The following is a 72,089-nucleotide window of genomic DNA, read 5'->3' as shown; positions in this document are numbered from 1 at the left end:
ACGACCTTACCTTAATAATTTGCATACTTGGGTACGAGACAGATATCATAAATCCCCTGAGTACAATATTGGATGGGGATAACGACACATTATCTCGTCTAGACCCTTCTCCGAATTTAATATGATGTATGGCGAATTCATTACTGTGCTTATAAATCATTACCATCAGAATTAAACAAATCTATCTAAAATGAGAGCTTTTTGTTGATATGAATTCAATTTCGAATAGAAGTTTACATTATTGTATGGTGTGATGTAATGCAATGACGTCATAAAAACCTAATTCTGATAGTGATTTCAAACTGAGTGTAATTACAATGGGATATATAATGTAAGGCAATGACGTCAGATTTTCTATGACCAGCTCCGTTCTGAATACATGCACGTATTTATTTAGCAGAGCCGATAATGCGGCCGTCATTACAGTATGAATAATAATTGCCGGGTGTTGTTCCTGATGACTTGTGTATATCAAGGATTAGTTCACATTGTGAATAGTATGTGTCAAAGGATGATACTCATTTACACAGAAATGTTAACCATTGTTAATATAACACAGTAGTGTATTTTGAATAAAAATTATAGTGATCGTAAACAGTAATATATATCAAAGTTACACAACGTGTTCCTAATTACGAGCGATGTGATTGATCACCAATCTGTTGTTACCAAAAACTAACTGAACAAAAACAATTTTTGGGTCGTTTGTGTCAAGGTTTTTGCTCGAGTTAATATTTAATAAACATATTATCGATTAGTGACAGCTTTGACAATGTGATACGAGAAAATATAGTGCTTATGTGTATGTGTATGTGCGATACCATTTGCGTCGCACGTTTTTGTTACGCAAATACAATGACTAGAAACCGATATATCAATATTTCGCGTTTTGCAAAAAACATTGCGATCATATTTAATAAAATTTAAACATTTTTTTTATTTTCTAATCTGATATATCAATATTGGATAGAAATGACATCAGTCACAGTGTCACCTTGTAATCATAGCAAAAAAAAATTAACATTTTAAAAGAAAGCGCGATCTTGTGTTTAATCAAAATACTACATTGATTCACGACAAAGTTAGGTATAGGCGATACATCATTCAAGATAAATGTCTGCCACAGAATATTGCCATCTTTGAACCACGCCTTGAAGTTGGCCTTTTTTACTTTACGAAAGATAATCCGCATCTCGGGTTTAATCAAACTACCACAGTCTTTTCAAGATATATCAATCGAGAAACAAATAACAGTAATTTAAAAGTATGGTATTTTACACAATGCGATATCTAATGCGTGATATGAAGGAAACGTAATATTAAATATGTTAAAATATAATGCTCAATATTGCAATTATATTAAATATTTATTTAATATTTGTATTATTTTTACTTTTAAACCGAAATAAATAAGGCACATCTGCAGTCTAACATAAAATATCGTCAACCCCTGCAATCGGCAAAGTCTTTCAAGTGGTTGTTGAAATTATTGTCATCATTTATAAAATACGTATGTACCCTTTCTAATTTAGAGAATGCATTTCTTGGTTGCCCGAACTGAAATGCAAATTGCACACCATCATTGGCATTGTATTTTTGCCAAGATTGCGTCGAAAAAATCAGTAAATATTCAATAAATGTTCATATGGATAGTCAGAAAGAACACTACATTCAAATGAAAGCTTCTCCGCGTTTACAGTAATACGATTTAGTTCAAAGGTCATACAAGGCTGTTTTCAAAGGTCATAAAGGCATCTTTTAGTAGTCAGGGATTCAGCTGCCATTTATAATTATACTCAGCATATATCAATAGTGCATGATTCAAGATGGCCACATCGTCTAAAGAAGAGACTCGCGACAGTTTCACCGAGAAACTGATCAACCACGTTAATTCAGGTTTTATTAGTGTAGGTATAGCCATCGGTTCCACTACGGGTTTGATTGAAACGATGTCGAACATGAAGGAACCTAAAACATCCGAAGAGATTGCTACTACCACTGGCTTGAAAGAACGGTGAGTGTGTTATCAGTAGCTCACGGGCGCTGCACATTACCGAATTACCCTGACTAGGACAATGTTACGGATGTGTATACTTTAGGGGCTCATACCACTATTGGCGTAATTTAGGTATGCCCCAAACGTCGCGTTCCAAATAAAACGCGGAGAAAAGATCTCAATGGGGCACAATAGGTAATTTTCCGCGAGATTTCGCGTATTGCGTGAATGATGCAAAACGAAAATCTGTCGCAAAAATCGAACGATTTCATTTTGAAATCTAATTTCTTTTCTCATAGCTCAAATTCGAACGGCCGATCTTTGACAGGGAATTATTACGTTTATAATAGATACTCTTACTTCATCGAAATTGACCATCATCAAATGTGTACAAACATTATTAGGCATGGAAATATCCCCAAAACTCTGTCGCGTTTGTCGAATAACACGCGATGTTTGACGCCACCACGCACGGCGCTATGACCTTTGTTTGTCCTGTTATTACGTTCGATTTCACACTTAACGCGGGACCTCGCAGTGAACGAGAAATGGTCTACCCCCCGTCCCGCCGCCACTGCAATAAGGTGCAACAATGCACGTGACAGTGAAATAATGATAATAACGGTAATAAATCCTAGGATGTTAGACAGAACGATCATAGAGTCAGTGGGATTACGCCAAGGGTCACGCACTTCATTGCAACATGGCCTTGTGCTTGAAATTAGGTCATGGCGTGACACGCGAGGAAGACATCTTTCAACTGTCACAAAATCACCCTAAAACGTTGAAGTGGTCGCATATTACGGCGTGGCAAACATGGGAAACAAAAAAAACGCCTTCTACAAACGCCGATGGTTCGGATCACACTAGATTGACAACAAAGTAACCATTTTGGCTTTCCCTTTCAATTCAACGACCAATGTCGTGTCGTCGTACACAAGCATGCCATCAAAGGAAGACGAAATTAGAGTGGGTGGGTTCTAGGCCTGCTCAGATCTACCGTGAAAATCGTAAACTAAATAAACTGAAAAATATATCAAAAAAGTAAACAAAGCATGTGAAAAAAAAAAATCATAAACTTCATAAAGCGTCACCATGCAATTTGCAAAACTAAATAAATAATAAAATAACTGACCAGCACGCAATTTGTTACCAGATTGTTACAGAAGGCCCAAGTCAAGGCAAGTTTTGTTAAATATTGGTGTCAAGGTGGTGTGCCCTATACTACGAAAACAATTTAGAAAACAGATGAATATCAATGTTGATGTTGTGATACTGTTTGTAGATATCTGTATATACCGGTATATTTATTTCTCAAATCGTAATGGAAGAAATTAATTAAACGAGAGTTGTTTACACAAAAATAATCCCAAATATTTGTCGAGACATTTATTCTCACAATTTTAACAACTACATCGTGTAATGGTATGAATTAACTGAGCGAGAGTTGTTTACAAAATAAGTCTCAAACATTTGTTGAAACATTTATTCTCTCTATTTAACAACTTGCAAATTCAATTCACTGAAATAAGTAATAGCAGACAGTGTCGAAGATTGGATTAACCACTGAGGTGTCGTGCTGTGGTTAACACAAGTAACAAACATCTAATTAGCAGTAATGCCAGCACCAGATAGGTACACGTGTCTTGGCATTGGGGTTAGGGTTGGGTAAGGTAGGGTTTACAAAAGCGGCGAACACCAAATTTTCAATATTGTCTTCACTGGTGAAAGAATTTATCCATTGCTTACAAACAATAAATTACTAAGTGAATACGTCTCTACAAAAAACTTTATAAAAAACATTACATATATATAAATGTATATGTGATGTAATACAAATATATATATACTTCACAAAACTCAAATTGTAAAAAAAATCTACAAACCTGGAGGGTATTTCATAGCCTCGTTTATCAGACTGATGTTTAGTGGGATTGGGTTCAAGTCCCATGTGTGCCTGTAATAAAAGGGAGTAACATAACATCTGTTTGTGTGATGACCCACATGATACAGTGGATATGTATAATCGGTAGCAGTTACGTGAGAGATTTAAGGTTCAAATCCAACCATTGTTGAATATTTTAATTGAAATCAGTGAACATTTAACATAGGAATAGAACTAAAATGCAAGTACTTGAATTAATAACAAAAGTCTGAACTTCAAAGTAAAACACACGCAGAACAAATAATCACTCCTCCAATGAAATCAAGCCGAACTACAAACGTGGTTAAGAGCTAGTTAGCTATAAGTCTGATTGACAGAACCACCTGATACGAGGATCATTGCTGCTCTCCAAATGGGTCCTTGCCCCTTGCCCCAAAAATGTATATATCACCCCTTCTAGAATGTAGTGACCTAGAAATTAATGAATATATTAATGAGCACAGAAACTGCCACGTCATGGATAATTTAGCATATATTTTTTTTTTAAATTGTATAAAGTGTAGGTACGTCTTCTGGAATTGTGCTCTCATTTACATATTAAGGTCTACACACCTTATGTATAAAATTATGAACAATGGAAAAGTGAGTGGAACCTCAGACTACTATAATAGTCTGAGGTCGAACAAAATACCCCGGTGTAAATGGTATAGCACCCCTCGTTCACGCATGAATGTATCACAGGTCACTCATTGTATTATTCCACCAATCGCTTAGCTTAGGTCAGTAAGTAATGAGACTAGCCTATAACATAGCTGATCTGAATAAAACAGTGTTCGATTATTGGGTATTGCCACACACAAAAAAAAACTATTTTAAAATTGTACACTCACATTTATCATTGGAGATGTGTTAGTGATTTCTAGAAGAGTTCTAGAAAAAAAATTGGGTGGTTCTACAACTACCTAGAACAATCTTTGAGTGGTTCCAGGTCTGACTAGGTGGTTATCTTCCTAGATAATAACCGCACTATACAAGTGTGTGATGTTGTTAGTGTCGGTTAATTGACTGTATGAATGACTTTCAGTTTTCAATTGGTCTATTCTTAAGACAACCACTAATTCCATAATTGTACACACCATCGATACAATACAGAACTATGTGTGTGGATTGAAATTAGTATTTAAAAAAAATCTTCCTGCAAAGTACGTAAATGCTTATCTGCGCTCAGAACTTATTTTTAAAAGGTCAGGTTCAAAACATTTCCATTCACACGGATTGCTGAAACTTAATGGGCAGACTTGTTATTTCCATCCCATACGATTATTTTAATATTATCTACTCTCGTCGCGATCGTTGTTTCCCTTTACATGTCGAAATATGGAAAAGTGAATGCGACGACGGTAGAGAATGGAGCACGCTATGGTAGAGCTATGCAATGTTGTGATCGGCGGCTTTTTTGTTTTGATTAGCATGCTTTTCTACAAACCTTGGTAAAAACACTTTTGATTTCAGGTATGTCAGAGAATGGCTTGCTCTAATGACAACAGGGAAAATAGTAGAGTTGAATGAAGATAATGATACTTTCTATTTACCGGAGCACCGTGCCGAAGCACTACGAGTCAAAGAAGGTGAAATAAGCATGGGAATGATGGCGCAAGCGTTACCACTACTTTGTGGCCCTTATGAGGAATTGGTTAGCTGCTTCAAGAAAGATGGCCCGGGAGGTGAGCGTACGATTTAGAATACTTATACATGTCAATATTAATTATGACTAACATAAACAGTCACACATTGCGAACATATAAAAACGCAACACGTGATTCAAAGTCACATCCACAGCAACGCACCCTGTCGCTCTAGGCAGTAACCATCCCAAAATAGACCCAACTAAATAGCCTGTAAGTAACAGTGACATGTTCATGTACAAGGTAAATCTCTGGTGTCACAGACAATTCATATTTAAAATAATCAATGTAGAGAATTTATATCAACACAAAGTTATGAAATACAATACAAATACTTATCCGTGTAAGGGGAATTCTTTATATTACTTACTCATGCTGCTTTATAGACTTCAATCAATTTGACAAAACTGTTGTGAGAATACAAAATAAACTAAGCTGAATTAATTAGTATGTAAATTGCCTAATTGATATCTCTAAATCTGTACGAAAATTAAATCAACATATTATTATTATTTCTATTTTTTCCTTCGCTCTTTGACAATTATTTTAAATATATTGCCCAAAATCGTCTACATCTCTACAACAGGCACTTTCAAATTCCTTGCTGACAAATTGCTGCACAAGGAAGCTAAACCCATTTTTCTTATATTGACTCTGGCAGATGTTTTGAAAGGAGCATAAATTTGATCACAACCGGTGTAACAGTCAGATACATCATTTAAAAGTAACCTTAGTTGGTATCATTAACCCTTATATAATCAAATCAATGTAATGAAATTATAAAGGTTAACGTTGCTTCTAGTCCAATCTATGATGACAGATATAACACAGCCATTTACTAGTAATCAGCTAAATAAGTCGGTCAACAGATACGCGAAAACTAATTCATGACAGAAACAAAAATTAGTTGGTCCGGCCATCCATCGAGGGCCGTAATCCCGTATGATGACGTGCGTCAAAGGATCATGTCTGCTATAGGGGACGTGCAGAAGTGGTCCGGCCACGGCCGGTACGGTTCCTACGGCCTTGTCTTAAACTTGCGTACAATAGTTGACAAAACGTGTTATTTTATCCTAGGTGTACCATATTCAAGTTTTTCCGGGTTCTGTACCTATGCAGATGAGCTATCTCGCACCAGATTTTTAAAACTACCAAGGTTTTTCAATGAAACTGAGAAAGTGAAATGTTTATTGGGTGAGTATACTAGTACCTTCAATTTAGTCTTTTCTCAACTTAATTCCCATATTTACTATAATTCACTTTGATGTAATTTTTTACCAGAGCCTTATTTTATCATTAGTCACCGTTTCAGGCGCAGCCTGAAAGATGGACTCGGACTATTAATTCTTATTTCAATTCTCCGTCTGTGACGTCTCTAACATATTCTCAGAAATTTTGCAGCAGACATCCATGAAATTTGGCAGGTTGATAAACAAATCTCTTACTTTTCAGATCTGAATCCTAAGTGGGTCTTTTTCATGATTTTCATCTAAAACTACCTCTCCCTACTGCACTAGTACTGCGAGAACAACTGAGCATGCTCACAATAAATAATTGGCTTGGATTGTAATGCTCAGGTTTTTAGTGATGTCATGATCTGGTCATGACCTTGATTTGAATCAGTGAAAAATGGGTCGTACCATTACCAATCTCAGTAGAAAATGTAGAGGAGTATATTACCAGGTTCTGGTAATATACAAAGATCTGAATTAACAAAGAAGTCAAGTTGTTATTAAAGGTACATCAAGGTTTTACTCAGATTTATGAATGCAGTTTCTTGAGCATGTATGAGACATAGTTTGGTCACACTTGTGTACTCTGAAATTTTGGACATGGGTCAATGAAAGTTTTCAGTTATCAGATTAAGGGGAATCACTTTATGATGAGTTGTACCCACATATTAATAGTACATATTAATTCAGTTGTTTGCAGATGTTCCATGTATTATTTTAACATGGGTATTTTATAATTAAATAACGGGGACTGTGACATTCATGTCTTGTTATTTATGTATTATTCAGATTCTGGAGCTAAAGTTGTTGACATTGGGTGCGGAAGTGGTATTGTATTAAACAGACTAGGACCTCAGTTTCCAAAGAGTGAGTTTCATGGAGTGGACTTCTCATCTGAGGCCGTGACAAAAGCGCGTGATGATGCGGAAAAGATGGGCGCAACGAATGTATTATTTCACGAATATGATGCTGCCAAACTTCCCGCCGATTGGTTGAATTCGTTCGATTACGTAATCGCTATGGAATCAATTCATGACCAAGCATACCCAGATGTTGTGCTTAACGAGATATCTCGTATCCTGAAACCGGAAGGTTACTTTTCCATGGTGGATGTGTTGGCGTCTTCTAAACTTGCTGATAACATATCGAATCCTGTATCACCTATGTTCTATGCATGGAGCCTAATGCATTGTATGACTGTGTCGTTGCATTTCAAGAATGGTGCGGGTTTGGGGGCAATGTGGGGCAAGCAAACGGCTATGAAGATGTTAACATCAGCTGGTCTGGAGTACGTGTTAGTGGAAGAGTCTCCAGGCGATCCAGAATATTACCATTACTTATACAAAAAATCAGCATCAAATTAAAAGCATAATATGAAACACGTGTCTAACGAGTTACAATTACAACGGGTTATAAATCAAATCTTATTCGTACAAGATTCACACAGACAACATCGTGATAAAATGTCCTTTTTTCTCTGATGAAAACAAGAGTCGAAAACTGTACTTTTGGCTAGTTGTTGAGAATCACCTGTGCAGTGTAACAAGAATTACCTCAAAATTCAGTTTATGCTGTTTTCATCTGCTCTTCAAGAGATATTACACAGCAACTCACATATAGCCAAAAGCACTGTATGTTACAGTGTCTTACTAACGTAGAACGTCCTGTGACATAGCTCAGCTCAGATAGTTATCTAAAATGTTTTGATTTCGAGTAGGTATGATATTATTGCCGTTCCGCCGTTCTCTTGGATTTTGTTCCATATAAAATACAATTTCTTCAAGTAACTGCTTAGATGTGCAATGATCTCAAATTTACTTCTGATCAATTAATACATAATGCCATATTGTTGCTTACTTGCAAGCAAAACTGTTTGTCCATCTACGAGTCCAATGTTGCACTGACTAATATCACTAAAAATCTACCCAAGAATATGTAATACTTTAATGTATTTCTATCACATAGTCGACACGAGTTTCTAATTAACATTGCTTAGTTATGATACTATATTATGAACGTGTTATCACTGCTAAATCTTTTCTCGTGTATATTGAGGGTCGGCAAGGGATATTTTCGTAAGCTGTAATCAATTTTTTTTATTTTCGTAATAATGTAATTTAAATAAATAGAACACGTAATTTCGGAGACATGGGCAAGGTGTAAAACGTAATTAGCTATTATATTATTTCGTAATTCGTACAAAGATCTTATTTGTTGTAAGTGTTTAAAGCATTTTTCACATTAAAAAAACAAAATTTCAAACTTGTAATTGCTTTTTATGCGAACAAATCTTCCATGTGCTACATCTTCCGGGCGAAGTCGCTGCACATGCGCAGTAAAATTCTTTAATTTTTCCGCGGTTTAGTGGATTTTCGTAAATAATGCGCATTGTTCAACTTGAATGAAAACAAATGTTCTGCTGGTGGTGCATCGACGGCATAGGGCTAAGATGTTACGTATATCTCGAATGTAGGAAGTTTTGTCAGTTCTTCATACCTATAATTTATATATTAAATTAAAACTAGTAGCTTCGCGATGAGTGGCTTTCGCGGTAATTGGGTTTCGTATCTGTAGTGTTTCGCGTGGAGTAGGGCTTTGTCTCAGTAACTGGTCCTTTCATCCTTGTTGAGAATTAAAGTTTTATGTTTCTTTAACAACTGGCACTATTCTGGGAATACCATCCTAGCAGGAGTTCCGCTAGAATTGCTCTCATAATCACTTTTGTTGGCGATCCGCTCCCTAGGATTTCCCTTATAATCACTTTTGTCGTTTTGTGTGTGTGATTTCCAGTGTTTTCACGTATGATTTCTTCTGTGATTTTTTTGGCTTGGCCGATTTCTCTTAAACTTGGCAGGTAGGTCACACCTTCACCCTGGTTATTAGGAAAAATCTGTACAAAAATTTTGGCCCACCGTTATCATAGCAATAGTCAAAAAACTGATTTTTGGATAGCTTCACGCCAAATGTATCTCCTCCTACAAATTTTGGATAAAACACTTCAGACATAGCTCATTCTACTCAGCTTGAGTGTGGGCACAAAGTTACGATTTGAATTTTTGGTATCTATTTTCATTACCGAGAATTTTGACGCCAATGTTGGAGTAACTTTTTACCAGCAACGGCTTTTAACTCCTCTATGATTTTTTTCGGCTCGGCTGATTTTGTTCATACTTCACAGGTAGGTCGTACCGTCACTAATTGGAAAAAAGTCCTGGCCCATCAGATTTTTGAATACTTTCGCCTCAAATGTATTACTTACCTACCAGTGTTCAAATGATCATGCTTTTTATTTTGGCTACGTTGCGCACTGGTAGGAGATCACAGGCGCCGACATTGTTACACTGTATCAACGTAATCCCAACGCAACTTTGAATGAACTGTAAATGTTGCCTTCATTCTAGAAAATCCTATCGCAAAACGGTTGGAAATAATAAATGTAACAGCAGAATACGTCCTAGTAGTAAACTAAGCAACTTCTAAAGACTGAATGGTGTTTGCGAACTTCGTATACGGGCCCATCCATTTAGTTATAAACCGACGTTAGCTTCACGTTTATGTCACACCATGGAAACAGCTAAAAACATGCTGCTTGTTTTTGAGTGGAGCGGATCGCCAACCAGCCAAATTACTATTTGAATTTTGGTATCTTTTTTCATTACCGAGAAATTTGACCCCAAAGTTGGGGTTACAGTTCACCAAGAATTGCTTGTCAACTCTTCTGTGATTTTTTTGGCTTGGCTGATTTTGTTCATACTTGACAGGCAGGTCGTACCGCCACTAATTGGAATACTTTCGCCCCAAATGTATTACCAGTCTTGTAACAGCAGTGTTTAAATGGTCATGCTTTTTATTTTGGCTACGTTGCCTGCACACCCGTAAGAGATCGCCGGCGCCAACATTGATACACTGTATCAACGTAATCCCAACGCCACTTTGAACTGTTAATGCTGCCTTCAATCTAGATCAAAGAAAGCTTAGAAAGAACTCCCATGTGCTGAGAGTATTGGAGACACATTAAATATAATTTGAAATTACTTAGCTGAAAACTAATTATGCAAATCAGAAAATTAACATGAACAGATTTGATTGTAAAACTAATGAGGTCTGTGCAATGTAACAAAAACTCTATGTACCAAGTTTAATTGAAATGTGATTAGAACCAACAAATTATGAATTATTATGCTAATTGGGGAAATAATATGAAGAGTTTTACCCCAAACTAATTAGGTTTGTACATTGTCCTAGAGCATCTTTGTACTAAGTTTCATTAAAATGGAAATTAGTACTTTAGATATCAGTGTGAAAGCTTAAAATTGGTTAATTATGCAAATTGGGTAATTAATATGTACAGATTTTAACCCACAATTATCCAGGTCTGTCTATTGTCCTACAGCATCCATGTATAAACATTCATTGATATGTGATGATTACCGGTAGTACCTGAGATATCAGTGTGAAAGTTGGAAATTGGTTAATTATGCAAATTAGGTGATTAATATGCACCAATATTTACCAAAAACTAATTGGGTCTCTGCATAATTTTAGATTCATTGAAATGTGATGATTAGTACTTTAGATATCAGTAGAAAAGCTGGAAATTAATTATGCAAATTAGGTAATTAATATGCACAATTATTTACTCTGAAACTAATCAGGTCTCTGCATAGTCCTAAAGGATCTATGTACCAAGTTTCATTGAAATGCGATGATTAGTACTTGAGATACCCGTGGAAAAGCTGAAAATTAACTAATTATGCAAATTAGGTGATTAATATGCACAAATATTTATCCGAAACAATCAATCTCTGCATAGTCCTTGAGTATGTAAGTACCAAGTTTCATTGAAATGTAATGCTCACTACTTATATCAAAAGCTGAAAATTAATTAATTATGCAAATTAGGTAATTACATGTACTGATATTACCATAAAAACTATCAGGTCTGTGCAGTGTCATATGACATCTATGTACCAAGTTTCATTGAAATGTGATGATTAGTACTTGCGATATCAGTGGAAAAACCGAAAATTGACTAATCATTATGCAAATTAGGTAATTAGTATCCACGGATTATTACCAAAAACTAATCAAAACCTAGCATTAGTTCAGAAAATCTATGTACCAAGTTTCATCAAAATCCAATGAGTGGTTGTTTAGATATCAGTGGAACAGTCATGGAACCACTAAAAAATAGCTAATTATCATGCAAATTAGGTAATTAATATGCACGGATTTTTACTAAAAACTAATCAAATCTGCGCATATGTTCAGAGCATCTATGTACCAAGTTTCATCAAAATCCAATGAGTGGTTATTTAGATATCAGTGGAACAGTCATAGAACAGCTAAAAATTAGCTAATTATCATGCAAATTAGGTAATTAACGAGCATGGATTTTAACCAAAACCTAATCAAAACCTAGCATTAGTTCAGAGCATCTATGTACCAAGTTTCATCAAAATCCAATGAGTGGTTCTTTAGATATCAGTGGAACAGTCATAGAACAGCTAAAAATTAGCTAATTATCATGCAAATTAGGTAATTAACGAGCATGGATTTTTACCAAAACCTAATCAAATCTGCGCATTGGCCCAGAGCATCTATGCACCAAGTTTCATCAAAAACCAATGTATGGTTCTTGAGATAGCAGTGGAACAGTCGGACACACATACACACATACACACACACATATACACACATATACACACACACACACACACACACACACTAACTGCAAAGACTCCCATTTTGTGCTTCGCACATGGGAGTCAAAAATAATATTGCAAAACAGTTGGAAATAACATATTTAACAGCAGAATACGTCCTAGCAATAAAATAAAGTGACTTCTAAAGACTGAATGTTTTTTTGGCGAACTTCGTATACGATGCCCGGTGCCAGCGTGGCAACAGCTGAAAACATGTTGCTTGTTTTTTTAGTGGAGCCGATCGCCAACCAGCCTACTGGCTTGTTTTAGTATAAGCTAGTAACAACTTGTCAATAATTATGGGATGATTTGTAGGCATAAGATTGTTATTTGAACTTCGTTCATTAATGGAATACTGTGAGATGACGCTATTTTCAGGGCCTAACTGATTCAGACTCCTCTATTGACTATATATGTCCTAGGCTGTTTACTAATATACATGTAGCTACTCAGAATGCGACAGTGACAGCCACTGAAACGCAATTCATGTACCAAGTTTGAACAGAATCCATCCATGTAAGTGTGATGTTTAAACTCAGTCGATTCAGGCATGTTGAATATATGGATCAGAAACTACATTCTTTAAAAGAAGATGGCCGCCAGTCAGGCATTTTCAACCAGAGCTGAAAAATGATGTGCATCGTTGTTTATTAAATGGAGTTACAGCAACAAAAACACAAATCTCTCTCTCTTTATCCCTGAGAATCATGGGAGTACAACATTAAACATATTATACTAATTAAAATACCAGACACTGAACTCTACATATAATAAAAATAAACACAATCAGAAATGATGGAAATTAAAATGATTTTATTCATTTTGTTTTTATGACAGCAATTTTTCAAACTTATCTATTTTCAATAAGCTGAACTTCCCACCTGTACTACAGCCAAAGGTAATGTCACTGTATGGATTGTAATCCCATCATCTGGCAAAACATGAGAGGAATCGCTTCATCTTCATTCTTAGGATGTTAACTGTGTGCTATGTTGCCACCAATATGGTACCAATGTTTTGTCTGATCCTACCAGCAGCCCCCAATAATGGTGTCAGCATATAAATAACAATCCCACTGCTGCCACCGATGGGGTAAAGCACAAACCTGACCAGCTGCTAAGAACATAACATGAGTAGCAAGCCAATCTGTTGTCAATGTGAGGTGATCCAACCTTGCTGCCACCAATATGGTGTCATGCAAGATGAGCCAGTCGGTGTCAGCACAAAGAGATTCAATCTGCTGCCACCGATACCAATAAATTCAGACCAGCTATATATTTAATATTCTTCAACAAACACTGTATCTTGAGAACATAAACGTAGCTCTTCTAAAGTGCTTAGAGGATTGGTCTGTGATAACTGTAAAAAAACAAAATAAGCAGGTTTACCAAATATATGAATACTTCCATAAACACTACCACAGTAAAACTTTTAATGATTATATGTGTAATTGGCTTTGCTTTTTTTTGATCTATCAGTGTTCCTTCATACATTGTTTACATACCATAACTATTACAACCTTGTTTATTGAGAATATTACAGCAAGTCTTAGGGCAGCCAATTTGCAAACTCGCTAGCGAATTGGCTAACTGCTTTGGTTTTGACTAAATGGTTGGCTTTCGAATATGCCTGGAGCCGTCTTGCGGTCACGCCCACTTAAGACGAATCTATGTAACAGTAGGGGACGATCGTCACACTTTAGGAGCTAATCAGCGACGGTCTTAGAGTTGGATGGCGATTTCGCTTTCAAATATACCGTACTTATCCGGGTAAGAGCCCATGCCTGGACAAACACCCACCCCCTACTTTTGACACAATAAAGAAGTTGAGGTCATATCCGGGCACACGCCCAGGGTTTTTTTTTCTATATACACAAAACAAAAAACAAAAAAACTATTTTCTATTCGTTGACTGTGGTTGTATTAACAGTTGACTTTCTTGAAGTCTGTCGTGATACTTATAAAAATTGTTAATTGCGTAAAACAAGAAGTGAACGCAAAATAGCTGTGACAGCTTTCTGCCTTCAGGGCAGCGCTTTCACCGTTGATTTTTTTCAGAATCCTAACAGTCAGCAAGTCTATATTAATAAATATTAAAGCAGAAACGGTAGTTCTCTTTTTGAAATATGTCATGGCCCTAAAAAGGGACGGCCGTTTGGTTTGTGCTTCCTTAGAAACGATTCAAGCAAATCGTATAAGGAGAGCCGCTAAGCAAGTGTTGCACTCATTCGGCTTTAGCGTCGACGACAATGAAAACAATGATGCAATATTGTAACAACCCGTACCTGAGAGAATGGTTGAAATTACGTTATTTTGGCTTTATAAATATATTGTAGCAGCTTGCGAATCCATAACTGGGGCCAGCAATTTTGCAATGTCACGCCAAAGACTGCCAACTTTTTTACCATCTTTTATCACCGCTATTGCATTTCTGTCATGAAAACAATTCTTCTGTCGTTGGATAAAAAAAACTTCCTATTTCAAGTCCACCGCGATATCCATATAGTGAGACATTCCAACGGCCGAAACTTGCTGAATGATAACTTTCACCGTGATTAATAAGCGTCAAGTCTGATAAGACAGCAATGTCACGATTTGACCCGTGCATGATGAAATACTAGTAGTGATGTCATTCTTAGCCGATCAGTAAAGCAGATGCATAAAGGTCAAAGATGATTGCTAGACTGTAAACAAAAGCATCGCAGCAGAGCGACCCCATTTTTCTTGTCTCTTTATTATGATTAGACATGAATAAAAAGTGCCAAGCTGACAGACTGCGAAATCCGTGGATTAAAAGTGCTAAGTCCAAATTGTGTGGGACGATATCGACGAACTTCAGGAATAAGTTGTAGGGATTTTGTTCGACGGCTACAGTGACGCCGACTTGGACATTTGAGGGTTTTGAGTTTGACGAAGATGGCAATGAACGTACAAATAAAGATCTGAGAAGTTTTTTCAAGCAGCTATGAATTTTTATAATTTTTACTGTGTAAATTTGTAAATTATTATTGATCTTCTATGACGGTATTGCGCGTATTGGGCGTGTTTGTCGGCGGGAAAATCCTAATTCAAATGATTTCTCACTGTCGATTTTTATTATTTCTGGTTTATTTGTCACATTATACGCAGTACTGTATTTTTTTTTTTACTTCTAGTGTTGCATATTGTTCATTTATTTTCGTTGTATGTTTTCATTTGCCCACTGTCCCTGTGATAGAGGAACTGTGATTTGCCGTTCTATTCCCTGTCGCAGTTCGATCTGCGTGTTGTCAATTTTTGCGAATTTTCGTTTTTTTTGCCGGGGATCTCCTGGCAAACGCCCACCCCTTCTTTTTGGCAATTTTCCATGTTCAGGACCCTGGGCTTATACCCGGATAAATACGGTACCAGGGAAAGTGTTCTATGCTCTTCATGTCCACACAAAAACGACAAATGAGGTCGATTTTTCCAGCGGTTGGCTTAATGTTACCCCAACGGATCATTTGAGTATGAAAGTTTGTTATTTTCTCCCCGATTTGTAGGAAACTGTTTCTCAACTTATCTATTTAGTTTCAAGCAGTGTTCAAGATGGTTACCCTCATATAATGAATATCGGTCACGGTGGATTAATCGTATTTATCATATCATCACTTGTACGCTAGCTGACTGTGACCAGTTTCGGGCTCAAATCATTCAGGGGAATCCAGACATGTACCAGGCTGCGTAAAAACATTCTATGTCCCCTAATGCAATATAGACTTGCCAAGAGTGGACGCGATCACAAGCCGGCGCCAGCGAGATTCGAAAGCCAACCGTTTAGTCAAAACCAAAGCAGTTAGCCAATTCGCTAGCGAGTTTGCAAATAGGCTGCCCCAATACTTCTTAGACTTGCTGTAATTAAATAACAAGTGGATAGATGGATGCATAGAAACTAACGATGCACAATCTTTGGTGGTGGGAGCAGGTTACCGCTATCACTGCAATAGTTTTTTGTCGCTACATAAGTTCTTTTTTAATCATGGTATAGCCAAAGTGGACACCTATAAACTCCACGGTGAAAACTGCAGATATGAGTTATTCTAAAGGTCGCGTCCTCTTATTTTATCAAATATATCATTTATGGAGAGCAATACTTACATCTCGCCTTGGCCAATTAGTGAGTACTTTGTATTCGTCCATATGATAGCCAACAGACGCTACATAATTTAGTAAAATTTGCAATGGATTTTGTGCCAGAAACCTTCTTGTAACATTCTGGCCATTGGGTAGTTTAACACGAATAGTGATGATAGGCTCTGTACAGTCTTCTGCAGGTTCATCTGGTAGCGAGTCCTCCAACGACATCCTTATTGCCTACAACAAAAAATATTGTGTGTAAGTGAAAATTTTAATCATTATTTCTCACATCTCATCAGGCTATAAGCATTGTCACATTGTGATATCACGTCACAGACTGATCAGCATTAGCTTGCAATCAGCTGAGACGGCATTGCCGCTAAGTTGTTTTAATTTATTAATCTGAACATGTGCATATTTGATAACAGCAACATTATTTTATCTTGGGGTGCGAATGCATGACCGGTTCTTGCCAACTAGCCACTGTACATCTGCCCAAAATGTAAATAAGTGCAACCTCTTGTAGTTGCATAAATGGGTAATTTTTATACTGAGGTTGCACTTCAAAATCAGCATGAATATGCACTATTTGTGGCAAATTTGTACTGAACATTTCAATCACAGCATACCTCTTTTTCTGCTTCCAATTCTGACTTTTCTCTCTCTGTTCTTAGTTTTTGTTCTTCCACAGCTTTCCTTGCCTCCTCCTGTAATGGTTCAGTGTGGTCAATAGAATTTCACTAAAAATAATTCACTATTTGTACTTTTTTAAAGTGATCTCTTATGGGCTAAACACCTGACATCCCAAAGAAAAGGCTGGATTATGTGTAAAAAGATGATCATAATTGCTGAAAATCTACATGACGTAGATACAATCCTCAACTATGATAAATCTGTATGCTGGTTTATATTTTTCTTTTTAAATTAGTAATTATTTATTCAAATTTATGATTTCTCAAAAACTTTTGACAAAATTGTTGAAAGCACAGTGACACCACAGACTTGATGTGTATCTTTCCAGTGAGACAATTTATTTTGAAAGTAGAATAGCAGTGAGTGGTGGCACGGTAGGCAATGTGTTAAAAGTATACCTTAGCTCTATCAGCTAGTAATGATTCTTGGTATGCCTCATCTTGTTCCTTTTTCATAGTTTCTCTAGCTTCTCGTTCAGCCTACAAGAGGAAAAGGTTTGGGTGTTATCACATGGATTAATGCACAGAATCAAATGAAATGTATCAACATGTCATAGAACTATCTAGTAATTTGCAACAACTACTCAGTGACAACAAAATAACATGTTTCTGTAACACTATACAGTACAGTTGCAATGAAATTTCGTGTGGGTGGTCCCTCTTTCAATGATCATATGAACATCACTAAAAACAAAAAGTAAATAACAATAAGTAGTTGATGTTTTCAGCATACAATAATAGCAATAAACTTGCCCTGATATTGCACACAACAACTTTGTTACAATGCTGAGCAATATCTTGTTGTGAATTATTATTTTTTGATTCATACCTCTTCCCTGATTTCAGATTGTTGATGTTCAGAAAATACATCCACAGCACTGATGAGACTTGTCATGAGTCCATCTAACGTCACATTGCCTAGTGGAGAAAATAGTAGCCTGGTTACTCACAGTTGTATTTTGGACTAGTGAGATTCTGGTAAATTCGCAACAACCCTTGAGTAAATAACAAATTAATTAATATTAATGATTTTTCTCAACTGCAATTTGTCTCAATGCTGCATTTTTGTTAGACTACATAAGAAAAGACGTAGAGAACTCGCATCATGGGTCAAACTAAACACATAATCAATATGCATATGGTTTAAGCCAAATGACTTCATGCAATTTTGTGCATTTTTGAATTTATGGCATAATTTTGAAGTAAAATAAAATAAATGTTGTGTCATTATTATTTTTGATCCATCTGTATCCTCGGGGGCGGACATCTGGGCATTTTCACCGCTTGGCAACCCTCGTGGTGAAAACAAAGGTCAAAAACTTGCAGAAAACGATACTTTGGAATGGTTGTTGAGACTCCCCTGAACAGTGTAACAATATTAGCCCTACGTGTGTAACATATATAAATTTAGTTATTCAGAATTACTTCAAAATTGAGTTTGTGTTGTTTTCTTGGATTTTCACCGGCTCCACCGGCGTTCCACAGCAGCGCGCACAGAGCCCATAGAAATGCATGTACAGTGGTGCGCGTCTTAGCAACGTGAAACGTCTTGTGACGTAGCTCCGCCCTCGAGGATTAGTACATACATCTCATGGTTGAGTTGACATACCTTGTAAGACACTAAACACCTCAGTGTTAGACCTGATCTTCATGATAACTAACAATAATGGAAATTGATCTGTTCTAAATTCTCTCACCGTTGTGGCAGCTACACTACCAAAATGATTGGTACACCAGTTTAATAATCTGTGGGATTAAACAATAAAGGTTAATATCACAATGAGATATCAGGAAACCTTGATCATCAGGCAAAATTATCACTGCTGCTATAATTCACTTAATATTATTCTTTATGAACTGGATACTACTTTTGCGGCCTGAAGTCGTTCAACAGAAATGCCAGAGCTTGCAAAGGTGCGTAAGCTGTATGACACCTTATTGGTGTAATTACAGTTTTACCACGGTGTGACCTCAAAGACACCAGGTAATTTACGCGTTTTGTTTTGAATGATGAAAGCTGGACATGCTGGGCCAGGTGTGGTACAGGAAATTATTGCCTTGATGTGAGGGCGCACTTCCCAAAGCGTTACAAGGCAATACAAGGTATATGATAAGGAAAACGTTTCCATTAAGTCAGATCAAGTCATGACCCCATTGTTTCTTCCTAAATGCATTTTTTTAATTAATTTTAATTTCATGCATCAATGTCTCATGATGTCTAATGTCCACAACCAACATCTGGTTTTGAAATGAAAGAAGTGTTTGATTTTGCTGAAAATGGCATTCAACAAACTTGAAACAGATCATAAAACGAATAAATGTAATCCCAAGATCTTGTCCCGAAATAGCAGTGAGTTATGGGTGCAAAAATAGCTATCCATCATTCTGCCATCTTGAATACATTTATATTATTTATATACTAGTTTTTATGGATGACTGAAATTAGAATATTTTTGCCGATGGTTGTAAAATAAACTTTTAAAGAGCACTTACTTAGCTTTGTTTTCATCACCTGTAATGTCCCATGCCCACGTTACAAAATTTTGACTAAGATATGATACAACTGTCTCTGCACACATGACTTGACTACAAAAAACATTGCTCTGAACACTTTTCTCATGATGGATGTATACAGCTAAAAGCTTCCGCTGCAAGAAACAAATAAAAATCTCAAATGAAAAAAGCAGAAGGGTGTCTTACTTTCCAATTCTGTCATATATTAGTGGGTTGGTTATTTGTTTACTGACAAATTTAGACCAGGGCCCATTACTGTCTTCTGTTCAGGAACTTGACAAGCAATCAGGCAAAATATGATTAGAATAAATAATAGTTATACAGGACAAATACCGTATTTGCTCTAATTGAAGCACATATAAACCAAATAATAAATTTGTTGTATGCTGGATAATTATGACTTACTTTGACCAAAGATACATCTTTACATTTACATGTGCTACTAACAGACCAAATATGGTATCTGAAATTAATACAAAACCAACAAAAATAGGCATGCCTTGTGTCCTAAGAGTGACAACACACCAAAACCCAATTCCACCCACCCATGAGTTAATGCTCACTCTCATGAAAACATACTAGCGTAGGTAAATGTTATGCATTCAGTAGTTACTTACATCCTTAGCTGATCCACTAAACGCTTCTCGAAAAGCACCTTCTATAGGTCCTAAATAGAACATTGGATGGGTTTCACTGTACCTATTAGTAAATTCTCTAGAAAAATGGACCAATGCATCTGTTATGTCGTCAACTTGGGTAGGTACTGATGAAAGAGATGAGAAAACATAATTATGATTGTTTTAGTAAGAGCTGGACCAATGTTCAAGTTGATTTCTCTTGATTTCTCTCCATTTTTCCATTTTCTGGCAGTGCAGTGGGTACTTAGGGTCTAAATATAGTACAATTAACACAGAAATCGTGTCTTGTATTCAGGACTACAATAACAATGTGACCATCACTTCAATGTACTATCCCAGCTTCAAATAAGTTACAAATTAAGCTACACAACTCTTCATTGGAGTGCATTTGAGACCAAATATAAGCAATCATATTGATACATATTGATATTGAAAGATTTGTTTGAACGGTAAAAAAATTACTAATTCAACCTTTCATGCAAATAATGTACTTACAAAGAGGCTCAAATTTCCGACTAGGCTCATCGTCAACAAAAATGTGATCATCAAAAGACATACTAGCATCTTCAAAGAGGTCTTCATCAGAGTCACTCGCAGCATCTACAGCTAACTGCTGGCATGAACAAAGTCAAATTATAGAAACAATCTTTGGTTTGGAAAAGGAGAAAACTGCAAACAATGCTTTGTAGCAAAATTAATGAAAGAAGTGAGATCATATGTGGCAAGTATGTTGTAATGAATGGCAGCATAGTAAAAATCTGAACTTATTATCTACAAGTCTGGATATAGTAAATTTACAATGTTTACAAAGTGTTATTTTTGTAATATACCAAATTAGCTATGCACAATTGCGCATGTTGACTCAGGATAAAAACTTCTTTATCCCCAACACCAAACTAAAGATAAAGTTTTTTATCTTACAATGAACTTGTTATGTCGCCCCTAATCTATGTCTAAGTTTAAAATTCATTTTCATCAAGAAAATTGTTTTGGAGAATCATATTTTGAAAACCCAATCCAATCTTCACCAAATTTGAATACAACTTATACAAATGTATGTGGTAAGATAAAAGAATATCAATATGAATGGCACATATAACTATAGATCATACAGTGACTGTAATGGGAAGATTGCTTACATTTACTGGCAGTGCTTGCTGTGTGGGTGAGAACTGTCTATCAACTGATAGCTTATGACAAGGATAACCTATACCAGTAGCTGCTATGGTAAGCTGTAATAAAGACATGAGATAGATACTGTTAAATATGTTGAAAAAGCGACATGCAATTTTAGTGTGATCACTGGATTACTGTATACAAATCCCCAAGCGTTGGCTATTTTGAATTTATAATAAAGTCATTAGCGACATCTTGATTTAGCGAATCAGTTCTCTAAAAAGACATGTTTTACAGTAATCAATGACATATTGTACACCAAGGCTCTCTATTAAAGTATTGTTAACAGCGATAGTACACTGTTTTGTACAACATTTCAATAAATGTTATGAAAGACAAACTAACTTTTTAATATTATCACAAGAATAACCACACATTATTATAAATCTGGCAACTAAAACAATAGATGTGCTTAATGTAGCATTAATATATGATTATGTAGGCAGTATGCTGATGTGATATTCTTGTATTATAACATGGTTTGTCTGAATCACGAATCAAGATCACACAATGAGCACTGTTCATGGTGATTGTGGGTGTATGATCAACTGATCAAAACAAGAAAATCTGGTACAAGCACACATAGCAACGCAATAAAAACAGCTATTTTATAGCGTATTTCTTGAGCGAGCATGTTCTAATGAGGTGATAAACAGTACATTCTGGTATTTGGTAGTGGATATAAAACATTTTAGCGTGCCATAATTTTGCAGTATTTTACAGGGTATTTTCATCCTACAATATTAGGAAATGCGAATTCCAAATATGGAATGATTACGTACGTAAGCGTCCTCTAATAATAGAAACAAACATGTCTGCCACCAGGGTATGACCGGACTGTATACAAAGAAGTTCGCTAATTCTATTCTAAACTTTTTGGATTTCCGCATTCTCATGGTGTATCCTTGGGAGGAAAAGATGTATAATAATAAGGTTATTACGAGAATACCTCGAGGTACTGTCTTCGAGCATACTTTGAGGTATTCTCGTAATAACCTCATTTTATTATACAAAGTTATGTACTTACTGTATCGTCATCTGCTGTACCCGGCCAACCAGTCCATACTTGCTGTCTATTTGGTATACTAGTTAGAACATATATGTCTTGTTTAACTTCTTGTATGCAACGCGACCCTATGTAATTTAACTCTAACTCTTTTCCACTGACTCGATTCAAAATCATTAATTTGAATGTCTGACCTAGCCGTTCTAGAAACTCAGGACTGTAAAGAAAAATTACATACATGATGGTTTTATTTGTCCGACATATACTTGCCTCTGTCAAAAAATGTACAACTCGTGTATTTCCAATCTAAACATTTTGTCACTGTGACCAACAGAAACAAATCAGAAATAAATAAATAAATAAATAAAAAGCAAATAAGTAAAATTCAATGAGACTTACCTCTCACCGTTAGGTTGCTGAGACCTTGTCAATGCTGGGTTATTAATCTCTGGTGTCAATAAAAATAGTCTATTTTCTTTTGGTAAATGAAGTGTGGACAAAACAACCTGATGAAGGGACAAGTGAAAACATTCTTTATTTCTATACTTTTATAAGTCATACTCACGCTTAGTGCGTTGTTAATGTAGGTACATGTATGTATTATGATATTTTTGATTTCACAGAAGCTGGTTTGTACAGTCTTCAAAAATGTGTCTAAAATGGCTTGTGTTTACCATGTAATGATTTGACACTCTTGTAAACATGAGCTAATAAAGTGACAGAGGTGTGATTTTCTACATGTGTCAAATGAATCATAATCTACCACACCTTTGATCAAAGTTAAACTCTTTGTAAATATGAGCTAATAAAGTGACAGAGGTGTGATGTTCTACGTGTGTCATATGAATCATAATCTACCACACCTTTGATCAAAGTTAAACTCTTTGTAAACATGAGCTAATAAAGTGACAGAGGTGTGATGTTCTAAGTGTGTCAAATGAATCATAATCTACCACACCTTTGATCAAAGTTAAACTTCTTGTAAACATGAGCTAATAAAGTGACAGAGGTGTGATGTTCTACGTGTGTCATATGAATCATAATCTACCACACCTTTGATCAAAGTTAAACTCTTTGTAAACATGAGCTAATGAAGTGACAGAGGTGTGATGTTCTACGTGTGTCATATGAATCATAATCTACCACACCTTTGATCAAAGTTAAACTCTTTGTAAATATGAGCTAATAAAGTGACAGAGGTGTGATGTTCTACGTGTGTCATATGAATCATAATCTACCACACCTTTGATCAAAGTTAAACTCTTTGTAAACATGAGCTAATAAAGTGACAGAGGTGTGATGTTCTACATGTGTCATATGAATCATAATCTACCACACCTTTGATCAGAGTTAAACTCTTTGTAAACATGAGCTAATAAAGTGACAGAGGTGTGATGTTCTACGTGTGTCATATGAATCATAATCTACCACACCTTTGATCAAAGTTAAACTCCTTGTAAATATGAGCTAATAAAGTGACGGAGGTGTGATGTTCTACATGTGTCATATGAATCATAATCTACCACACCTTTGATCAAAGTGAAACTCTTTGTAAACATGAGCTAATAAAGTGACAGAGGTGTGATGTTCTACGTGTGTCATATGAATCATAATCTACCACACCTTTGATCAAAGTTAAACTCTTTGTAAACATGAGCTAATGAAGTGACAGAGGTGTGATGTTCTACGTGTGTCATATGAATCATAATCTACCACACCTTTGATCAAAGTTATACTCTTTGTAAACATGAGCTAATAAAGTGACAGAGGTGTGATGTTCTACGTGTGTCATATGAATCATAATCTACCACACCTTTGATCAAAGTTAAACTCTTTGTAAACATGAGCTAATAATTTAAAGTGACAGAGGTGTGATGTTCTACGTGTGTCATATGAATCATAATCTACCACAACTTTGATCAAAGTTAAACTCTTTGTAAATATGAAATATGCAATCACTGTTTTTTTATAAAACATGTCTTAGAAATGAATATTTCCAAAAGTCAGCGAGAGTGCAATGGCATTAGAGGTTAAGATTATCAGCCAGCAGATGTCCAGCACCAATATATACTGGTAGCAAATTTGATCAAAATCTGAAGTTTTGCTTACACAGACTGAAATGGGATGTGCCATTTGCAGATTATTTAAAAATATGGTGCAAAATTTCAATTAAATCGGGCCACATTTGGCACAGAAAAAAAAAATTGCGTCCAAATGGCTTTCCCATTTTGACCGCATGGTGGCGCTATCAATGTAGTAATTTATTCCCTCAAGAGGTCCAAAAATTGAGCAATGTCTAGCAATATACGAAACACATTTCAAGCCTCATGGAATGGCCGTCATGAGCAAGCCGTAACGCCAGAGAACTTTTATTTAATTTTGGAATTTGCCAGAACCCTGATTCGGTACATGATGCTCACAGTATCAGCGATGGACTGAAAACCCGGCGACAGAATACTGGGAAGTACCTTTAGAAAGTCTTAGTGTTCCACCAGACACACAAAATGCTGATAGCTGATAGTCTGATAGCGTAGTAGCTGTAGACTGTGGAGAGTGTCACTAATAATAAAGCCAATGATCATCAACAATTTCAGCGAAGTTGGTTAACAACTCATCCATGGCTGAATTACAGGGATGATGACGATTTGATGTACTGTAGTTGATGTTTATTACTGGTATTTCAAATTATATTAATAGTAATGGAATAAACATTTGTTAAACTAATGTGTGGGATGACTTTATGATTATTTATAAATGTTAACTCAATAAGAGCTGCAATTTCACCTTGACCCAATTTTATTTACCCATTAATGGTTACACCATGGAAATTTTCATCCTTTGACAGGTAGGTGGACATTTCCCTAAACCAATTTATACCCGTTCCCAATTTATAATTTATGGCCTTGCTTTTTTCAAACAATGGGCCTTATTGGCCCCACAAAAACAAAATCTGGTGAGAACACTGACAGCCCTAAATTTAATCATGTCTGCATATTACCCAAATGAACCTATGTACTACATTTGATCAATTTCTGCTCATAAGTTTTTAAGATTTTGCTTAAACAGGCTGAAATGAGATAATTAATATTCATGCACATGGCCCCTAAACTAGTCATGTCTGTGCATTATCCAAAACTACCGGTACCTAGGTAACTAAATTTGATCAATATCCACTAAGACATTTTTGAGATTTTGCTTTTAACTGCAATGAGATAATTAATATGCATGGACATGGCCCCTAAACTAATCATGTCTGTGCATTATCCAAAACTACCGGTACCTAGGTAACTAAATTTGATCAATATCCACTAAGACATTTTTGAGATTTTGCTTTTAACTGCAATGAGATAATTAATATGCATGGACATGGCCCCTAAACTAATCATGTCTGTGCATTATCCAAAACTACCGGTACCTAGGTAACTAAATTTGATCAATATCCACTAAGACATTTTTGAGATTTTGCTTTTAACTGCAATGAGATAATTAATATGCATGGACATGGCCCCTAAACTAATCATGTCTGTGCATTATACAAAACTACCTCGGTAACTAAATTTGATCAAAATCCACTCAGAATTGTTTGACCTTAGGCTTACACAGACTGAACTGAAATAATAAACATGCAAATTAGCAACTTAATATGGACGGACATGGCCCCAAAACTAGTCATGCCCGCATACATAAGTACCTTACACAGACTCACACATGAACACACCAAACTCACATAAGCTAATAATGACGACATTAGATAAAGCAAATATAGACAAAACAGGTACCATCAGATAACCAATGCTATTTATAACATAAACATGATGCACATCATTAACGGCTGTGACATTCAATGACAATTATATATGATGTGATAAATGTCACAATGTTTACATTGAACATTTGACCAAAAATAAATTGTGTGACATCTCTGTTTCAAATAGAAACCTGTTTTACATTCAGTGTTCATAAGGCCTGCCCAATTTTTTGTTGTTGAATAAACAAGATTAAATTTGGTTGATTTCAAACATCATTATTTACTTCAACGTGTTGTTTCTCTTTGTCGTTTTAGTAAGACTCGACAAAGACATAGCTTGCATCAGCAGAATGTTGTCTTGAATCGTCCTGGAATTCTCCCAACTAATACGAATCTTAAATGGTAGGAAAAGTAGGCACAAACAATTGGTTCAATTGGATTTTGGATATGGTTTGTTTTGAACTGTAGAACAAAAACTCGTAGACAGCTGCGAAAACTATCTGGATAATAGAACAAGACAATTGGTGAACAGAAAGTTTTGAGAACACTCTTTCTGCTACTACAATTGTTGTTGTGAAATCCGTATGCAGAAGCTTCTTTTCATTTGTTCCACTGTTTCTCTATTTCAAAATCTCCTAACCGGGCTACGTGCAGTGCAAATAAAATTTAGTCAGCCTAAAAGTTGGGTAAGCCTAAGGCCTGCCTTATTTTCCGATGTGAAACTACCAATAATTTTATACTGAATAGCAATAATGCACATAGAGTAATGTGATTATGCTACCTCATAATAAAGTTTGATTTTAAAAACATAGCTTTAAGAAGGGTAGCCACAACTAGTATAAGAAATGCTGACAGGATAAGACATTGTGATGAAGTAACATAAATAGGCTAACATATCCTATGTGTAGTTGCAGAAAATTACTACTTCTGTCTTTTTTCAGAGTTGACAAAGTGATAAATAACATCAGACTATAAATGAACTGTAATAAACAGAGACTGAATGTGAGACTGAAAAGCCATCACTGACGCACACAAATCATTACTCACCTGATCTGAAGGATCAGTGACTGTGTGTGCACTGCTAAACCCCTTCAACACTTGTTTATCTGCCGGTATATGTATTTCACTGGCAAGTATATTTTTAATTGTTCCTACAAAAAAAAATGAAATACGAAGTGTGTATTTCTTTAGGTCTCTGAGCAGAATCTGAGCAGAAACATGAGTCAGAGTCTGGGGGATAGTTTAACCCCAAGATGAGATACAGACCTGCCAGAAAGTATTTACGCACCACACTACAGGCAGCTACTACCTACGATATCATACAATAAAATAAACTCAATAACGGTTTGAATAAATATATTTATATATCTAATAAAATATGCGTTTTTACACACGATAAAAACAACAAAATTGTCATTGTCATGCAGGATTGAATAAAAACGGCAGTCTGAACGAAACAGTGAAAAAACGTTCGAATTCTCTATGGAGAATACCGTGTAAACGCAAGCTCATGAATATTCATGAAGAGATAGAACGCGGCGATTGTCAATAATGCGTGTGTCCACCTCTTCGCTGGATGACTTCTCTGAGCCGTTTTGGCATGGTATCGACGAGTTTCCGACACATGTTCACTTGGAACTGTCCCCAAGCTTCCATTATACTCGCGTATAAATCCTCGATGTTAGCAACTGGTCGGGAATGCACCTCTAAATCGATCAACTCCCAAAGGTTCTCAATGGGATTCAAATCTGGAGACTGTGCAGGCCAATTCAAAGTGGTAAAGTTGTCGAAAAAAATATCCGTACTCTTGTGGATTATTTGGAAAATCCCTCACTGCCAATGCTGTGTGAACGGGGGCATTATCCTGTTGGAAATGAAAATTGGGTCCAACGAGTCTTAGTGCCGACGATATCATTTCGTTTTGCAGGATATCCAAATATTTCCATCGGTTCATGGTCGTCGGTACACGGACCAGTGACCCTAAGCCGGTAGCCGAAAAACATCCCCACACCATGACGCTACCACCACCAAATTTTATTGTAGGTTTACCCCCGGTAATGCATTTCAGCTCGTACTCTTCACCTGGTCTCCGACGTACAAATAATCTTCCACGGCTACGAAACACCGTAAACTTTGATTCGTCCGACCAGATATTAAACTTGAGCCCACTGCGCCGGAGTCCAGTTGATGTGTTGTCTGGCAAATTGCAACCGCGCTGCGATGTGTCGAGGTTGTAGTTTAGGTTTCTTTTTTGCAACACAGCCGCGAAGATTACCATCCTTATATAGTCTTGATTTTATAGTGCTCAAACTCAATCTTTTCCCAGTGAGTTGATTAAAATTGGCACGCAAATCATGGGCGGTGTGAAACCGATTCGCTAAACTAGACCTGATGAGTAGCCGGTCTTCGCGTTGCGTTGTACGCCTTGGTCGATCTGATCGATGACGATTGCCCATACTACCTCGCAGACGAAGTTTTCGCAGGTTGAAACGTATGGAGCCTTCAGAATTTCCCTATTAGACACTCCTTCTGTATACAGTGCTTCAATGTTCCCTTTAGTAAATTCTGACAATTCCCTATCTTTTGGCTTGGCTCAATGTTTGTAAATAAAAATTACGTATCTGACACTATGACCTCGATAGGAATATTCATGAACTACAACTGACAGGTATTCTCGCCCAGAAGCGCCTGTTGAAATAATTTCAGCTTCCCAATTGGTTCAAATTTGTATGAGAAAGGACACGACTATCGCACATGTTTTATGGCGCGAAGTTTTAATGAGATGCAAATGATATGCAAATGAGCGCGCTCCCATAGAGTTAACCATGGCGATTTTCGCTCACTGAAAAAACGTCTACATACAAAAAAACTAAACACAAATCAATCATTTTATTTTGCACTAGTTCTTCTTAAATTTAGTATATTTTAAAGTCAACACATCATGTTACCCGGAATTGTTATTTTTAGTTACGAAAACGATCAAATGACAGGTGCGTAAATACTTTCTGGCGGGTCTGTACATATGAACAAGATCTTGGAGTTAATACAATGCTCTCTATCAGTGACTATCAATGATAAGTGAAAAAAACATGAATAGGTGAGAGTGCTGAGGTAATTAAAGACCACAGAGATGTAGGTACAAAATGCAGGTTTAGCCCACTTATAAGGTTTAGCCCTCTATTTGTCACCATGTGTGAACAAGGCTTAATTGAAAGGGAAGTCTAATCTAAAAGCATGATACTCCTAGATGAACGAGCTCCTGATGCCGAGGTAAGCAATTTAAATCTTTCCCATATCAATACTCATTCTAAAAATATTTAACTTTTTAATGAGAGTACGTTGCCATCATTTTGATATTCTATATAAGCTACTATCCTTGATAAATTGACTAAAATATACAAATTGAGCATTTGGTAAAAAAATGAATTTTCAGTTTTGTTGCCTTGACAACAATTTTATATGTATGGTTAGAACCGGTATGCAACGGCATGTTTTAAACATTCAACCAATTTGAAGTTCTCCGGTGATCCTTCTGAAGCTATAGATAAAATCATTTTCTCAATTGTTCACAACAGTGTCTATTCTATGATGTCGCACTTTACCCATAATCCTTTTGCTGGAAAAGATGACATGCAAAATGAAAATTGATATAAAAAAACTGTAAAATTGCATCTTTTATCTGAGAACTCTCATTTAATAACCTAGATTTAATTAAGTCATTTTCAGAAAACTGACCTTCAAATTTGTGTAATGTCATAATCAAAAGTTGAATTCAATGGTTCTCTTACCTACAGTCTCTGAGTCTGGTACACGTACATCAATATTCCGTTCCCTGTATTCTACAGTGAAACATAACATTCGCTTTCTGTAGGAATTTGAATTTGACATTGATGTTGATGCACCTGATGCCGCAGCAGATGATGATGATGGTAATGGCTGTGTTGGCATCCTAAATGTAGTACCACCCAGGGCTGGCTCACTGGTTGTGGAGGATGTAGGAGGGATATTCAGGCTTGGTTGAAACGTATACTCCTGTGCTTCAAAATCATCAAAAGGGGTAGACCTGAAAAATGATTATGTGTATTTATATGAGGGCCACAAGTCTCTCCAACATCCCCTTCATTGCAAAATAGTGAAGGAGAACTGAAAATAATAAAAAAAAGTTATTTCCGCAGACAAACCAAATGTAGCGATTGTGCGCAAGTTAATACTTTTCGCTTTCCAAACTGTTTACATGCCCCTATACAACAGACACAATATAAATTTTAAAATATAACAGCAAGCTATGATCTGAGGGGGTTCCAAGTAGCTATGGTTTAGCAATTATAAATATTTAATAAAATAATGACCATCACATTGATTTAAACCCAAAACTAATCAGGTTTGTGTGCTATCCCAGCGCATCTATGTACCAGTTTCATTGAAATCTGTTGAATAGTACTTGAGAAAGAAATGAAAATGCCCAAAATGTGCTAATCAATATGCAAATTAGGTTGAAACGTCAGCAAAAAAGCTGAAAATTTATTAATTATACAAATTAGGTACCAAGTTTCATTGTAATGTGATGATTAGTACTGTAAAATGACAAATTTTCACTGGGTTTAAATTTCGCTGATTTACCATTTCAGGCATATTCAGTGGGTTTTAAATTCACGGTTTACTATTTAGATAATGTGTTCCATGCAAAATTTTACATAATCACTGGGTTTTAATTTAGCGCATTTTCCAGTTAGCGAAATAAGCAAAATTAAAACCCAGTGAATAATTGACCCCTTTACAGTACTTGAAATATCAGTGGAAAAGCCGAATTTGCCAATTTGGTAATTAATATGCATTGGATTTCTACCTAAAACTAATCAGGTCTGCACATTCTCCCAGAGCATTTCTGTATCAGGTTTCATCCAAATCCAGTGAGTGGTTCTTTAGATATTAGTGGAACAGCCATGGAATAGCTAAAAGTCAGCTAATTATCATGCAAATTAAGTAATTAACAAGTCATTGTCAATGACACGTCCCCGTTCCGTTCATATTTGAGTGACATATACATTCAAAGCAGATCATGACCGAAATGCACCTGCATATGTACAACACATTGTGCTAAATCTGAACAAAATCCATCCATGCATGACTGAGATCCGGTTCTGGAATTGTGAAAATATGTGATTTTGATGCATTTTCGGCCTTAAAATGGCCATCATTCCGCTATTGTTAAGCAGATCATGAAACAAATGCACATATCTATTTGTGACATGATGTACTATGTGTGTGTGAAGTTTGAACTTGATCAATCCAGACATGTCTTGGATACGGATCCAGAACTGAATTCTTTAACAAAATGGCCGCCAGTCGGCCATTTCGAATTTGATCCGAAAAAAAAAAAAGATGTGCATCAAGGTCCTATTATGTTTAATGTATGTACCAAATTTGAACAAAATCCATCCATGCATAACTGAGATACGGGTCCGGAATGGTGAAAATGTGCGATTTCAATGCATTTTCGGCCTTAAAGCGGCCCCCCATTTGGCTATCGTTAATGAGATCATGAAACAAATGCACATACATATTTGTGACATGATGTACCTTGTGTGTGTGAAGTTTGAACTTGATCAATCCAGACATGTCTCGGATACGGATCCAGAACTGAATTCTTTAAAACAAAATGGCCGCCAGTCGGCTATTTCGAACTTGATCCGAAAAAAAAATGACGTGCATCAAGGTCCTATTATGTTTAATGTATGTACCAAATTTGAATGAAATCCGTCCATGCATAACTGAGATCCGGGTCCGGAATGGTGAAAATGTGCGATTTCAATGCATTTTCGGCCTTAAAGCGACCGCCATTTGGCTATCGTTAATGAGATCATGAAACAAATGCACATACATATTTGTGACATGATGTACCTTGTGTGTGTGAAGTTTGAACTCGATCAATCCAAGCATGTCTCAGATACGGATCCAGAACTGAATTCTTTAAAACAAAATGGCCGCCAGTCGGCCATTTCGAACCCGATCCAAAAAAAAAAATGACGTGCATCAAGGTCCTATTATGTTTAATATATGTACCAAATTTGAACAAAATCCGTCCATGCATAACTGAGATCCGGGTCCGGAATGGTGAAAATGTGCGATTTTGATGCATTTTCGGCCTTAAAATGGCCGCTATTCGGCTATCGTTAATGAGATCATGAAACAAATGCACATACATATTTGTGACATGATGTACCTTGTGTGTGTGAAGTTTGAACTTGATCAATCCAGACATGTCTCGGATACGGATCCAGAACTGAATTCTTTAAAACAAAATGGCCGCCAGTCGGCCATTTCGAACCCGATCCAAAAAAAAAAATGACGTGCATCAAGGTCCTATTATGTTTAATGTATGTACCAAATTTGAACAAAATCCGTCCATGCATAACTGAGATCCGGGTCCGGAATGGTGAAAATGTGCGATTTTGATGCATTTTCGGCCTTAAAATGGCCGCTATTCGGCTATCGTTAATCGGATCATGAAAAAAATGCATGTGCATATGTCCCATATAAGGTGTGATGTATGAGTGAAGTTTGAACTTAATCGGTCCATGCATGTTCAAGATACAGGTGATCACGGACGCACGGACGCACGGACGCACGGACGCACACAGGGCAAAACATAAGTCCCCGTTTTCGGACTGCGTCCGAACGGGGACTAATAAGCACTGATTTTAATCAAAACCTGATCAAATCTGCACATTAGCCCAGAGCATCTATGCATCAAGTTTCATCAAAAATCAGCATATGATTCTTGAGATATCAGTGAAACAGATGGACACACACACACACATACAGACAGACAGACAGACAGGCTAACTGCAAAGACTCCCATTGTGTGCGAAGTCAAAAATGGATGCCTCTGAAACCAATATGGTTTCGATTGTATGCCTGAAATGGCTATTTACATCAACTACAATGGCTAACACAAAATCGCACGTACCATACATAGTACAGGTGAGAAATACAGCATATCCACTACGTCAAATATACTGATGACAAATTTCTATACATATATTGTGACCAGGAATCAGTACATGCTAGTTTCTCTGCATGAAAAACTTAGAAATATAACAATGATGGAGAAATGGCTATATGATCAAAACATCATTGCACAGCCATTCTCACAATGCCACAAGCCAGACAATACTGAGATTAACCATACATGGTGCACATAACATCAATCTTCTACACATTATGCATTTATACATGCGTAATGTGTGGTGTTACTGAAAGCTTCAAATGTACTTACCCGAAGCCCAACTGGGTAGGGTTATGTATTGGTTCCGGTTGTGGTTGTGGTGGTGGTGCAGTACTAGCAATAGGTGGTACATCTAAAACATTAGATACTGCTCTCTGTAAATCCCATTCATTTTGCTCCAATAGCATAATACATTCATCTAAGTTGTCCAAGCCAGTACAGGCCTGCAAACAAAAATACATGTACAATTTACTTCATTTTATTTAGAATTTATTTATAGTGAGTAGCCTGTTTGGCCATGGGTCTATCTTCCCAGCGGTAATCTCCTATTCATTTTCACGAAGATACAGTGCGAAAACATGGAGTTGAGAGGGCCAAATTTGCCTTACCACATACTTTAAAATACCTGGCTTTTTTGAAGGGAGCTTTTTTAACTCCACAATGTACCCATGATTGCAAACACTAATTGGGTATCAGCAGTATTACTTCTAAGCCTTATATTAGCAAAATATTCTCAGTGTTGAGGAATCTGAGGAAATTACTTTTCTAATCAAGTACACTTGGTTCAAGTTTTTTTTTTTTTAGATAAGATCACATTTCACAGTGACAAGTTTGATTAGGGAAAACACTAGGTATGAGATGAAAATTAAACTGATTGAACCCACTTCGCAAACACTCATACAGTAAAAGGAAGTTATTGCTATTTATGAATCAACATAGTAAGCTAAAGGAGTACATCAATTCTTTAATTTTCTCAGCTGAACTACATACAGTAAACAGAATGACGCTTTGAGAAATGAAAATACATGTTCACTGTAAAAAAATTCAGCGATTTTGACAGAAGGTTAGTGAACAACATTAACATCACTGAGAAGATTAAGGCAACTTGTCACTCACTTAATCATTAGTGAAATTCTGCACTGTTTTTAATCAATGGTTACTAGCTAGCTAGCTAGTTGCATACAATTACAAAACATAGAATTACACAATCGCTATCGATTTGCATAGTGTTGTGATGCCGGTATCATTACGCCGGTCTAAGCACATACAACTTACACAATTGAATATTTAGAACCTCGGGAAAAAAATAATTTTAAAGTTGGCAAATAATGAATGAAAAACAAGAAATAAAGTTAACGCATGTATGTGATGTGTAGTACAATCTGTACATCGAGAAACACACATTTTATTTTTATATTATTTGTTTGGCTAGTCATAAAAAAATTCAGACTGAGTGGGTGGGTGTTTATCAACATAGATCGGGAACGTCAAGCCGTGTCACTTCAAAAAGTCCAAGACAATGTAATATATTGTAGAAATATTATGTCAGAATACTAGTCGAAAAGTGTATACTTTCGTGACGTTTATAAATGGAAAATTCAGCAAATTTCGATACGGAGCCCATTCGACGATCTGCTTGATCTCACTTGCTGCGTCACGCTCGCGCAAACTATTGAAAATCTCTAGCATATATATAGAATTTCCAGAAAACCACTCGAAGGGTTCTTTGCTCCACATTAAGGATCACCTGTCAACACCATTATGACTGATATAAATGAACTAGAAGAAGAGTTATTACATAAAATACCTGAAAATTGGCTAGAATTTCTTCTCTGATCGCCGCCATTGTTGATTCTTGAAATCGGTAATGCGCAGGTCAAGTTTCCACTTCCGATACGGCAGCTATTGCGACATAACGGCAGTGTTATTATTTGCGACATCCAAACGTAAACATATGACGTCACCTACTTTGACTTGTTTGTTCGTATACGTTTGCAGGAATGAACCGTGAAGTTGGCAAATTGCCCATCGTTAGCGACTAAACCATTGATGTGAATACGGGCAGCGTCCAATCACCAACAGAAATTCAAACATGTCCAGAACATGTCGTTGATTAAATCCCTTTTTAACAGCAGATTGGCCGGGTAACTTAAAAGTCTGTATGTCTCAGTGTATTTTAACGGCAGAATGTCGCTATGGCAATTAGTCACTGTGGAAGCGTTGTTAACGTATGGCTTTTAAATATCGCCGATTTATGAAATACATGGAAGTGTAAAAAAAAAAAACATTTTTGGATGGAGATTCTAGTAGGATGGGTATGTGAATGGGATTGTGTCTGTGCTCTCATTGACTAAAACGACGCCACGCTATAGGTTTGTATTTGTGAATTTGCAGAGGACCCGATCTATAGCAAATTGTAAACGCCGTGAGCGCACTTCATCGAGATAGTGGAAGGGTAAGTCTTTAATCTAATAGTTGATGCGACCACGTAGAGCACAGCAATGTATTTTATGTAATATTTACTTTGAACTAGCCGGTGAGCGCCAAACTGTTTTTTTACGGAGCAATTTTTAAGTCTCGCCACGGTGGTGTGGTGTAGTCCGGGGGTATAGTATGCTTTTATTTTAATGCCTGTGAAAGGAAGATTCGTAACATGTAGTTTATTTCATATCCAGGCTCCGGTCAGTGTTAATTGCTTTATTTATTGTTCTCTGTATGATATCAGACATAACAATTAAATAGTTTTTGTTCATGGTTGCTTGTTCGATGGTGCTCCGCCCACGCCCACTCCGGCCACATGGTTGTTATGGTGTTGTTAAATTACCGGCCGGGGTTATCTAAAAACCCATAACGGGCAAGATAACAATGGCAGGTCGTCTGAACGCATGAGTGCCCGTGACTCAGTGTGGCTGGGGTTTACGCAAAAACACACTCATACGGGGAAAACAAAGTTACTCACACGGGGAAAGTAATAGCTGTCAGGGGCTGCGATGAAATCTAAAAAAAGAAATGCAGCAGCAATCCGGCCATAAATACCCAGTTTTAAATCCCCCTTCATTTTGTTGACAGGGATTCCCCCATCTGTGATCATGTTGGTACATGTTTTCATTTTCACTGGCATTGTTCTGAGTGTCGATCACGTGACCGGAGTCCCATATAAGTACAACGGGGCCCTTTAAATTACAATTGGCGATTTCCCCGGCAACGACGGTGAGTCTGAAAATGTTAAATTTTACTTCAACTCTATTATTATTTTATTAGGCTTTTGTATTTTACCTATTTTCCAGACATATACTCGTTTTGGGTTAGTTTATTTTGTTGTCACATATGCAACGACACGATCATTATCATTAAACCGTGTTATGTTTCGTCTGTCTGGTCACAGATTAAAAATAAAATTAATGAGGAAACAAAAGGAAAGATTAGAAGTGTATACAATTGTCTTTAATGAATCCATGGCACTGCCCAATCCGGGGTTTTGACAGCTTCTCCTTTAGAAGGTCGTCTTCTTATCCTACTCTAAATAATCTACTTATTGGATTAACACTGTAATGGGAATAGTAGGAGAGAATGTTTATTTTGGGGGTTTAACTTTGAGAACCAAAAGTCACTGGTTTGAGCAAACCAACCTAGGTCAACGTTCGGGTAGTTTTGTTCGTAACATTTTGGATTTCCAGAGTTCAATGTTTATTTGTATATTATATTATATTTATATTTGTTTTTCATATAGTTATTTCATTTATAATTCTATGATTCGCCGACTTGTGAATATCAAATGTCTCCTTGTATCATTGATTATATGTTAGGAAAGTTGTCGTTGTATATTTTTCGAACGCGTTCATGTAAAGTTTTATTTTCTGCTCCTACATTTGTTTGTTCTGAGTTTTAACTATACCATGATTTGTAATTTTTATGGCATAAGTAGTAGCTTATTCCTTTTTTCGTCTATGCGACCTTTCCTGTGACGTGGTGCCGGGTATTTAATACCACACTTCCGGGATACAGTGTCTTCATATTACGGCACAGTTATTCTGGGTAAACGCTGTACTGAATTATGGACCCGGAACCTATGGAAGGTTGTCTATTTGTCATTTTCGGTGTCATGGCTGTTGGTAGCTTTATTATTTAGGTTTTTTTCAGAGAAAATACATGATGCCGGAATTCGACGAATCCATCGCGAATTGCATTCTGTTAGATTCCCGCGTCAAGTAGTGTTAATTCCATCTGTGAAATTAAACCATATAGTAGTAACCGGCAGTTGACAACGTACGTTATAAAATACCCATGATGTGAGGCAACGTGGGGGAAGAGCACCGACCATGCCCCCCCAAAAAAAACATGTGCAACATTCATCGTCATTGCATATACCCAAAAAAAATTAAGAAATTGCAAGTTGTTCAATGTGCGGGATTTGAACCCATGACCCCCAGTGTACTATGACTGATATGCTAAGCACATCATCAACCATCTGATTCATGCCCTGGTAATTGTGCAAATTAGTACTAGTATACAAGAGAAGACATGTTATGGCAATCCCATAATGCAATGCAATGCAATCTCGCATGCGGAACACATTGTTTTATCATACTTGGGACACAGTCCCTCTAATGGAGGGACTGTCCAGTGGAGGGACTGACCAGTGGAGGGACTGTGCTTGGGACTATCATGCGTGTCATTGAAGGCAGCTTGAGTACATTGGTTGATGCAGTGGATGGAATTATAGATTGCGGGTTCAAATCCCGAGTAAACTGCGCGACTTGTTGTAATTTCACATTGATTGTTTAACTTCACTTTTAACTTATTTTCACAATTTCACTTTGCTCATTGCATATATACTATATATCTATGCCAACCAATGACATCACTTCGGGAATCATCCGACTACTTCCGCTCAACTCACTCTACGGTATATGTTATTTGTTCTGTTGGTCCATTTAGTTGACCCAGTGTGACCACGCAGATTTGGGTAATATTAATGAAAGCGATTGAAATCCCATGGACGAAGCTACGTCTCGTGGTATATCAATGTAATGTAAACTGAATAAAATAACCTTCTGCGCATGACAAGACATATTTAGTGCTGCTCTCGGCGAGATGCATATATTTCTTCTTAAAGAGCACGAGGAGTCTAATAACTGTGGCTGTCAATATAGAGATTTTCTGCGTGCTTTTAGTTCGAGACCAGAGATTAAAGCGGAGGGAGTCGCCACCTGCGCATGCGTCAGATGGCCATAGCGTGTCATTGTTTACAAACAAGTGTTGTTATCGTCGCTTGGGACTCAATTCCCGCGCGTGCGCAGGTAACGACCCTTCCGCTTTAATAATGTCGATAGTCGTCAGTTCCATGCTGCCAAGCACAATTAACGTTGTCGTTACCAAAATAATTAAGACTTAGCTGGAGAGACTAGGGTATGTTCTGTTCTAGGGAAAGGAAAAAAATCGTATGCGTAAAGTAATTATTAAAGTGCCTGTGAACCGCGTCACAGTTCCACTACCCAGTCTACGCTGACGTCACCAGAAAATACTTGTACCAGTATGCAAATAAGGGGCCTCGTTATCATGCAATGAATAACTGATAGTACATAGCAGTTTGAAACTCATTTTTTTAATGAATATATATATATAAACTATGATAATATTCATAAACCAATAAGTAATTTTGGACATCGGGGTAGGCCTAAAATCTATTTTCGAATCGTTTTTAGTGATTTAGTTTCCAATCGCAAAATAACGAATTTCACTGTTTTAATTTGAAATTTTCGCCAAAATACGACTTCTTGAATCAATTCTAATGATAGTTAATTACAACCTTATTTCCAGGAGAGTGGCAAATAAAACATATCATGTGTTTATTTTGGTTTACATATGTGTCTCTCTTGAAATTAATGAAAATGATTAAATAGGTTCCTAGAAAAGTAATTCAATTGATTAAGCAGTGATTTGCGTGAAAACAACAGTTTTCAAGAAAACGTCAAGAGATTGAATAACGAGATGTACCGCCATAGGAGAACGTTCGAGTGGCAGTGTAAAATCACGCCCTCTCTCGGTGTATAGCGTGTAGCAACACATAGCGCAAAATAGTTTTTCTCCGCCTAATAACAGTGGCGGCGTCGGTGGGCGATCGGCTCCTGAAAATGTTGGGGCGTTGCCACCAAAAAATCAAGCTGAAACCCTTTGTGTCAGCAAAATTTGTTCTCAAAATGCAGGAAATAACGTTTCAGAAAGTGTAGATTTCAACAATTTCCCAGGGAAGCATGCCCAACGACCCCCCCCCCTAGTGAGGTCGCACGAGGGAAGATGAGCATACCCCCTCCCCCGATGCAAAATTTCGTGCCGTCGCCTCTGAGTTAGCAGGTTTTCTTCAGTTATTTCCGGTTATTATCATAGCTTACTTGACTGTTTCACAGTTATTCGCATTCATCATGGTCTGATATGATAAACGTCCGGGAAATTGAACACATGACATGGCGGAGTGCAGAGGCCATCAGCAAGGTAACGATGCCAGTGTAGCTCGAACAATATAGTACCATATATGGTATACTGTCGTGACTAATTAATACAAAAAAGGTGACCACCAATGTCAATGACAATAATTTGAAGTTGCATTCGTTCTTTATCTGATCTGTGGAGACTCCTTACTGATCCCTAGCCTAGTTAGTGTAAGCTTAATTACAAGAAAGATTAAGGTAGAAGTCACGGTCTACTCATATTTTTTGAGAAATCTGGTCATAAATCACATGACAATGTTCATTGGTTTATTATGTAAAATCATGAAGCTATTGTCCCATGGCACCATAAAATAGCATTCTATTGTGTGTTACAGTGACGTATTTTGAGAAACTTGTACTACATTTTTTCAAAAATAGCTATTTTTAGAACAATTCCATAGAGCGCAATGTTAAACAAAAATTGCATTTTTCAACACTTTTTAAAACCCAGATTTTTGAAAAAATTCAGAAAAACAAAAAGTAGGCCATCATTAACAATATATTATTTTTTCAGCCTCTGTCACCAGCCTACAATTTGAGATATGGCATAATATCTCTGCCATAGGAACCTATGGTAAAAGCTCTATAATACTGCCAAAATGGCCGCTATCCACTAAAATACAACCATGATTTTCTCGAAAATTAACCTGGTGACCCCCATTTTTTTCAAAGTCAATATTCTTATATTGCCTGGAAGTACAATATATTAAAAAATTAAGAAATTCTGCGTTTTTGAAATCATGAGTAGGCTTCTACCTTAACAGGATATGGTTGTGTGATAATTATACACCACGACCTCCAGTGCTTCAATAGTTCAGGATTTTCCACAGTGATCACAATAATCAAAGGGATGTGTTCTGCGTATAATATTTAGTGGGAATGTTAATTTAACTTATTGTTTTGTATGTATATTATGATAATGGCCGGCGGACATCGGCATTTTTGAAGTGAGGGTTATTAATGCGATAATAATGCATGACAATCTCACCATTAAGTAAATACTAGTTTTAAGAATATAAACATTTGAAATACGACGGACAGACATATGTTGAAAACAGGGTACGCGTGATTCGTTGTTTTTAATCGCAATGACTCATGGTATGAGTTACAAGTGTCATGATACTTTTCACAAGAACAGTGTCACCGTTGATCAGTGAATATTATTATATTCAAGTTGTTCACCACCAGCCTGAGCAGGTACTCATTCTTACTGTGATTAACATGGATGAGAATCATTTTTTATACTATAATTGGCTGCCACCACGCGTGGAAATGTTACAACAGACAGCCCTGGCTGTTTTCTTCTCGTCCATGTTTATTAACATTTTAACACTTTACCAAATCGATGTATAATTTTATATCTTTCGTTTTCAGCTTTCGTGTGTACGAAGTACATATCGGAGATAATGTGTTTGATGTGTGTGGTCTGTATGTCTGTCTGTGCAAGTAAAATCCCTAATTACTTCTGAGCAGATTTTTATCATATTTAGTAACTTAGGTACCTCGGGGTAATGCGCAGTTTTAGGGCCATGTTTTTGCATATTAAGTAGCTCATTTGCATATTGTCTCATTATAGCTTTTGTTAGCCAAATCTCAAAAACTTCAGATCAAATTTGTTATATATTGATGCTGAACATCTTCTGGCTGATGATTTCAACCTATATGAGGTTGAAATGCCATTGCTCTTTCACGGATGTTTGGGAATTTTCATTTTTTTGATATGTTTTTATGAAACAACAGTGATTGTATATATTTTGTATGCACATGGGAGCTTTGCATAATTTAACTTTGGTTTCTACAAGAATGGCTATTGTGTCTCGTACGCAGTATACATAATTCGCACAAACAAGACAGTTAGTGTGTGGTGTACGTGTGTTTGAACTCAGAATGAATAAATTACATTACTGTTCGTAAATACATGATGATAAAGTTCAGAAACGGGCTCGATGATTTGAATGCCGGAGGCTCACGCCCAGCCCACCTCCTCGACACTCATGTAACACATATGGTACGTAATATGAGTGTAATTTGAAATTTGAAAAAAAAGTTAAAACTGACAGAACCGAAATATGAACACAACTAGGCGTCAACTGCCCGGTATCGACTGAACTACCGCCATGTTATGTAATCCCACAATGCAATGCCCGGACATGTTGGATTGGTTACTAAGCGACTGGATTTAAAAGGTGCGGTGGTATAAATAACCTGGACGTTATGTTACGACTACATCAAATTCTATTCGGCTGGTTATTCATTACTCCCGATTCGGCTGGCGTGTTTCACTTATTTTTTCCTTGGCTGTAACGTGTTACGTGCAGTTAGCAAATCGGTCGATATTAGATTTATTGTTTAACTGCGACGCCGATCTTATATTATACCGGTGCCGGGTATAGCGCTACTTTAATTGCCGCCGACATCTCCCTTTTTTTCTCTCTTTTTTTTTCCTTTCCTTATTTTTGGTCATAGATCAAGTACGTCAAAGATCACTGTCAAATGCAAAACATTAATAATTAGCCCTACACGTGACATATCCTGAATAATATGTCTAATTATATTTCTTAGAGATCTAAATGCCCGAATTGGTATCGTCATCCCAGTCATGGTGGAATAACCAGGTCAATTTCAGCGTGGTAAGATTCTTCTGCCGCTACCAGGGGTTGGCGACACAATATTTGTACGACCGAATACAGCGACATATTGGCCAAATTACATCGCCTTGCTTTTCGGGTAAGTTTACGATTGGCAAATAACAATTACTATAGTTTGTTCATATATGACTCTGAAGAAGCGTGTCAATATGGACTTTGTACCGATCTTGTTTCGACAATCATCGATGTCATCGCGTTGTGGTTATGCCGTTTTCTGGTATTCGGTTATTTCCGGTTATTTTTTATGACTTTAATATATTTTATATTCAAAATTCGAAAGCTCCAGTGGTCTTGAAAATATATATATTGAAATTGACTGGAAATAGAATTATGTTATGGGATTATGTTATGGATGAAAACCATATCTTTGCAATTACTAAGGTCGCCATTTTGCGATAACGGCTAAAGTTTAACCAAGATAAAAACACAGACAACCTGAATATACTAGTAGCAGTCTATAGTCCTTGATGTCACTCAAACTAGAGTTGGCTTCGCCGAGACCATTGTTGGTAGCATCTCCATTTTAGCCTAATCTCACAACAAAATTGCTTTCTGGATTACAATGGATAACAAAAGATAGATTAACATTGTAAACAACATAAACAATAGTGTCTCATGATTCCTTGGTGCAATCCCTGGGTTTGGCAAGTTCCCCTTTAAGGCCGAATACATAAACTCCACCGCCGTGTTACTAAATGAAGTGTCGCGAATTCTAACGCCTTCCACCTGCAACATGTGCAGTGTGACAACCTTAGAATAGAACGCAAACGTAGCCGCGATGCATGGTTACAAACGTCGCCAAGCAACACGCATAGAACAAGAGAATCTTTTGTTTTGTTGACGTGTCTGGGTGTCTGAAGTCCAGCAAACATTCAAGTGGAGTTGTTATATTTTGCCAACCACCATGGCGACTGTGCTACAATTTAGAAAGTACGATATTGGTAGTCGAACAGGTAACAGACTATAATTACGTAATGTTTCGTCTTAACGCCGTAACGCTGACATTTATATAAGTATTGGGCACGAAATTAGGCACTGAACGCACTCAATCTTATTTTGGACGCTCAACCAAGCCACCAACGGCAGAAATCAGTCAAGGCTCGGGAAAATATGGTTATAGGTTACACACTATGATTAGAAAGTGCATTCAGGAGATATTGTTTCCATTTTAAATAGCGATTGTTTGCAAATGACATTATGCTTATTTTCAGCAGTTTATTAAATATTATTTCATATTTTAGTCTAACTAAACCGGACCACAAAAGTGCAAACCAGTCGGTGTTTTCAAATGACGCACTAACACATCTTTGCTAATACGGACACTGATTGGTTCAGTTTTATCGTATGGATATAAACTTTGTTCTTTTCATTTTGTCGTATTTTTCAATCAACATAATAATAACCCTTGTTGCATTAAATTACCACATGATATACTACAACACAGCACCTAGACAGCTAGAACGTTTGATTTGTAGTCGATCATAATTGTATTTTCCAGCTTATTACATGTTATTATCATACTAGTATATATACGCGATGTCACGTAACATATCCCCACGCGTTCACTCATTTGGTGTCACAGAGATAGGTTTAGCTCAGAATTACGTAGATTAAAAAAATATATGAAAAAGTTGTGCAAATCGAAGCTTTTGTTTTTTAATGTTATGATGATAATGGTTGTGTTTGTTTAATTTGCGTTACACGACTCATTGATATTTTAAAACTGTTTTCATCACCGTCTGCAAAACGTTTTACTTCCCTGTGAGGCCTATAATGCACATGTAACTTCCGAAACAACTGTAACATACTGTAAGAAAACGACAGTGTATGTATGTAAATGTCACAGTAAGTCGAGTAAGCCCACCTTAATCAATCATTACTCGGATTAACGATTTTTTTTTTGGTCTTCTGAGCCGATATTAGAATCGTTTGTGAGTTTTTTTCCCAGGCCTGTTTCAAATATAATTTATGCATCGCTCTTATATATCGTGCCATCTGGCGATGAAACGCCGCGTGTTTGTGACGTCAGCGGGTTAGCGAAATATCGTTCACAGTGTCGATGGTGTTTGGATCTAAAATAATTCGCTTATAACAACAACAACAAAAATAAATAATGTTTTTGAAAGATACTAGACTAAGTATACTATATTCTAGATAGCGAAGAATTACACAACCGAACACAGTCATCGTTTCAAACTAAATCTTGAACATAGATTTACCAATGCATGTTGCTAAAATCGCATGGCTTCTAATACTCCCTTTGGTGTACACGTAATAAAACAAAACATATGGGTCATATCAATATCTGAAAATAATTCCGGCGCTAATGAAAAGTATCCGTCTAGGGACAATTGTTTTTATGAAATCATTCCCATTGCCTAAATACGATTTGCACGTTTTGCGATAACTGGGTTCAGTTTTCCATGTTTTCAATTCCGTACATGACTTTGTAATATAAATCCAAATGTGTGACAATGTGTAAAATGATGTGATAGGAATGGTGTTGGTTTTATTCGCTTTCTTCGCTGCGGATGATGTAGTTCTCTCCCCGTTCCGGCGATCGGGTTCGGGGCTCTAGACCCACTCCCACTGGTTTATACTTTGTTTGCTCTAAACAGCAACATGTGACAGACAGTCGTTCAAAAATAAAAAATGCATCCGACTTCAAACAATATGTAGATCGTCTCATTTGGAAAAAAACGGCGACTGGTACCTGAATTCAACCTGGAAGTAAATTTTTCATGTTATTAAAGTGTACACAATAAGGGTGCGAGCATTGCCGGACATACGACGTCCTAACTATAGTATACAGGTGATTTCGGGTCCCAAACTCGCGCACATTCAAGTTTCACGGCAAACAGAATGAACTTTTATTTCGCAATTGTAATATTGCTGAAATCCTCGCACAAGATTTATATTTTGTCATGGACTCGGAAACGCTACTGAATTGATACAAAGCTTCTGTAAGTTGTACATAGCATTATGTGAACTGGGATATTCAGCTGGCGGCATAGAAGGAGTAATAATAGTAACATTAATTGTTTATATTACTCAAAATGTCTACGTAATATTATAAAATCAATTAAAAATACAGAACCTCATTTACTAAAAAATTAGGATAGACGATTATAATAAAGGTACAGCTAACTACAGAGACAAGAGCCACATAACTACGCTCGAATCGTACTATGTTAACAAAAGTGAAAGCAACTCATTAAAACTTAATTAATAATTAAGGAGAATTGTATTTACAATCTAGCATTATACAAGCTACGATAAGAAAACTGGTCCTGGCGAAGTTTAAACATTTACGTTCCTCACGGACTACACGTGCTTAGATTTTAAACTCTTGCATTAAAAAGTCACGCTTGTTTTATAACATTCTAATGTAATAATACATATGAATCCAGATAGAGAGGTTATACAGCAATTTCATCCAGAAACATCCCCCGATTTGTTAATAGTCCCTCCCTAGAACAGTGCCGGTGAACACGATGATCACTTTATTTGTGAATTTAATTATATCACTATCGGGGTTTGGTAGCATGTATTTGGTAGCATGTATTTGCTTTTAATCAGTTATTGGCCGTTAGATTTATGTTTTTTATGTTATGTTTTTCTAGGTTATTGTAAGAATTATACTGCATCCACATATACGCCCCCTCCCGACTAACTTTACAGATGCATCGACGAACGTAATGCGCACGCGCGACTTACCATTTTAATTACGCGTAATGCGGTAGCACTTTGACCCTTGGGCATGACACGTGACTCGTATTTATAGCGACATCGATACTAAATATAAAACAAATCTCCTAGAGTTGTCAGGCTGAAAATTGATCTTGTAAAATACCGCTAGTTCGTTGCTCGTGTGCTCTCAAGTCGATGGACATTTGATCTGAAAGCATGAATAGATTGCTTTATCTGGTAGTAGCGAGAACGTGAATACTAGGGTTTTAATAACGGACTCGACGCCGAGTTCACCGTGCTATAAATTAAGACCATGGTTGCTGGAAAGATCCGCGAGTTTAAAGATGTTTGTCTTATTACAGTAATGGCCAACGATGTACAAGAAGAAAGTGAACTAACGCTCATGGAGGCAGCTGCCAAGGGGCTGGAGGATCAAGTTCGACGGTTGTTGGAACTAGGAAGTGACGTACACAGACGAAATATTTTTGGCAGGACCGCGTTACAGGTTTGTGAAATAATTTTAAATGTTACCATCCCGTAATAAGTGCGGCTCCGAAACGCGAAGAGTTGATTTTGTTTGTGTACACAACGAACGTGTCCGTAACGCTCGCCAATTCCCAAATCGTCCAATGTAATGTATTATGTACTAGTATGGTATTTTAAATCGTTTACAGCCAATATGCCATATTCCTATCAGGTTCTGGCGTCTCCAGTATCAAATAATATAACATGAGCATTGGTTCTATATTGCCGAGTCTATATTTTACTTTAACGCGTGCAACACATCTTGTTTTCAAGCTAATCCCTATGATTCCTACTCAGGCTGCAAGTGTCTAATCTACAAAAAAATAGAACAATTTCTGTGGGAAAAACAAAACAAAATATTTTCTTTATATGTTATATAATTTATTTTTCCTTTATACATATATATTATACGATAAAATCGGAATGCACCGGTCTATGGCGGGGAAATTTCCCGCGCCATCCTGCATTCCTCCCGTTCAACTATTTTATCCACAGTGGAATTAATAGTGCGACGGAACATGGGTATGTAATACGTGATAGCATGATATTATTAGACTTTGATTAGTGTATATATATATATGGTTATAATTAAAGAAGTGCAATCCGAATTCCGTAACGTTGCACGAGTATGTGTACAATACATAACTGAATAAAATTACTATTGAATATACATAAACTCAGATATTATTATAAATACTTTATATTTATATTTTATTTAGACATTTTTGCTGAATTTTGTTTTAAAATTCGTTACAATATCAAATATTACTTGTGGTATAAAGTAATATTGTTTACCACTGAGACCGATGCAAGGGCAAAGGTGAACATTTGCAGATTTCGTAATCTCGAAAAATTGCCCGGTAATCTCAACCTGAATTTTCAAGGTATAATGTTAATAAGGGGCACACTAGATTGGAATTGAGAAAGAACTTTTTTTGTCAAAGATCAGAGTGATATACGTATGGAATGAATTGCCAGAGGCTGTTGTTACTGCAAAAACTGTAAATGAATTCAAAAACAAGTTGGACACTCATAGGAGGATAGCCCTCAGAAGATCATCATAGGTCATTGGCCGCCTGATTCTGCAGCTGCAGATTACTATGCTATTAAATCTGCAGCCATCCAGTATAAAAAAATGTTCCATGATTTCTGTCTCAAGCTATGAAACCATGTGAGCGGGAGATGGGCAATCCCGATTTTTTCCCGTTTGTTGTGCCTTTTGAATTGGCATGTATCCAGAATGCTCAAAATGGAAAAATAAATTAAATTTTTAATTCGGTCATAACTTACTTATTGGAAACATTGTATAAATCTTTGGAAATACATTGTAATGCGTACTGTCGCGTATTATATGCATCATGGCAGACTGATTTCAACTCTGTTCTGGGGGATACGATATTATCACATTAAAAATTGGTTATGGTTGGTAGATCGGTCACCTCTTCAACTGACGGAATTTACAATGAAGCACAGTTATGGTGAGTGTTTCATAGCCTGGATCGTTAGCAGTTTTCAAATTATTACCATCGATGGTATGACTCGTGTGGCCAGCATAATGGTATCACATTACGTAATAGAGGGCAGGCTGGGTAACAAAGGTGACGCAATGCTACTCTGGCTGGCTGTAACGAGTACCAGCATCCAACAAACGTTTCAGTTATTTCTCATTTCCACTTTTATATATTCAGCGTTTTAGAGGGGCTATAAAAATACTAGCAAGTTGTCATCGCCGTCTGGAGCCTCCATTCGAGGTGTTACGTACGGACGTCCTTCTTAAGGACGTAACGAAGATCATCCCGGGTCAATTTGGGAATATATACTCGTATATCGTATTAAATATTGGCCAGGGAATACACGTAACATGGGATGCTATCGACACCTCGTGCAGCGCTGTTTGTACACACATCGACGTTGCCTTACAACCCGCACACAGCTGTGGTAGCTGTGGGTGCCCCAAGACCGAGACGTGATGTTATAAAGGTCTCTCCTATCAATCTCCCCCATATCTCCGCTTTTACTGATTGATGGTGTAACATTTATTCAATATTGTAACATATTTTATCTAAACAGCCTGTGTTATCGTGTTTTAGGGGTGGTAGATAGAGTTCGCGAGATGAATGTATCCGGTGTCTAGTCGAAAGGGCAATAATCGTCATATATATTTATATATAATCACATTAATTGACGTAATGATAATGTATTGTTCTCTGTCTTGCAGGCGATGAATTTCGCGCATCCGGAAATTGCCCGGATGTTATTACGGCGCGGGGCTGACCCGAACGTCGCAGATTCGACCGGTAGAGCGCCAATACACGACGCTGCAGAAGGCGGTTATGTAAACACGGTACAAGTCTTCGTGGAATATGGAGGCGATCTAACATTAAGGGATAATTGGGGGAATACTCCGGCGCATATAGCTGCCGATAGTGACAATTTACAAGTACGTATAACGAAATGTTGTTAAAGCGGGGGAGTCGTAAACTTGTTTACAAACAAGCGTCTACCCATGAGCTGTTGCGATTTTAGCGTGTGTTGTTATCGTCGCTCGGAACTCAATTCCCGCGCGTGCGCAGGTGACGACCCTCTCGCTTAAACTGGTGTGACCAACAATACTTTTTGTTCGAAAGTTGTGCCTGGAAAGTAATGAAGCTTCGGTATTAGCGACTTTGTGTATCCAAACCAAATCTGACAATTATTCAAAATATTCCAACATCACTTACTACTACATTCGTCTGTTGAGATTGACTACATTTTATTACTGTGTGCCTTATTGTAGGTGCAATTCATGTTGACCGTATATTATAACATTTAGAAGACGACTCAAACATAACTTGAAGCAATAGAATAACAATATAGTCAGTATGCATCTATAATTCGATGGTTGAGCAGTGGAATAACACTACTTTCATAAAACTTTCAAAGGAAATACCAAATCAATGAAAGGATTATTAAAGCGGGGGAGTCGTCACCTACGCATGCGTCAGGTGGCCATAGCGTGTCATTGTTTACAAACAAGCGTCTACCCATGAGTCTTTGCGTTCTTAGCGTGTGTTGTTATCATCGCTTGGGACTCAATTCCCGCGCGTGCGCAGGTGACGACCCTTCCGCTTTAAGTGTATTTACTCTTGTGGCATATAGAGAACTTTGAGCCGACACGCTCTGTCTTCTGCATAAGATTTAAATAAATAAATGCAACTGTTTTTTTTTTCAGGCTCTGGAGTTGTTAGTAAAAGGAAGCAACATTTACAATCGCAACAATAGAAATCAAACAGTTGTAGATTTGGCAATATCAAAACCTCGGGTGTCACAATTTATATCTGATTATGCTGGTAAGTACTGGTGCAGTTTTTTTGGAGAGGAGTGACTATGTAATCATGCATAAATTATGCAAATGAGGGCATAAATATACAGATATGTTATAATGATTTAACATATCAATTTATCGTGTACTCTCGATGCTTAATGCAGTATTTTATTGCCCAACAGAATCTGAATCGATTGTATTTTGTTTTTCTTTTGCGTATAAAATTTGATTTATTCCTCGTCTTACTGTGACGCCTGGCCCCTATTAGGAAAATGACGCGGATTTCTTAAAGTATGCGGAGAATTTCTTGTCGTCTCTTAAGCTGTTTAATAACAGAAAGCTGCGGTGACGAATACGTCTGATTTATTTAACATAATATGCAGCAACTGTTAATATTTTTTATTAATATTTATTCTCGTCAGATATATGGCGGCAACATTTTTTGTATTCAAGATTTCGGTTATTTCTGCGCGGCAGTCCACTTACAGATGTTGTTTTATTCCACAATCCTGCTAGGCGTTCTGGAGTGTGTCATCGTGTAAACTCAGTCTACAGCGCGTGCCTGTATGACATGTTCATTTCTCCATCTGTTGTTTTGTAATTCGGTATCCCCATCAAGACAACAGTTAAAACCGACGCCACGCCGCTGTGCAGTCGTCAGCTGTTATCGCCTTTCTAAGCCTGGCTAAGGCCATTAAAAACGTACCCATCTTGGTACTTGGTAAATGTACTCTCTTCAAATGCAAGTCGTATTTATGCTGTAAGGCCGTAATGTTAAATTAATCGAGTGAAATAAATCTCTTCAGGTTCGTGTTATGGTTTTAGTAACCGTTCGTTTTAACGCCGACCGCGTGTCACGGGGAGTTTGCTCATCGTGATGTTTATATAGGTGGCGGCTGCTGCCATTCACTGCCAAGTTGGTGTAATCACTGCCAATTTGTTTGTCAGCCTGACTCGACTTTGACCGAGTTAATGTCAAAAATATCAGTGACAACATTTCCCGACGCGCTGTTTGTTTGGAAGGTTTAATGTGGCAGCTCCTATGAAACTGACCCTAAATGCCCTCAGATCAATCACAGATAGACGCCGCGATCAGTGAAGCGGGCATGAAATTACAGCGTATTTCCCCCACACTGTGAAACAACGCGGTTGATAACTGCCTATGATACAGTAGCAATACTAAAAATCGCTAACAAATACACACAATACAATTTCGAAATCGTCAATTTTTTTTTACTACGACCATGTCTTGAACGTACGGGACCATGACTGGCACGTGTCACTTCCACACGAGTGTTTACTTAGAACATCGTGTACATTTCAATATTAAATAAACTGTTTGAATGATGATGTAAATTTTCTAATTATTATACGTTCCAGTAGTGTTTAATTCAGTGCCGTGTCAAACTGTCGACAGCGGTCAGCCTTAAATCACGACTTTTTATTTAACGTAATATTCAAATATACTTATAAGTTATTTTCCGACAGAACCCAAGTCATTGCCGGCTGTAAAACCCAATCCTTGTCACCGCAAGCCTGATTGTGTGATTAAATTACAATTTTAATAATTCATATTGATCTGTGTGTCGTCGCGACAGCATCTGTGCATACTGCGCATGTGCAGCTTGTTCTCCATGTGCACCATAATCGTCGATAGGGAATCGCAGACGGTGGTTTATTTGCAAAGACATTTGATACTCGGCCATGTGCTCATTCAAAGGCAGTATAAGGCAACTTGTTTGTCACGTCAGACGTCAAAGAAATTCCTTTTATAGCAAAAAAGAGTGCATGGAATATAATATTTGCAACACGAATGATGTGACACTTGCCCAGTACCCTGGAGACGGACAATATACGTCGTATTAATATACACGACAATAAAACGCCACTAGAACCGATAAATCTAATAAATTGTGGTGGGTCTGGTTGTATACGTCTAAATATATTAAACAATTACCAAAGACTATGTTTACTTACTACCATTTTCTATATAGTATATCTGCCAGTATTGTTTTTTGTATCGCCGTCACGGTTTGTATGACACATTGCCACTTTGTGTTGGTGCTCGCGCGGCATTGCCGTATAATACTGATAATTATTAACATTATACCTCAATGTTCATAATTGTAAACTTTAGTGATGTTATTTCATTGATAATGAATTTGCCCAACAGAAAATACCAGAACGCATGACGTCAGGCTGTGTGTGTGTGTGTGGGGGGGGGGGGTCATGCGTGAAACCATTAGCCACGGTGGGTCTAAAACACCAAGCTTTGTGCATTTATGCTTAATATTTTCGGCAACTTATTTTGTTGCGTGACCATCTTTTAAACATTTGTTTGAACTCCAACCTTTAAAAGGTGATTGTCGTGTTGTAGAGCATGTTCGAGGCTCATGTAAGGACGGCTTCTAGCATGGAACTATAAGTTCCATGCTTCTAGTAACCGTGGTGTAAGCAAACAAATAATAGTATCTTACACGAGTGGTACACGTTGCATGGGACCATATCAAACACGACGCGTCGTGACGTTCACCGTTTTTCAGAGCAGTTAGTCAGGGCAGTTATTTAAACAGGACTTTTTAAAACTATAGTGTTTTGTTTCTTGCAGAAACTCCCGAGCCACGAAGCCTGAAACACTTGTGTCGCCTAGCCATCCGAAAATCTTACGATGTACGGGTCAATCAGGTTAATGTCAGCTGTCGCAGTCTTCCCGCATCACTAATCGACTACGTTATGATGGGATAACAGTACATTGAATCATGGAGGAAAGTCACTTCAGGTGGTGTATGATGTCACGTTGTTAAAGATGAACTTAATTGATTGGATATACAACGTTGACGTAATTTCTTAATATAATTATATTATATACTGGAAATTGAATGCTGTTCTCTCGGAGAATTTTATAAATATTAAATCTAGAACTATTTATTTAACATTTTTTATTATTCACAAGTTAATATAATTACGACCCTCCCTTAGGTACCGTAAAACGGTAACGGGGGTGCTGATCGCACAATACTCAGTACATCGTTTCATACGATTCTGACTAAATACTCACTGTTTGGGTTAAACCCTGTGTTGCAATTTTTCAGTCGCGTTGACACAACTTTTATGCTATCTTTTAAACATGCAAACATATCGTTATCTTCACCTTTGTCTGCTAGACGGTCTCGTCGAATCAAAAATCGTAATTTTACATATATTACGTAATTTTATATATAATACATGACATCTAATCATGATATGATCACGTTTCGGTAAAATAAACCATAGAGGTAAAAAAAGGCTTACCTCCATCAATAAACCAACCTAACATAAGATATGCAACACGTATACAAAAGTATAAAATACTACATGATTTGATATACAGAAATGTGTACGTTGATTTTTCAAACATTGCGTCATAAGATATATTATCCCAATGCTTTATCGCTTAACCTGAAAAAAATGTGATGATCATACGGTTTAGCATGCAGTTTGACTAGCGCCCTCAACTGATAATCAGTGACGATCGATTGAGGGCGCAATTCACGTGATAATGTCATCGCGTTCAATTTGTTTTGATATTTATTCATTTTTTTTAATTATCGTTTTTGGACACGTTTCACATAAGCACCGTCCCTCAACACGGTGACATAAAGGAAACAACAGGCTCGGTTATCAAGCATCCTGATTTAGGATGGCAGAGGGGAAGACGTGCCGTGACGTAAACTTTAAAGCGCGGTGGTCGTCGCGCAGCGCGTGTTCGAATTTCATGTAAATAAACAATGTATTTTACACGCGTTGTATACGTCGCTATGAGTCTCATATCGAACAGGACGCGGCGCGACGACTGCCGCCCTTTAAAGCTTGTTTCATTCACGCACGCAGTATAAGTTTGCTTCATTTCAACATACGTATTTACCTCTATATACCTTGGCGTGTATTATATATTATTTCCTCGCACCAGGAAAGATCGATCTCTCAGTCGCCTGTGCACCCAGCGTACGTTCTGCCTCGACCACTAAAACCCGTGACGTGGTCTTAGGGTTTGGGCTCAGACTAATATAGAACAGACTAGCAACGCCTATAGACCACTTTCCCAGAAGTCGAAGATACGGCGTTTCGCATGCGCGCGCATATGTCGTTTTGGGGTGTAACGTAAACTTGCACTCGTGATACTGTGTTTCTGGGTGTGCCAATCGACGTAACAAAAATGAAATTCCCTTCTATCGACTATCAACAATTTGACATGTTTGTATTTTCCTCCATGACAAAGCAGGAGTATTTTTGCACCCCAGTTTTGCTACTTCCGGGAAAGTGGTCTATTGTTTTAGGTCTGAATTTGGGATTACGGCCGTAGGTGGCGTAATTGACACTAATTTGTCCTCAGAGTTAATGATCTTTATTGTGTGTTGTATTATTACAGAAACATGGAGGATAAACATAGAAATAACTTACATATGTTTTGTCGCATTATTTTGGAGATTATATAAGCAAAGAAAAAAGAAAATTAACCACGACCCAACTAATATTACTGCCTGTGAACGTCTCACACTCTCTCGCGTTATTACTTCATAGGCGCGTTAGTTCGATCGGTTGTTTATTGGATTGAAACGTTCAGCCCAAAACAAACGTGGCACTTATCTGACCAATGGGAAAAGCCGCGTTGCTAGTCTGTTCTATATTAGCCTTAGGTTTGGGCGGCAACCGGTCGTGTGCTGTTCCTATCGTGTTTGTTTGTTTGTTGATCTGAGTAATGAATAAAAGACAAGAGAATTAAATGTTTGTTAGCTACATCAAAGTCTCTCTGGGACTGTGGCCACATCTATCATATCTTGGCACTGACAGTCTTCAAGTTTGTAACGACCTTTTTAGGTGAAACTTTAGCAAAATGATGTAATTACAACCGCTCTGTTCGCTCAGTTTTGACCGAGATATGTATACACGAGTAGAAATTGTCAACATTCGGTGTATGTAGTAGTTTGATTGATTACTAATTGTTGTCAATTTTTTTTTTGCTGATACAACGTGATCTGCTTGTAAATAAGATTATTTCTAGCGTTGTGTATGCGTACTTTGTTCTTCAAATGTTTTTTTTTTTTATTATTCGTGACCCCAGGGTCAGAATTGTAAGATATTTGTACTACAATTGAGTAACTATGGAAATCAGGGCGTTGCTATTCCATCGTACACGTGACAACGTGTGTGCATATGAGGGCGCTATTTGAAGGGTGCGAGGAACGGTAACACGCATCATGGATACAGCCGCCTTGTTGGCCATTTATTTGCTCACGTGACATTGATTCATTGTCTTTCTTATAATGTAAACGTATTTATTTGTTTGTTTACTCTTTTTACTGTATAATATTTCAGTGTTGTATTTTACTTCTACCCAGTGCAATATCCCTCCCCACCACCACTTTCATTCTTGTCCATCCTTAACACCAGGTGGCTAAAACTCCAATAGCCATGGTTTAAAGTGGGAGGGTCGTCACCTGCGCACGCGCGGGAATTGAGTCCCAAGCAATGATAACAACACATGCTAAACATGCAAAGGCTTATGGGTAGACGCTTGTTTGTAAACAACGACATCTGACGCATGCGCAGGTGACGACTCCCCCACTCTAAGACGATGTGACGCCACTTCTATACTTGTATATACATATATATTGTAATGGGGTTTACGTTCTATACACATGTTTATGGCACCGCCTGCCTCGCGTTTCCCCATTTCTCTCACGCGAGACTTCTACAACCGAGAACAGGTGGTAGTGACAAATGAGTAAACCTACACATTTCTGTAATTTTTCACGGTCACGTGATTTTTTGAAGACGAATTCAGTAAGTCAAAACAAATACGGGGGCTTACAAATCATTTTCTGTTCAATTTTTTCACTACCATCCTGTGTTCCCTAACAAGGATGAGAAGATCGTTCTAGCGTTCAGTAGACGAATGCATAATATAAGTGTGAATAAATATGCAACCTCCCGATGTACTTGGATTTTATTGAAAATATATTAAATTGTATCGTAAGCGGTTTGAAAAAAAATGTGTCTTGACTATACTTCGCGTATATTTATTATTCCCCAATCAGAATTACACTTACCTGTTACGAATACCTCCATGACTGTTTAGATCTCATGATATAGTCACAAATCATAAAATAAAACAAAATAATGTGATATTACGTAGTTATGCAGTTATTAATAGTTAACATTATTATGCGTACCGCCAAACTCTGATGTTTTAGTGTTAATTTTCGAACGATGCCACTCAGCACATATAGCTGAAAGTAACCTTTGAAATTAAGAAATCCCTATTTCGTACCATACTCATTACCCGACAAAAAAAATCTAGTCCCTAAAAAGATGTTCCACAACATATTGCCAGATCGTTACTCCCCACCCAAGTCTTTCGATCCCCACAAACATTATACAAGGCTCAGAATTAGATAAATGTATGACGTCATATTATGAAGATAACATTATACGACATCATATCATGAAGATAACATTATTCTGACAAATGTACCATGGAATGATTTCATGTATTCAAATAAGTGATAATTGGGATAATTAATCACTAAGAACAATATTTAAAAACACCTATATTCATATTTTAAGAGTATTGCAACCATGAAAAGTAGTTCGGATAATTTAGAATGACAAATCGCTGTTTGGATTATTCTTAGGTGTGTATCTGTAGACGAACTTAAACCGTGTTTTCCCGATGACGCCATCAACGGCCATTTACTTACCTATGTTTTGAACGGTGGTGGCGCTCTGTGGCATAGACAAACCCCTGTCCTACGTTTACGATGCGATACGCCTTGGTCTGTCGCAACTTTGATTTATGGTCTGATAAAGTTTGTAACTTGAGATTCTCACTCTTTTTTTTAATTTAATATATTTTTATTGTTTTACTTGCCGTTATCTCGGTTATCTCTGTAAGGAGTGGTTGACAAAACTCGTCGAAAACTATGCATTTCCATATGAATTGAGTCAGATGTAGCGACCGGGATACGATATAAAAAATCTAATTAAAGCAATAAAACAATCAAATGAATAAAAATAACGGCAGAGAATATAGGTAACATAGTGCAATTGTAAATTTTATTTCTCTTTTATTTTGAACTAGAGAGAGCTACACTTTATTTGTAAGTGGGCTTTGGGAAAAACAACATTACCAGCAGTACTACTCACCAGATTTAACTTTTCGAGTGTTTGGGACGCGGATCTGGCAATTATTAACCCTGCCTCAGTTGTTTTTACATGCATGGTTAATGCAATGTGGTACTGGCGTCATTGCAAAGGTGTTACCCCCCCCCCTCTACTGCCCGTTCCTGTTAAGTCGTATTTCTCGCGTGCGTTTCAAACTAATACCATTGAGGGCGGCAAACATAACTGGAATACGTAAGAGTCGTGGAGGGTTTCGGACTGGAAATCGAGTCTAATTTTAACATTGTCGTTGAATTCAGTTGTAGTGTGAGAGGTGAAACAACCTTCGCATAGTCACAGTTTGTCGCTATTGTGAGTTGAGGGTGTAGACATCACTGGATACGCGGTTTGGGATATAGCCAAATTCTGATATTCTACTTTCGACACTATGAATGGTAAACACAGCTATTGTTCCTTCTTGTCAATAAATTAGAGCGTCAGTAATTTGTTTCAAATTCACAACACCGAATCTTCTTTGGCTTCTGAGTTTTACTGCTTTCAAGTTCTTTGAATAGCTTGAGAGTGTCAGTATTTTGAGAAAAAAATGACAAAAGTTGCACTGAAGTGAACTGAATAGTTTGGAAAAATTATATTGACACAAAAAACATTGTTAGAACGCTAGTCTGAAGTTGAAATCGATGGCCTTAAATTTTAGATCAAATATTTGAAATTTATGATTCAGTGAAAGTGTCAACCATATTGTTACTGGACAAATTACTGACTGGTTTACAAAAGTTAAATTAACTAAAAAATAAAGGTTGTCATAAAATGGGTGACACAAGTACAATCGCCTCACTAGCTTTGGAATTATTTACACGACACACTGACATACAGACCCGTAACGGTGCCTCAGAAATAAAATAACACTCTACTACTCTGTACTCATAGTCGTGGGAATCCTTAAATTGTTTTGCGGCACAATTTTAATTGTAAATTTGACACGGACATTCTTGTATTTCAGAATAAGTAATACTCCAGTTGCTGACGTTTGAGATTGGAACGTGGAAACTTAATTTACATATTTAATATCAATGTATGTGAAGCAGGTGTGTGGTTCATTTCTCCGCGCTAATTAATTAAAATGCCATATACGGGCGTTCTTGATTACTGTAGACCAAATGGCCATGTAGAGTTATTGGAGTTATTTATTATATATATATATATATAATAATTATTCTGTATTATTAGAGTCAATGGAATTCGCGCGCGCTGTCCTGACCTTCAATCGCCTATGAATCGATTACGACATGACACAAAGTTAAAGTGAAAATAAACCATCTCCCTACGTATTATTGTTTTACATAGGCGGTGTGATATAAAGTATAATTTTGTCACAACAATGTCAACATCGTCTTCATCGACATCTCAACAAACCCATTTGTAACTTAGCCACACACGCCTCATTAAATAATCGCCTTCTAATATGTCCATCTATTTATTCCCTCTCCGTGTTTTTCTTGTAATCCATCTCAACACTGCCGGCTTTCGTGTTGCCTATTTAATAAACAGGGCGTTTTGATCTTCCTCGATGTTTCAATCAACATTCTATCCGGTGGCAGCGTTGAGAAGACCGACCCCTGTACGATATATTCACTAGGTATATATTTGTGTCCGTATTGTCAAGACGATTTTTTTGGCCGATGACCGTCGCCAACTCACGGGTCCCGATGTTTGGCACGGCGGAGATAGATTGATGCAAGTGCGTGCTCTGTTGGCGTGTGAGATTGACTCTTTCTCATGAGATCTTCAAGTTTGAACGTGTATCAGTTCGGCATATACTTCCTTCTAGACAGTCCTTAAATAGCGTATGGACCACATTCACATGAGAAAATATAAGTTTGGTTAGTCATGATTGCTCAGACAAAGTAACTTTATATGAAAATTTAGATCTATTGGTTTATTTAGTACATTGGCTCATTTAGTCTTTTTAAAATAAACTTGAGTTTCAAACATTGTTTATTATTCCAAATAACTAATACGACACTTAAAGTTTGTTTTTAAAAACATACTTAGACAGAACAGAAAACGCAATTTGCATATTTTTTCTATTTACGGCGTAATTCGCCTGCTTACAAAAAAAAAATATTTAAAAAAAAATCCGAAGCGTAACCACATTCGCCTTCGAAAAAATGAACAAGAAATGCGCGTTTGTTGGATTCGTTAAGATTCAATTCCTAATACGGACACATTTAAAACTATATAACCTCGCTTATAGGGGGGGGGGTCAATTCAGAAATAGGAACCGAGCTTCATTGCAGTTCCCGCTCAGTCAATTTGTTTGGACCTCACGTGACACAGAGAGGCGACGGCCATTTTGGATTTCCAAAAAGCGTCTTTTTCCATCTGTCATAATATACTATCTTCTTATCTGTGCGTGGGTCGTGGGTTTGCAACAAAGTCGTTTCAATGTTGTATATTTAAGTAAATTCTGCTTGAGTTCTCTTTAGACTGGAGCGTCTGGTGCCGCGCGAGATGAAAAGACGACGCCATATGGGAAACAACCGATCATTCGTCGTATTTACCCCGGAGAACCCTTCACGTTCTTCTCCACTAATGCTAGTTGTAAAAATGTAAACACGAATGAAAAAAATCAGTCGACACCAAGCGAGAAAAGTAACTTTAAAGTATGTGTTGTTGCGGGTTAAGAAGCGTTGGCTGTCATGTCTGAGAACGGTGAGCGATCGGAATGGACTCACCAATAGCAGACAGCTGAGAGAAGTTTACAGTTATCAACGTCCGTCGGCGACACAATAATGGATTGTTCAAAAGCGCAATCAGGCACGAATTCTCAGAGATCGTGAGGATATGGCTCAAACATTTGATTTCAAAATGTGAAAATGTCTTCACAGAATTCAGAAACGTGAATACCATGGTTTGGCAATTTTTCGTGGGACAGCACACAATGAAGAAGAAAGCATAGCCGGGAAATAAAGAAAGAGCATGTGAAATCGAATCGAACTCTCGCGGAACAGTAAAATTATAATATCCTACCGCGACTGTATCATTGTTGGTCAATCGAACTACGATTGCTCGTTTCGTGTTTAATTTTAGAATCTTATATCCCAGCTATCGCCCGTCACTGAATCATGTGACGGCAATCTAACTATTCAATGCATATGTTACAATCAGATTGTAACGTACTTCAAAACAAAACAAACAGAAGGGTTAGTAAACTGTAAGTAATTCATAACAATTGCGTCAAACAGACGCATAACGGTTCACTCAGAAAATTTATATTTTATAATCCAAGAACAGAAATGCTCAGAAATTGCTTACGATGACAGCTTTGAACCCCACACGCCGATTTCAACCTCCCGTGCGGTTTGGCAAAAGTGTGAAAAGTTGCCTGTCCCAGGGGGTCGCTGGTGAATACTGACCTACCTAACGAATGGAAAGAATGTAGTCCATTGTAACGAAACACTTCGCCAGTACAGTAACACACGGGGTCTGTTCATACAAAAAAACCTTAGTCGCTTAGACTTACTTGACTGTATAAAGAGAATGAATTTTTTAAAGGGGTGATAAAATATATACATTTCAAAAACACCATTGTTCCGATAACAGCCGTAGTTGTGCTTTCAAGGGGCCTTCTTTGATGTCGATGCGAATTCCTAGTATGTGCCTTTCTAATGTATGCGTGTTTACCGTTGAGAGCTGCCTCCTCTTCTCCCAAGACCCAGTGCGTGCGCAGACAAAGGGGTTCCCCAGCTGCATCTAAAAACTTTTTCACACAGTCCAAACTTTGAAGGATAGCGGTGTGGAAAAGGTTGATAACTTGATACTCGCTGTTTTTCAGACTGTTTGTGAAAAACGAACGCCGTATAGTATGCTGTGTGACTTGGTAAACAGGTGGAGAAGAGAGTCTTTTTTTGTAGTCACGTCGGCTTTTCGAAACTTTGGCACGGTAACATTGCTTGCACTGTACCAAGCTTGGCTAAGTTTCATTTTGTTTATTTTGACCCCAAATGTTCATTTATTTTACCAATAACCTTTTCGTTTTTCTTTACTTTTTGATGAAAATGTATTTGCTTTTACATCAAACTGGCGGGACGCTTTCTCTGTGTGTTTTTTTTTCTTTGCACTCTGAATAACTTGGAAGCCTGTGGCTTCAACGTAGCGCAACAATGCAGCTCCATAGCCACCCGCTCTAGTACTAAGAGACTCTGATCAGATACCCCTAGGCGTTTTGTCTTGTGGATAATCAGATTACTTGAAAAATATCTCTCGCAAGTCACATATGAAAATATATTTCTGTTACCGGCATTGTATGTTCGTGTAATAGTTGGTTTTTAGTTTGTTTGTCGTTGATGAAATTCTCATATATTCATTGTGTGGAATATGATATTAATAATATGTAAGTAAGTTCTGAGAGAGGCACAGTAACTGGAACATAATTTAGCAATAGAAATAAGCTGTTATCCAAATGTATGACAAAACGTGACGTTTATAAGACAATCTGAAAGTCATATAAATTCGTGTGCCAATTTAACATACAAAAACATATTTAATTTATGGTTGGAGGAAACATTCGTCAATTGTATCTCAAATGTGATTTTCCACGCATGGCGCAAATGTTGGAGTCGGTGTGATCCTAAAAACTTGGGGGGTGTATGTTGAAAAAATAATGCACCAACAACAAAACAACTCTGGATACATGTGCACGAGAAATTTCCCAACTGTCATATTTCATCAGTTGTTTATAGATCTTTTTTTCTCGTTTCAAACAATTTTAATTGTATTCAAACACACGTGGAATATTTACTCATTCACATTTCATATTATTTATGGACCCTTCCGCTGTGGCTATATTATGGCCTTTTCATTTGTCACATCTCAGTGAGATCCGGGTTTCACAACAGTTTTCTTTTAGGCAGGATGCCTGAACTGACTTCCTGATGCAGTAGATAGTTGCTTATGGATTACTTCATTATATTAGGATAATTAGTGCAAAGTATTGGCCGTATTGAAACCATTTTGTGTTGTTTATGACCGCAAACGTTCACGAGTACAGAGTTAGGGTGGTTGTAATGTTATCTATATTTTAAAATCGTTTTTTGAGTATGTTCCACTATTCACAATTCTACAAAATTTTAACAGTCTATAGCCAAGACTGTTTGGATAATAAAAAGCAAAAAAAAAAAATCACTACCAAGTGCCCACGAACCTGCATCTCTACCTTAATGAAGAATACACCGTCCATCGTTTTATTTTGAAAATACATGTCATAATGACCATGCAATATAGTTGTTGAGGTTTTTAAATTGTGTAAATATCATGTAACTGGGACCATACATCATTGTTAATGAATTATTTGCGTTTACAGTGTAATTTTCACAAAGAGCTAAGATTACAACGAAAAGGTATTACCAATGAGACGGAATATATGTTGACTTTAAACAACCGCAGCTGGCGATACTCTGCTGGTTGTGACATTTGAGATCGGCGTTACTCCCTGTCGATGTCCAACACCTCGTGAGATCTCTGTAACTAGAGAGCTCCCTGCTTCCAGTGACGGGGCGAGTCGTTCAAAATATGTTCCACCATGGGAGGCACTGGAACGTCCCGTGTCCCAGCGCGCAGGAAAAGTATGGTGGGGGCATTGGAATCGTCCCGTGTCCCAGCACAAGAGGCATTTGAATGAACCCGTGTCCCAGCACTAAATGAGTGTCATAACAAGAGTAGTGATCGATGCACAATGTTGCTAGGTCCACGAGACGCAGATCGGTGTTAACAAAATAGAGAACTGGCCACCATGAACCATTGACGTAGCAGCGATGTTACCACGTGATGGTCATTACGGTGGGGCTTTAGAAGCGACCCATGTCTCATCACGAGGGCATTATGATGTCGGGCGTTGGAAGCTTCCCGTGTCTCGGCACGAGGGGTGTTATGGAAGAGCATTAGAAGCGCCCCCTGCCCGATCGTGATGAAGAAGGAGATTATATAATTGCTATTTTTTCTGTTGTGATGGTGCATGGGAAGCGTCCAGTGTCTCGATGTGGGGGTATTAGAATCGTCCAGTGTTCCAGTGTGAGGGTATTAGAAGCGTCCAGTGTTCTGATGTGGGGGTATTAGAATCGTCCAGTGTTCCGATGTGGGGGTATTAGAAGCGTCCAGTGTTCCGATGTGGGGGTATTAGAAGCGTCCAGTGTTCCAGTGTGAGGGTATTAGAAGCGTCCAGTGTTCAAGTGTGAGGGTATTGGAAGCGTCCAGTCTTCCAGTGTGAGGGTATTAGAAGCGTCCAGTGTTCCGATGTGTGGGTATTAGAAACGTCCAGTGTTCTGATGTGGGGTATTAGAAGCGTCCAGTGTTCCAGTGTGAGGGTATTAGAAGCGTCCAGTGTTCCGATGTGGGGGTATTAGAAGCGTCCAGTGTTCCGATGTGAGGGTATTAGAAGCGTCCAGTGTTCCGATGTGGGGGTATTAGAAGCGTCCAGTATTCCGATGTGGGGGTATTAGAAGCGTCCAGTGTTCCAGTGTGAGGGTATTAGAAGCGTCCAGTGTTCCGATGTAGGGGTATTAGAAGCGTCCAGTGTTCCAGTGTGAGGGTATTAGAAACGTCCAGTGTTCCGATGTGGGAGTATTAGAATCGTCCAGTGTTCCAGTGTGAGGGTATTAGAAGCGTCCAGTGTTCTGATGTGGGGGTATTAGAATCGTCCAGTGTTCCGATGTGGGGGTATTAGAAGCGTCCAGTGTTCCGATGTGGGGGTATTAGAAACGTCCAGTGTTCCGATGTGGGGGTATTAGAAGCGTCCAGTGTTCGAATGAGGGGGTATTAGAAGCGTACAGTGTTCCGATGTGGGGGTATTAGAAGCGTCCAGTGTTCCAGTGTGAGGGTATTAGAAGCGTCCAGTGTTCCGATGTAGGGGTATTAGAAGCGTCCAGTGTTCCAGGGTGAGGGTATTAGAAACGTCCAGTGTTCCGATGTGGGAGTATTAGAAACGTCCAGTGTTCCAGTGTGGGGGTATTAGAAGCGTCCAGTGTTCCGATGTGGGGGTATTAGAATCGTTCAGTGTTCCAGTGTGAGGGTATTAGAAGCGTCCAGTGTTCTGATGTGGGGGTATTAGAATCGTCCAGTGTTCCGATGTGGGGGTATTAGAAGCGTCCAGTGTTCCGATGTGGGGGTATTAGAAACGTCCAGTGTTCCGATGTGGGGGTATTAGAAGCGTCCAGTGTTCGAATGAGGGGGTATTAGAAGCGTACAGTGTTCCGATGTGGGGGTATTAGAAGCGTCCAGTGTTCCAGTGTGAGGGTATTAGAAGCGTCCAGTGTTCCGATGTAGGGGTATTAGAAGCGTCCAGTGTTCCAGTGTGAGGGTATTAGAAACGTCCAGTGTTCCGATGTGGGAGTATTAGAAACGTCCAGTGTTCCAGTGTGGGGGTATTAGAAGCGTCCAGTGTTCCGATGTGGGGGTATTAGAATCGTCCAGTGTTCCAGTGTGAAGGTATTAGAAACGTCCAGTGTTCTGATGTGGGGGTATTAGAAACGTCCAGTGTTCCAGTGTGAGGGTATTAGAAGCGTCCAGTGTTCCGATGTGGGGGTATTAGAAGCGTCCAGTGATCCAGTGTGGGGGTATTAGAAGCGTCCAGTGTTCCGATGTGAGGGTATTAGAAGCGTCTAGTGTTCTGATGTGGGGGTATTAGAAGCGTCCAGTGATCCAGTGTGGGGGTATTAGAAGCGTCCAGTGTTCCGATGTGGGGGTATTAGAAGCATCCAGTGTTCCAGTGTGGGGGTATTAGAAGTGTCCAGTGTTCCGATGTGGGGGTATTAGAAGCGTCCAGTGTTCCGATGTGGGGGTATTAGAACCGTCCAGTGTTCCGATGTGGGGGTATTAGAAGCGTCCAGTGTTCCAGTGTGAGGGTATTAGAAGCGTCCAGTGTTCCAGTGTGAGGGTATTGGAAGCGTACAGTGTTCCAGTGTGGGGGTATTAGAAGCGTCCAGTGTTCCAGTGAGAGGGTATTAGAAACGTCCAGTGTTCCAGTGTGGGGGTATTAGAAGCGTCCAGTGTTCCAGTGTGAGGGTATTAGAAGCGTCCAGTGTTCCGATGTGGGGGTATTAGAAGCGTCCAGTGTTCAAGTGTGGGGGTATTGGAAGCGTCCAGTGTTCCAGTGTGAAGGTATTAGAAACGTCCAGTGTTCTGATGTGGGGGTATTAGAAACGTCCAGTGTTCCAGTGTGAGGGTATTAGAAGCGTCCAGTGTTCCGATGTGGGGGTATTAGAAGCGTCCAGTGATCCAGTGTGGGGGTATTAGAAGTGTCCAGTGTTCCGATGTGGGGGTATTAGAAGCGTCCAGTGTTCCAGTGTGAGGGTATTGGAAGCGTACAGTGTTCCAGTGTGGGGGTATTAGAAGCGTCCAGTGTTCCAGTGTGAGGGTATTAGAAACGTCCAGTGTTCCAGTGTGGGGGTATTGGAAGCGTCCAGTGTTCCAGTGTGAGGGTATTAGAAGCGTCCAGTGTTCCGATGTGGGGGTATTAGAAGCGTCCAGTGTCCCAGTGTGAGGGTATTAGAAGCGTCCAGTGTTCAAGTGTGGGGGTATTGGAAGCGTCCAGTGTTCCAGTGTGAAGGTATTAGAAACGTCCAGTGTTCTGATGTGGGGGTATTAGAAACGTCCAGTGTTCCAGTGTGAGGGTATTAGAAGCGTCCAGTGTTCCGATGTGGGGGTATTAGAAGCGTCCAGTGATCCAGTGTGGGGGTATTAGAAGCGTCCAGTGTTCCGATGTGAGGGTATTAGAAGCGTCTAGTGTTCTGATGTGGGGGTATTAGAAGCGTCCAGTGATCCAGTGTGGGGGTATTAGAAGCGTCCAGTGTTCCGATGTGGGGGTATTAGAAGCATCCAGTGTTCCAGTGTGGGGGTATTAGAAGTGTCCAGTGTTCCGATGTGGGGGTATTAGAAGCGTCCAGTGTTCCGATGTGGGGGTATTAGAACCGTCCAGTGTTCCGATGTGGGGGTATTAGAAGCGTCCAGTGTTCCAGTGTGAGGGTATTAGAAGTGTCCAGTGTTCTGATGTGGGGGTATTAGAAGCGTCCAGTGATCCAGTGTGGGGGTATTAGAAGCGTCCAGTGTTCCGATGTGGGGGGGGGGGGGTATTAGAAGCGTCCAGTGTTCCAGTGTGAGGGTATTAGAAGCGTCCAGTGTTCCGATGTGGGGGTATTAGAAGCGTCTAGTGTTCCGATGTGGGGGTATTAGAAGCGTCCAGTGTTCCGATGTGGGGGTATTAGAATCGTCCAGTGTTCCGATGTGGGGGTATTAGAAGCGTCCAGTGTTCCGATGTGGGGGTATTAGAAGCGTCCAGTGTTCCAGTGTGAGGGTATTAGAAGCGTCCAGTGTTCAAGTGTGAGGGTATTGGAAGCGTCCAGTGTTCCAGTGTGAGGGTATTAGAAGCGTCCAGTGTTCTGATGTGTGGGTATTAGAAACGTCCAGTGTTCTGATGTGGGGTATTAGAAGCGTCCAGTGTTCCAGTGTGAGGGTATTAGAAGCGTCCAGTGTTCCGATGTGGGGGTATTAGAAGCGTCCAGTGTTCCGATGTGAGGGTATTAGAAGCGTCCAGTGTTCCGATGTGGGAGTATTAGAAACGTCCAGTGTTCCGATGTGGGGGTATTAGAAGCGTCCAGTGTTCCGATGTGGGGGTATTAGAAGCGTCCAGTGTTCCAGTGTGAGGGTATTAGAAGCGTCCAGTGTTCAAGTGTGAGGGTATTAGAAGCGTCCAGTGTTCCAGTGTGAGGGTATTAGAAGCGTCCAGTGTTCCGATGTAGGGGTATTAGAAACGTCCAGTGTTCTGATGTGGGTGTATTAGAAGCGTCCAGTGTTCCAGTGTGAGGGTATTAGAAGCGTCCAGTGTTCCGATGTGGGGGTATTAGAAGCGTCCAGTGTTCCAGTGTGAGGGTATTAGAAGCGTCCAGTGTTCAAGTGTGAGGGTATTGGAAGCGTCCAGTGTTCCAGTGTGAGGGTATTAGAAGCGTCCAGTGTTCCGATGTGGGGGTATTAGAAACGTCCAGTGTTCTGATGTGGGGGTATTAGAAGCGTCCAGTGTTCCAGTGTGAGGGTATTAGAAGCGTCCAGTGTTCCGATGTGTAGGTATTAGAAGCGTCCAGTGTTCCGATGTGGGGGTAGTAGAAGCGTCCAGTGTTCCAGTGTGAGGGTATTAGAAGCGTCCACTGTTCCGATGTGGGGGTCTTAGAAGCGTCCAGTGTTCCAGTGTGAGGGTATTAGAAGCGTCCAGTGTTCCGATGTGGGGGTATTAGAAGCGTCCAGTGTTCCAGTGTGAGGGTATTAGAAGCGTCCAGTGTTCAAGTGTGAGGGTATTGGAAGCGTCCAGTGTTCCAGTGTGAGGGTATTAGAAGCGTCTAGTGTTCCGATGTGGGGGTATTAGAAACGTCCAGTGTTCTGATGTGGGGGTATTAGAAGCGTCCAGTGTTCCAGTGTGAGGGTATTGGAAGCGTCCAGTGTTCCGATGTGGGGGTATTAGAAGCGTCCAGTGTTCCGATGTGGGGGTAGTAGAAGCGTCCAGTGTTCCAGTCTGAGGGTATTAGAAGCGTCCAGTGTTCCGATGTGGGGTATTAGAAGCGTCCAGTGTTCCAGTGTGAGGATATTAGAAGCGTCCAGTGTTCCGATGTGGAGGTATTAGAAGCGTCCAGTGTTCCAGTGTGAGGGTATTAGAAGCGTCCAGTGTTCCGATGTGGGGGTATTAGAAGCGTCCAGTGTTCCGATGTGGGGGTATTAGAAGCGTCCAGTGTTCCGATGTGAGGGTATTAGAAGCGTCCAGTGTTCCGATGTGGGGGTATTAGAAGCGTCCAGTGTTCCAGTGTGAGGGTATTAGAAGCGTCCAGTGTTCCGATGTAGGGGTATTAGAAGCGTCCAGTGTTCCGATGTGGGGGTATTAGAAGCGTCCAGTGTTCCAGTGTGAGGGTATTAGAAGCGTCCAGTGTTCCGATGTGGGGGTATTAGAAGCGTCCAGTGTTCCAGTGTGAGGGTATTAGAAGCGTCCAGTGTTCCGATGTGGGGGTATTAGAAGCGTCCAGTTTTCCGATGTGGGGGTATTAGAAGCGTCCAGTGTTCCAGTGTGAGGGTATTAGAAGCGTCCAGTGTTCCGGTGTGGGGGTATTGGAAGCGACCTGTGCCCAGCAGTTGAAGGTTGTCTTTATAAATATATAACACAAATTCACAACTGACTTAATATATTTCTTGTATTTATGACGAATTTGCAGCCATGGTGTCTGTTTGCCCCTTTCCATTTATTATAAGAAAATACTCTGCATTTGTTTTCGCAAAATGTACAACCAAACGGGACAGTATAGATTAACTTACTATGAATGCAAATCAATATGCAGTAATTTACCTTACCACTTGTCCATATTGCACACGTGTTTTGGGGAAGACTACACATTTTCAATTTGCTAGTAGCAAAATGCTAGATTAAAATGCTAGATCAAAGTTGGTACAAATGTACCATCATACAAGAAACAAATCACTGTTAGATCTTGCGAGAAAATAACTCAACTCACGTGAACGGCCTTATTAAATGTAAATAATTAACGCCGTAAATAATATCTGAAATTAGCGACATGTCGGACCGCACATAATAACTGCCCTGTATCAGTTGCAATTAGGTGGAGAAATGGAACATTCGAGGAGATGATTCTATAAATGATACCAATAGACCTCCCATGTTTGAGACAATGCATGCCGGGGAAATGATTTAAAGATACTTCACTGTGTCGGTTGTTGTAATATTTTGTTTTAATGGTGTTGAAGAGTTACAGCTCATTTGCAACAGCGCCGCCTACGGCAGAGGCGAATAAGTGGTCACGACTGGCGTAGTTATAAAACTATTAATAACATATTGCTATAATATGGTGCTGTTTAACCCTATATTAAACGCGCGTTACAAGGCGAAACGTTTAAATTGAGATAAACGATCCCATTCCTGTCTCCGTGCGTCTGTGTACAGTTAGTACGTTGCCGATTGAATCAATATACACAGTGGAGTTTGGAAGAAAAACCTGTAACCTATCGAGTTTCAGTGATTTTGACACCCTGCGTCGTCGTGCTATATTCCTGAGCACGGAGTTGTGTATTCCAATACTGGTCATCTGACTTGTATATCAATTCTTGTTCACACATCCTCCCGTACACAAAACGGTCTAAGCCATACCCTGTCCTGTCGTTTTAAGGTTAACTATGTTGTGCATTCCCCGGCTTCGTTTGTTTGTGTTACCACTGGTTCAATCTCAGCGAGTGTCTTTGTTCGACTTCACAGTCCTCCACATACATACTAGTTGCTTTGCATCTTTTGTTTCGGCCGCTGAAGTTGACTTGCTGGCATTCAGATGCCATGCCTTGTTGACTTTTCTCTTGCCGTTCACTGCCCTTAAAAGCTTTCAGTTTGCTTGGCGTCCTCACCCTCTCCGATACTTTTTCTAAAAAAAAAAGTCAACAATGGGTAGTATTTAGCCGGAGTGAGACGGATGGTTTGCCACTTTTTTAACAAGTCGTTGAGAACCCCCTTCAGCCTCATCTCCGTAGCGATTATTATCCTAGGAAAAATAATTACACACAAAACACTGTGTCACTTCAGAGGCGGTGACAGATAAGTGACAGAAAACGCCGCGAAAGGATCATTAAGATCATGACGTCAACGCGTTATGGAGTGTCCCCACTTCTCCATATTGGAGGACGGGAAGAAAATAATGGCAAAATTGATTTAAAATGACTTTTTAACACCCGATTGTGATTGAAATTACTAAGTAGAGTAATGGAAATCGTCGATACATCATTTTTTGTTAACTGAAATTAAGTAGTGACAAACAGTCAAGCAGAAAACTATTGTCAGTGTAATTATTTTACAGCTTTTACAATTGATTTGATGTCGATCTATCTTCATGTATTTTGTGTCTGAAAGTACTCGGTGAAAAAAACTCTCGCGTCGTATATTGTTAGATCTCGGCACATTGGCATGTTCGTGTGCAGCCAGACATTTACGAGGTTCGCTCTAAACAGAAGACTGTCAGAGTATCCACACGTGTTGCTGACCGATACTTGTGGCAAATTTGGCGTTGTTTTTATTACATTGGCATACGGCCACGGGCAGTTCGGGATGTGAAAGTGAGCTCAGTGGTCGTTGATTTTAGTGGAAACTCGACATACAATTGGATTTTCTTTTAAAACCGCGATCAAAAGTCTGTGCCGGTTTTTGAGAGGATTTTGAGAGGATTTGCCCAAGTAGTGGTACACGACACGTATCGCGCACAGGAGTCTACATAGATCCGTCGAGTAATAATAACAGCCTTGCAGCTCAATTTTGTGGAGAGCTTACACCACTGTTCTACAAACACCTACTAAAAAACGACGGACTTTATCCCCGGTTTCGGGTTACTTTCTTGTATCAAAACCGTAGGATATAGTGTCAGATAAGGTCCTTCTGTCGTGAAGCGTATTGTTCCCACTGCTGTGAAAGTGTACCGTGAAAGTGTTCGAGTAAAACAATCATTTCCCTAAACACAAAGACGCGGATCGTTCCGTGCACACTGAAGTGGATGAAAGCCCTTGATAAGGAGCTCGTCTAAAGAATTATTATCGCCAGTCGCCCCATCTAAGAATACTTTCACGCAAATTTTCTGAAGCGTTCGATTTTTCAGTATACATTTATGCTTATTTTGTTACAAATTAAAGAGTAATGAAAAAAACAACTGAACTTTTGAGGTTTGCCTCTGAAACATTACCCCCACCGCTTCCGAAGTTGATCTCACGGTAGTATTGCCTTGGTGTCCCTAACTTGGTTGTATATTTCGCCCCACAGAGCAGTAATCGTGCCTGTTTCAGTCTGCTTGTCCATGAACCGTTGCGTTGCTCTTTTCAATTGTAACAACCTTTTAGTCGTGATGACGTCACCAGACTACTGAAAGTGTTGAAAGAGAGGGTTGCTTTATACCCGGAGCTTGCTGATTTCACGTGCTCGGTTTAAATACCACACATGGCGTTCCTGCGCCAAAACGTGTATACTATTAGTATTGAAACCGCCGTTCTGTGTGTCCTTGCTGAAAAAAAACACACGCAATGAGGAGCAATTCGACTCGCAAATGTTTTGGCAGCAATGTTTTCTCATTCACCCCACTATTTTGTATACACAATGTACGGTATCAATTATCGTAGTTGCCAGTACTTAAAAAGGCGGGGATACTGGGCGTGGTTCTGGTTGAGTTGCCGCAACAATCTTTCACAAACAGCCCGCACTTCCATATCTCAACGCCTGTTTACATGGTGCGAAGTCGGCAGAAAGTTGTTGGTTGACACGAAACTCTGCCGGGTATAAATGAAGCATTATTATTACATATTCCACAATCTCGTTGCTGGATGTGGTAATTGAAACATACTTACTTACGATTAAAATAAAATAAACCATTTCTTGAAACATATATGCGATGGCTGTCACTGCATTTATTACATGATTAATTATAGTCCAAAAAAGAAGTTATCAAAATGTGTGTTTTGTACAATTTAATGCCAATTTAAAGAAGTATGCTTTACAGAATGGGAGACTTCTAACCTAGTCACGGTGTTTGTTTAACTTTTCACAACTTCGCTATTTCAGTGAATCTATACTATATTGTGACTACACCTACATGGCGACCTGGCCTACATCTCTACTAATATTCAATGGATTGGGCAATATATCAAAGGCCACCTCTCATTGAAATTTTTATGAAAATCCGTTTATAATTGTCTAATCATAATTAAATAATTGCCTATGGTAGTTATTTAAAAAGATAAACACATATTTACAGCAAATATTGCGATATGTTTGCTTGCGCATATCGACAGACAACTTGAATACCGAAAGGTCGTAGGACCGGTGCTT

The 72,089-nt window shown here is 38.3% G+C and overlaps 3 protein-coding genes across 5 annotated transcripts; 2 read left to right on the top strand and 1 right to left on the bottom strand.

The window, feature by feature from the left end:
- Positions 1–1,984: 1,984 nt before the first annotated feature.
- On the top strand, positions 1,985–9,455 carry LOC100374623 (uncharacterized). Its single transcript, XM_002734447.3, has 4 exons — positions 1,985–2,014; positions 5,394–5,605; positions 6,644–6,760; positions 7,588–9,455. Exons 2-4 carry the CDS (start codon positions 5,419–5,421, stop codon positions 8,160–8,162), a joined length of 879 nt encoding a protein of 292 aa, XP_002734493.3. The 5' UTR covers positions 1,985–2,014; positions 5,394–5,418; the 3' UTR covers positions 8,163–9,455.
- A 3,841-nt stretch (positions 9,456–13,296) lies between these two features.
- LOC100374771 (FAS-associated factor 1-like) lies at positions 13,297–35,276 on the bottom strand. 2 transcript variants are annotated; one of them, XM_085503442.1, is made up of 16 exons: positions 35,188–35,276; positions 33,651–33,823; positions 30,160–30,434; positions 27,419–27,522; positions 23,023–23,129; positions 22,645–22,840; positions 21,581–21,673; positions 20,937–21,054; positions 20,421–20,566; positions 19,783–19,937; positions 18,899–19,035; positions 18,119–18,207; positions 17,689–17,769; positions 17,227–17,304; positions 16,619–16,834; positions 13,297–13,862 (listed from the first exon to the last, which is right to left on the bottom strand). In XM_085503442.1, exons 1-16 carry the CDS (start codon positions 35,224–35,226, stop codon positions 13,782–13,784), a joined length of 2,088 nt encoding a protein of 695 aa, XP_085359568.1. In that variant the 5' UTR covers positions 35,227–35,276; the 3' UTR covers positions 13,297–13,781. The 2 variants fall into 2 exon arrangements, with proteins under 2 accessions (XP_085359568.1, XP_002734494.2); XM_002734448.4 differs by having other exon boundaries at positions 20,937–21,051.
- Positions 35,277–35,436: 160 nt separating this feature from the next.
- On the top strand, positions 35,437–56,200 carry LOC102806482 (cyclin-dependent kinase 4 inhibitor C-like). 2 transcript variants are annotated; one of them, XM_006816075.3, is made up of 6 exons: positions 35,437–35,835; positions 42,431–42,595; positions 46,569–46,711; positions 48,950–49,171; positions 49,943–50,060; positions 52,644–56,200. In XM_006816075.3, the coding sequence occupies exons 2-6, from the start codon at positions 42,439–42,441 to the stop codon at positions 52,778–52,780; spliced, it is 777 nt and encodes a 258-aa protein (XP_006816138.3). In that variant the 5' UTR covers positions 35,437–35,835; positions 42,431–42,438; the 3' UTR covers positions 52,781–56,200. The 2 variants fall into 2 exon arrangements, with proteins under 2 accessions (XP_006816138.3, XP_085359567.1); XM_085503441.1 differs by lacking the exon at positions 35,437–35,835 and adding an exon at positions 36,510–36,590.
- Positions 56,201–72,089: the final 15,889 nt, after the last annotated feature.

This window comes from Saccoglossus kowalevskii, chromosome 9, assembly GCF_978046115.1.
Source record: "Saccoglossus kowalevskii chromosome 9, keSacKowa6.1, whole genome shotgun sequence".
Taxonomy (NCBI): Eukaryota; Metazoa; Hemichordata; class Enteropneusta; family Harrimaniidae; genus Saccoglossus; species Saccoglossus kowalevskii.
Note: the sequence above shows the minus strand (reverse complement) of the source record. Positions and strands in the feature narration are given on the sequence as shown.

What these genes read in the sequence shown, in the direction of transcription:
- LOC100374623 (XM_002734447.3), top strand. Translation starts at nt 5,419, where the DNA reads ATGACAACAGGGAAAATAGTAGAGTTGAATGAAGATAATGATACTTTC. An exon ending in CAAGAAAGATGGCCCGGGAG is followed by an intron (nt 5,606 to 6,643) that starts GTGAGCGTACGA and finishes ATTTTATCCTAG; the next exon opens with GTGTACCATATTCAAGTTTT. An exon ending in GAAAGTGAAATGTTTATTGG is followed by an intron (nt 6,761 to 7,587) that starts GTGAGTATACTA and finishes TGTATTATTCAG; the next exon opens with ATTCTGGAGCTAAAGTTGTT.
- LOC100374771 (XM_085503442.1), bottom strand. Translation starts at nt 35,226, where the DNA reads ATGGCGGCGATCAGAGAAGAAATTCTAGCCAATTTTCAG. An exon ending in ACCAGACTCAGAGACTGTAG is followed by an intron (nt 27,523 to 30,159) that starts GTAAGAGAACCA and finishes TTTTTTTTGTAG; the next exon opens with GAACAATTAAAAATATACTT. An exon ending in AATCTGAAATCAGGGAAGAG is followed by an intron (nt 17,770 to 18,118) that starts GTATGAATCAAA and finishes TTCCTCTTGTAG; the next exon opens with GCTGAACGAGAAGCTAGAGA.
- LOC102806482 (XM_006816075.3), top strand. Translation starts at nt 42,439, where the DNA reads ATGCCCGAATTGGTATCGTCATCCCAGTCATGGTGGAATAACCAGGTC. An exon ending in CCGATAGTGACAATTTACAA is followed by an intron (nt 49,172 to 49,942) that starts GTACGTATAACG and finishes TTTTTTTTTCAG; the next exon opens with GCTCTGGAGTTGTTAGTAAA. An exon ending in ATTTATATCTGATTATGCTG is followed by an intron (nt 50,061 to 52,643) that starts GTAAGTACTGGT and finishes TGTTTCTTGCAG; the next exon opens with AAACTCCCGAGCCACGAAGC.